General features: G+C 34.8%; 3 protein-coding genes across 4 annotated transcripts; 2 read left to right on the top strand and 1 right to left on the bottom strand.

Annotated features, from left to right (window-relative positions):
* The first annotated feature begins 7,721 nt into the window (after positions 1-7,721).
* LOC139873117 (uncharacterized) lies at positions 7,722-9,686 on the top strand. Its single transcript, XM_071861050.1, has 3 exons — positions 7,722-8,403; positions 8,941-9,311; positions 9,391-9,686. Exons 1-3 carry the CDS (start codon positions 7,789-7,791, stop codon positions 9,497-9,499), a joined length of 1,095 nt encoding a protein of 364 aa, XP_071717151.1. The 5' UTR covers positions 7,722-7,788; the 3' UTR covers positions 9,500-9,686.
* Positions 9,687-35,027: 25,341 nt separating this feature from the next.
* Positions 35,028-38,071, top strand: LOC139873268 (uncharacterized). Of its 2 annotated transcripts, none has more exons than XM_071861201.1 (6): positions 35,028-35,417; positions 35,949-36,046; positions 36,267-36,364; positions 36,467-36,651; positions 37,665-37,735; positions 37,854-38,071. In XM_071861201.1, the coding sequence occupies exons 1-6, from the start codon at positions 35,057-35,059 to the stop codon at positions 37,875-37,877; spliced, it is 837 nt and encodes a 278-aa protein (XP_071717302.1). In that variant the 5' UTR covers positions 35,028-35,056; the 3' UTR covers positions 37,878-38,071. The 2 variants fall into 2 exon arrangements, with proteins under 2 accessions (XP_071717302.1, XP_071717301.1); XM_071861200.1 differs by having other exon boundaries at positions 37,662-37,735.
* Positions 38,072-38,496: 425 nt separating this feature from the next.
* On the bottom strand, positions 38,497-41,195 carry LOC139872803 (transcription factor BIM2-like). Its single transcript, XM_071860729.1, has 7 exons — positions 41,039-41,195; positions 40,737-40,824; positions 40,170-40,239; positions 39,985-40,080; positions 39,446-39,825; positions 39,066-39,195; positions 38,497-38,869 (listed from the first exon to the last, which is right to left on the bottom strand). The coding sequence occupies exons 1-7, from the start codon at positions 41,103-41,105 to the stop codon at positions 38,768-38,770; spliced, it is 933 nt and encodes a 310-aa protein (XP_071716830.1). The 5' UTR covers positions 41,106-41,195; the 3' UTR covers positions 38,497-38,767.
* Positions 41,196-72,089: the final 30,894 nt, after the last annotated feature.

Raw genomic sequence — 72,089 nt, 5'->3', positions numbered from 1 at the left:
GGCTTTTGGATGCTTAATTTTAATTAATTATTTACTAGATCACAATAGTTAGTCTTGTTGGACTTTCTACCTTATTGGACCTTAGCCCACCCTACACTAGCTAGTGGCCCAATTAATTAGCCCAAGTATTATTACTAGTGACCCATAATAAATAAAATAAATTAATTAATGAGTCATACTAGCATTTGGATAAGGATTATCCATATTGTTACATGGGATTCTAGCATAAGTACATGCTTTAGACAACCACTAACCAAAAAGCAAAATGGTGTCTCCCCCTCCCCTCCCCCTTGAAAATCACGGCCATATGGCCCTCCACCTCATCAATCCATGTTAAATTTTGCCTATAAATACTAGCCATTTCCTCTCATTTTACACATGCTCTCATTTGAATTTCACACACACTTACTCTCTTACTTCCTTTCTAGCATTTCTCACTTGTAAGTTTTTGATATTTTTCTTCTTCTTTCACCTTTCTAATTCATGTATCATCATCATTATGGAAGATCAAGCTCTTTAGCCTTGATCTTGATTATATCTTGTTGATTCAAGCATGAATCCTTCAAGAACATGGAAGATTCAAGCTTTCTAGCTTTGAATCTTCACCAACTTTGTAGATCTATATTTTTCTTACTTTAATCTTGTTGTTTTGTTAAAAAGATTCAAACTTTTGTTTGTTATCTTCATATATCTTAAAGATCCAAGCTTTATGCTTCAAGATCTTCAAGAACAACAAAGATGCAAGCTTTCTAGCTTGAATCTTCATATCTTGTTGTTGGATCTAAGTTTTCTAGCTTATGATCTTGTTGTTTTGTTATAAAGATCAAAACTTGTGTTTATGGTCTTCATGAAACTTAAAGATCAAAGCTTTATGCTTCAAGATCTTCAAGAACAATAAAGGTTCAAGCTTTCTAGCTTTGCAACCTTGTAACTTGTGTGAATAGGATCCAAGCTCTCTAGCTTAGGGTTCCATCACTTCATTTGACTTAGATCATGTTCATACTTGTTTGATTGATGTAAAGTTTGTAGCTTTGTTGTAAATAGGACTTGTAATTGTGTTAAGACTAAGGATATGATGTAACCTTGGTTCATCATCCATCTAAGACTCTTAAATGAGTTGTGTTACCACTTGGTCTTAACATATTGTGTATTGATGGTAGAATCTTGGTCAAAAGTGATGCTAAACCATCAACGAGTTGTACACTTGAAGCTACAAGCATCAAGGATGAGAACCGTGATGAGCATCAAGCACCAAGAACCCCACCGGAGCACTTGTCCACTGATTTTCGTATCTGATCAGGCCACCTGGGCTACTGGAAAGTTTATTTTCAGTTAGTTCGGTTCGAGTATATGATTTTCCGTTTAGGCCTCGTCTTAATCCGAGTTACGGTTTAGGATTTATGGCCCTCCTAGTGTCACTACACCCTATTAACGTTGTGCTGAAATTTCTGACCTACTCGCACTTAAACCGTCGCCACAGTCAAACGAAGACGAGTTAGGTTCTGAAAATTGGTCAGCTGTTAGGGAACTCATATACAGAGCCATAGCCATTGACTATGCGTCTTTTCGATTTACGTAGAGGTCGTAGCAGCTGACCGAAGTCAGCCTATTGTTTCGATCTCTATTCTTGTCGAACTTACTTAGCTTTTATGATGATGAATGATGATGATGATGACACTTAAACTTATTTTATGCACTATTAGAATTTATAAAAACAACCTACTGACCTAGTAACCCTTTATTTAGGTTGACGACCTTTCAGACAGACTTACTACTTGCGTACTTTCATTACCGACTTTACCGCTTTTATCACTGTGAGGTATAGCATCCCTTTTTACTTTAACTATTTTAGGACTGAGAATACATGCGCTTTTTACGTTTTACATACTAGGCACGAGTACTTAAACTTTATATGTGTGTGGGTTATACAACGGCATAAACATTCCCCTTAGCACGGTAACGTTTAGTCATTGGTTTTGAACCGGTGAACGCGAATCTTAGATATGGATCCATAGGGTTTGACATCCCCACTGGGGCTAGTCGTGCTAGCATTTAACGGGTGTTTAATACTTCGTGAACATACGCACTCGCCAAGTGTACTTTCAGGGGGTTATAAACGTTAAGTCTAGTTACCGGGTGCCCACGGTTATACATATACTTTTCATACTGTTTTGATACGCTGTTTGCAGTACTGAAATCTCGTGGCCTATCTTACGTTACTATTACAACTTAAACTATAGCTCACCAACATTCGTGTTGACTTTTAAGCGTGTATTTCTCAGGTGCCTAGAGGTTTCTTGCTTCCGCTGTTAGATTTGTTGTCTTGCTGTTAAGGACCTGCTGTATTAGTTATCCGCTGCATTACTAGAGATGTCTCATTCATGGAACTTTTCTTTTGCATTCGTAGTTTATGTTAATTTTAAACAATGGCTTTGTAACGACCTTAGGGTCAAATACTTATGTCTATGCTCCTATTCGTAGGATGCACATTATCTTTTGTAAAACGCTATCTTTTTATGAATGCAAACTGGTTTTCAAACAGCATATAGTATTTGACCGTGTGAAGATCCTGTTGTTGACGAATCGTACACGATGGTTTTGTACGGGGCGTCACATTATCAACAAATTTTAACCAAATATTATCATTACATGTTTGCATCTCTTGACATCTTTTGTCTTATTGCAGAAATGCAAGTTGAATAGTTGCTTATCAACACATTGATTAAGATGCAAGAAAAGCTTACAACTAAACAATTCGCACTTATTTTTGTCAATTAATGCGTACAACAAGCGACTAGAAGCGTTAAATAATGTTTGAAAATCACATCCACAAACATGATATCTCGGTTCAGTGTCATTAGTATTCCACTTTGTTCTCATAGTTGCTACTTGCTACGGATTGCTTACACCATTGTTTTACTATGTTTGAATTATTGTTGTGGTTTACTGTACAAGTCCTCTTATAACTTATCGATTTGTATCATCCATTTTTATCTTATATTTGACTAATGGATGATCGTTTATTCGGATACAAATCTTTTGCATCTCTAACAAATTTATATTCTCTTATTTGAAAAGCCCGCGAAGTCGCGGGTTATAAACTAGTTATTAATAATAATGACATTAATAATATTTGTAGTAATAATACTTCTAAATAATGATTAGTGATATATTAAAAATGATATTAATAATAATATTAATATAATGAATTAATATTAATGAATAATGGTTCGTGAATCGTCAGAATTAGTCGAGGTTAAATGAAATCATGTAAAGAATTTGTTTCAATTTTATCGGAAATTTCCGGGTTGTTACAATAATAATATATATATTAGAGAGATTGAGATGAGAGGATAGAAATATGAATGAATTCGAAGCCAAAAATTGATCGAGCTTTATAGATGTTTTCCTGAACTACACCTCATGCGATCGCATGGGTTCACAGTCTTCTAGCCATGCGATCGCATGGCCTCTGAATCCAGCTCACATGATTTTTGTTATTTAGTTTGTCGACATATTATTATAATTATATTTATAATATATATAATTTATATATATATATATATATATATATATATATATATATTATATTCTGGTGTTTAGGTGACTTGTAATTTTAGTTCTGATAACTTGTACGTTGACGCTCGACTAATGTCCCGGTTCCAGTTTTTCAAACGTCCTTTCGTACACTTAGAAAACCTGTACTTTACGTTTCGCGATGTGTACATTTATCAATAATTAGACTTAATCAATGATAAACTATATTACTAGAAGTATAACTTAATCATTTGAGTGTTTTGGTCAATTGCTTCCTTAAATCAACATCTCGTTATCAATTAAAATATAATTAATAATATCAAAACGTTTTATATCTAAATTACTATTATATATTATCACATTGTAAAATATATATATAATTTAGAAAAATATAAATTTGTACACCTTATATATAATTGAAATATTTATTTAATTATAAAACAATAAACGAGTGCTATAAACTTTTTTAAAATATATATATATATATATATATATATTTCGAACCCATATATATATATATATATATATATATATATATATATATATATATATATATATATATATATACACACACACACACACACACAATATAAACACGTTGCAAGTTATTTATATAATTAATTCAAATACAATCAAAAGAGGAAAAATTTCCTAAATCAAGGTGGACCTCTCAACAAAGACTTATAATAATATCACAATACTTACGGTATTTATAAATGCTAAAATATCTACTAATTTAATCATTGGTATTATCTTCTAATTCCGTAGATGAATATATTAAACATATATTGAGACAAATACATTTAATGTAAAGTATTATATATTTAATACTTTGTTAACGTTTTCAAGTTATAATATATATATACATATTCATATCCATTTATTTAATCGTTCATGAATCGTCGGAATCTGGTCGAGGTTAAATGAATACATGAATATGGTTCAAAATGTTTGAGATTTAACTTAACAGACTTTGTTTATCGTGTCGGAATCATATAAGATTAAGTTTAAATTTGGTTGAAAATTTTCGGGTCGTCATAGGTGAAGATGGTTGCTAATCTCTTGTCCCAAGCTTGATTGGTCATTTTCTTCATTTTGTTATTCCTTAATAATTTATATATTAGTTCTAGGTTTGTATCACCGATTTATTGTTTGTTCGAGCTTGGTTAAGTTTTGGTTATTGTTTGTTGACCTCGGCTGATTTTGGTTGTATGTTTAGTGAGGCTTCAATTTTGTTGAAGTTTCATATGTTATGAATGTTATGATTCTTTTTCAAAAATAAAAAGTAAGCTATATGTTTTGGTAATCATGTTGTCTATATTGTGATTTAAGCCGTGTATCTAGTTGGTTTCATTTTAGACGTTTGTTTGGTTTTAGTCTTTATGTGGTGTTTATGGTGAGTTTGATAAAACTAAATAATTAAACGTTGAATGGTTCATAATCCTAATGATTCAAAGTTTCGACATGAAGTTGCCTTTGAATAACAATATGCTGTTTGATAATCATTTTAAATTATTAATGTAAAAGATGTAAAATTATCTTACTATCATTCGACATGAATAAAAACTACAATATAGTTGTTTAGTAAATGTGTTTGATAAAATGTTAAAAGAATACTCACTCCCTCTAAAAAAAAACTGTCCACCTTTCTATTTTGGTTTGTCCCAAAATTATTGTTCATTTCTCTAAATAACCATTAAGTTCCAGTTATATCCTTTTTTATTTTGGAAATTTTACTTTAAATATATCAATTAATTTATTAGTTACTCTTTATAACTACATTAAATGAAGGGCAAATTAGACAATTCATTACTATATCTTAAATTCAACGAAAAGTCAACTAGGACTGTTTTTTTGAGACGGAAGGAGTATTAAATAAAATTTAGGTGCTTAATAATCAAGAGCGAAGTTTATCTCTGAACCATTCAGTATTGATTGTTGAACCATTCAATACAATCTGTCATTCAGAGGTCATAAACAAATGCGCTCAATGCTGAATGATTCAACATTCAGCGTTGAACCATTTAATTAATAGAAAAACAAACACACCCTTAGTTTTGGGTCGATGGTTTATGCAATTTGATTTTTGTGTATCTTGAGGCTCGGTGATAGATATTTATAGGTTGTAATTATTTTCTAAGTTCGCGTCTTATTATTATCTTGTTGTATTTTTTGGTTAAAAACTTAAAAAAAAAAAAAAAAAAAAAAAAAACGCTTTCATTTTTATACGGAATTCGCATTATTTTTGGCAAAAAAAATAAAAATAAAATAATACTCCCTAATCTGTATGGGTGTTGCATTTTTTACAATTACAAAATTTACGATATCCGTATAAGATTATACCACCCTATACGTGATACGTCCTTTTGTTGCGGTGATGGTGGGAAGTAGGCCCACACATATTATAACAGCTGGCCCACATATACAAATCCATTAACTTAAAGAAATTAAATTAAATTAAAGTAAATTTAAATTAATTATTAAATACGGAGTAAATAAATTACTACGTATAAATTATATTATAAATAAATAATATATGATATATATTATAATATATAAATGGTTAAAATAAACACCAAAAATACAAAAAGGAAAAGAAAAAAGAGATCCCCATTAACAGGCAATGAGTTGTCCAAATTCCCCTAATCACACATATCTCTGACTGTATCTCTGTTTTAAACAGATTCACTCTCTCTCCTTCACTTTTCCGGCACCTCCTCCGGCCACTATTCACCGGACGGCAACAGTTATTTCATCATATTATCTACGTCTCTCCCGAATCAGGTCTAACACAATTTCAATAGTTTTCAGGTTAGTCAATTTATAATCATTAATTAATTTCAGGATCTCTATATCTGTATACAATATGTACTAGTAGTATATATATTTATTTTGTGCAGTTAATACTAAAGTTTGATTCCATATCCGCCTCTATATCTGCATAATAAATGCACTATTGCTTTTAGACTATTAGAAGAAGAATTAGGTTTTTGATTATTTTGATTTCAATATTTTGCCCTATTATTAAATATTTACTGATATACATAATTTAACCGCCAGGTAAGGTGTTTATCTTTACCGTAAGATTCGGATCTGTTAATGAATATATATACAGATAGTATATATATATATATATATATATATATATATATATATATATATAGGTATTATAGTTAACTGTATATCAACTACTATGAAGTGTACTTACTTAATATTGTTTATGTGTAGTTAGAAAGTGAGAATTTGTTAGGATCTAGTTACAGTTTTATTGCTCTAGGGTTAATTTAATTTAATTTAATCTAATCTGGTAATGAGATTGTAAAGTACTAATTGTTTTTTGTATTAAAAAATTAGGAATTTTGATTCAGTTAACTGCCCAAAACGAAGCTTGTAAGAGAACAAACCTGAGGAATAAAATTTTTTTTTTAGCTGATCTATGCTAGTGGAATTACTTGTAAAAAGATGTTCAGTGTGTAATTTACTATTTTTTTAATATATACTTTTAACTTTTTGTGCTGTCTTTTTCTTTTCTTCTAAATAAAAAATAAATTAATTTGTTAGACATGAAAATCATTTAATTGAAAGTTTTGTTTTTATTTATATCTTGCTGACAACTTTTGGTTCTATTTAAATTTGGCTTGAGATAGTAGATGCAAATATTGTTTTCATTGCCAATATATAGTTCGTCTTTGAGTAATGTGGTTCCCCATATATTGTTTTATATATAGACAGTATATTGAATATTCTGCTCACCTTTGGTGTAAATCTCACATGAGAATTATATTTGTTGCATCTGTTTTTTGTGATTCTTTTTTTGGATAAAGATTAATGAGTGATTATGACACAGATGAACTGAAGGAAACCATGAAAGAGAGCCCAGGAAGATATACGAATCCTTTTTTATCAGATGATGAGGATGAGGATGGAAAAGTCAACTTTTGGAACAATCAAGAACATCAACGTTCAAATATCGAGGATGGTTTGACCGATAATTGTGAAGACGACGAGTTTAGAAATTCTTTGGCATCGTGTAATAATGTTTCGTTAGACTTTTGTGAGAAAGGAACGAGACTTTATACCGATAAAAACGTGTTGGATTGTGATTTGCCTGAGTTGTTAGTATGTTACAAAGAAGGTACTTTTCATGTCAAGGATATTTGTGTTGATGAAGGAATACAACGTGGAGATAGGAATTTGTTTGATGATAATAATAACGAGATTCTGAAGCCTGAACTGTACAAATTTCCATTAATGGAGGTGGAAGATAATTACGAAGAACCTAATTTATGTTCTGGAACCGACGGAAAAAGTGATACCGGTATGCGGATTTCGGAATCTACTAATGATCATATGGATGTTGGAGATAATAATCAGGATAAAGGGATTGAAACGAAATCTGATGCATCTTCTGGGGCCCATGAAGTTGTTGCAGATTCGACTGTCACTGGTGATATCACTACCAACAACATAAGTATCGATACAGATATTTCGAATCAAGATTTACAGAATTTACAACTAGACGGAGATTGTGTGGATGATGCTCGTAAAGAATGTGGGACCAACGAAGAAGTAATTGATTCTGTGGCTCCAAATGAGTTAATCACTGTGTCTAAATGTGAAAGTGAAGATGAGGATGCAACTTCTGATTGTGGTTCAGACAAAATAATATTTAAACCAGAAGCTGATACTGATTCAACGGCCACCGAAAAATATGATCCAGATATACGTTCGAGTGATAAGTTGTTGGATAATGTCTCTACAAAGAACATAGAGTTAAATGGTGCCCCTGCCCCCTCTATGCACCAAGATAGACCACTGCCAACCCTTAAATCCCTCCTCGAATCCTCTAATCAACAGCCTTGTCAGGTTGGTATTTCTTACCGTTTTGATATATTGTCAATGGTTCAGTTTTGAGGTGGAATATTTGACGAGTAAGACGGGTTGGGTTATAGAACAAAACAGATTATTATTATTTTTTTATACAGTTCGTAACAGTGCAGGCAGGTTGGATTTGCCAAAACAATTTTTTAACAGATTTGTTAAATGTTAAATATACATATATTCTTTCAAATATGATATGATGATTTAGCATATGATGATATGACCCGTAAGAAATTAGAAACCCCGTAACAACCCATTTTTTAGGAAGTGGGTCTACTTGCAAGCTTGCTATCTCTATGTCAGTGTTTAGTTATTATGTTTGTCAGTAAGGTCGTTTTTGTTGAAGATAAGAATCGAGTTATATTCTCTGCCAACGAGGCAGTTCAAGAAAAAAAAACAAAACAAGAATGTTAATCGGATATTTCATAGCGCGTTACTTGAAAGCGGCATCTATATGTGTGTCTATTATCTTAAATATTATAACCTAATTGACTCATTCGTAAGTGATCCTTCTACTTGCAGAGTCCTATAGAAGAAATTTCAAAGAGTACTAATATCTCAAATGAAAGCCCAATAGAGGAATTAAACAACACTTCAATTATCAACAATAATATCAAATCGGACGTAATTCATACCTTCCATAAGGTTGAGAATCCCGTGCAAGCTCACGAACGTTCCAATGAACCGCATGGTGCACATAAGCTCCAGGAGGCCGGTTCAGATAATGTTGCAATGTTTAACACCGTTAACCGTAGTGAAGGAGAGTCAAGTTTCTCTGTTGCGGGTCCCGTTTCAGGGCTAATAACGTACTCAGGTCCCATAGCGTTTTCTGGAAGCATCTCTCTTCGATCGGATAGTAGCACAACTAGCACTCGCTCCTTTGCCTTCCCAATGTAATTAAAAACATGATACTAACTTTGTAAACACTCCTTTGCTTATAAATTCTTACGATGTTTACGTTAATGTTTTCAGATTACCGAATGAATGGAATAGCAGTCCTGTAAGAATGGCAAAAGCTGATCGGAGGCGTTTACAAAAGCATCGTGGGTGGCGATATGGGTTTTTATGCTGTAGATTTTGAATTTATGCATCATTATTTATAGGATATCAGTTTCGTATACATACAGTTACAAATTTTTACAGTGTATCGGATTAATGCACAAACTAGACATGTTTTTAGGTTAAGTTTGATCTTGAGTCAGTGATTAGATGTTGAAACATGGTGGTTTGTGTTATGATGTTTATTTTACTGCATTTGGTGTGCCGTTTGTCATAGCAATTATAATTTTCTTTCCATGTATTGGGGAATTTATTTATATACTTATAAATTACACATTTTTAAGTAAGGCTTATTCTATCTCAGTGTTAACTTATTAATAAAATGAAATGGGAATGCATATATATCTTGTATGAAAAGATTTTTGATGCAAAAGTTGACTGTAATAATTCAATAGAGTGAGACTTGCTCTTGATGCATACAATTTTCGGTTATCCCCCTTTTTAGATCTTGAAGTGGTAGGGAAGGATAGGAAACGGTCAAAGGATAACCTGTTTATGTTTGGGTTGCATTTATCTGAGTAAAAGTATTCGTCATTTTTCAGTAATCTAAATAGGAAAAACCGTGGTGCTCTCTGATGCGTACATTTTTTTGGTTACCCCATCTATAGAACCTCTTGAAGTGGTAGGAAAGGACCGGAAACGTTCCAAGTATAACCCGTTTAAGTTGCATAAATCCGAGTAAAAATATTTGCCATTTTCGGGTAAACTCAAGAGGAAAAACTACGCCTGGTTAGTTATTAATATGAATAAGTCCAATAATATTGTTTACTTGTGGTAGCGGTCGGCGTATTCCAACAATCGCCGTTATATTTTATTTTATGTGTTTAGTGCAATCGGTAGTTAGAATTATAGTTGGTGTGTACTTTCTTAATGTCCGAGCAAAGTGTCTCCACTTGTTTGTGAGACCTTGTCATTGCCTTAAGTTGAATTCTCTATATTAGTTGTACTTGTTTGATTTTCAGATCCGTTTAATGTTATCATTTAAAAAAAAAAATTTGATATGTCACATTATTTGAGTAGGAGTGTGATTATTGAGAAGAAAATAGAAGAGGCAAGAGGTACATCACAGCTACCTATCTGTCTTCATCTCTAAAGTTGACCAGACAAAGTTTAATTGTATTATTGTGGATACATGTGAACACATTTTTTGGTCATATTCTACACTTTTATGCCTTTTTAGCAGGACTCAATAGGTCAAAACTTTTTATACTTTTAATTGTTTATACTATATGAAAAGGTAATTCCAGATTAGTTTGACCCAGTTGACTCCTAAGACTGAAACTAACCGAGTGCAAGAAATTAAACGTTAGCTTTATTGGCACTTATGACGGAAATTGACCCCGGTTAACCCCGCGTTAGTTTTTATGCGAGTGTTAGTCGCTAATTGACGAAATTGTTTTTAGGCGTGAGACTTGTTTAATCAATCATAATTCAATTCAAGATACTTTTTATATATTTATTTAATTCAAGACTTGTTTTAACCTTTTGGTTTAATGAATATCAACTACAATACATTCACAGCAAAAAATTCACTTTTTTACCAAAAAGTGCGCAATTTGTCTCTAACGTCACAGTCAGGGTTAAAAACTAGTCTAATCGAAAAAGAATCTGTTTTTATTATGTCAGTTAATTATAATGTATCACGGTTGCTGATCAAATCCCTTCAAATTAACGCGAGAGACTAAAGCATCGGATAAAAAAATGGCGGATTTAATCTTGATTAACGTTCTTTTGCTCATAAGTACTCACTGTTCATTTGATTATGGTCCAATAATGTATTCAATGTTATACTATTAGATTTTTTCCATCCGATCTCAAAGCTTGAAGAAGGTTGATCATGAATTAATTTAGTAAAATATTGACTAGCTTTTGTAATGCTTGTAACAAAATTTCAGAAATATGGTGTTATGATAGAGATGTAAGTAGATCCTAGTGGTCCTCTCATCATATATGGTGATAAAGTGACCCAAAATGGTGCTGTCAATTGTAGCCTACTGTCTCTCTTAACATCTATTCAATGTGGATTTTATGCACCGTTTTTTTAAATCTATCTGCTAACGCGAGAATGACTAAAAAAGTCGCTAACACATGTAATCTTTAGCCCTTTCCCTATATGCATGCTGATTACGATATCTATGCACTTTCTTATTCTTGAAACTCCCTATTATGTGCAGGGTATCAGTTCTGAATCATTCACATTTTGAACCATTCAGAGCTTAATCAGTCTGTTTTATCAAACGCATCCTACTAAGAATCATATATGTCTACTTCAGTTGATTGATACTTAAAATTCTAACAGAACGCTCAAACGAACATCTATATATTTCATACTACATTGTTACGAATTATATGTTATGTTTACTTAGCTCTGAGATGATGAACGCCATTATGACGACGTTGTGTGTCAGTGTTTCACTTTTCATGACGACCAATGCCGCTTTTTTACGTAGTCATCAGATGCAAGCTTCTGATGACCCATTAGGTGCATATCAACCTCAGCTCACTCCATAAGACCTGATCCACCCCAAATTACCACTCATGTTAAACTTTATTTATTTTTTTTTTTTTTTGCAGGTTTTGACCAACAGGTTCTTTCTCATGGGCTTTCAAGAAAGTTGATGCTCAAACAAATGGTAACTCAACTTATAAGCCTTCACTGTTTATAGGGAAAGATTCAAAATTTGTAGTTTGTACCAATGGTTATGTTTTGATTTTCAGGTTGAAGGATATGGAGATGAAGATTTGGTGTTCTACAGTGACAAAAAGGAAGGTAATTTCTTCTAATAATCATTTATGTCAATCTAATTTACTAATTTAGTTATCTTTCACTTAAGACTTAAACCAATCTCAAATTTTTACTTCAAAAACTTTTCAATCCAATGATAAAAAAGCTTGTCAGAAGCCTTTTTTGCATATAATTCTGTTTGTAAAAGAAACTTTAATGAAGTTATCTCCTAAATGTTTGTGACCCTAATGCTAAGCTAAGATAATTTAATTTCGTTATACATTATTCAACCAACTTAGTGCTATTATAGTAGTATGTATATGTATATGCATTGAAATATGTTATGCTTAGTATAGTAGAACAAATAAGCTAAAGCTGGTTGACGTTTTGATTTCCTCGTATCTCATGTTCAAATTTCAATGACAACATATTTTGAGGTGGACAGGGATAAGTTGAACAATGGTCAAAACTCACAAGATAACTAAATTATCCATGCATTTGAGTAATAATATTTGACATCACTGAAAAACTTCATTCGTTTACCCATTTAGTAATCCAGGTTCAATGATCGATTTGAGTGTAACTTATGAGTGATTTCTGTATGTATAGGTGAAACACGAAAAAGGGGAGAAGAGATGAAGGTTAATTATGTCAACGAAAAAGGATCCGACCCGACTTATTTCACTAGCATGGATTATTCTAATGTGAGAAGTCGACGCTCAATTCATAACAAATCTTATTCTAAAACTACCAATTCCCCATGATCACTCTTAAAACACTCTTAAGTGTATTTATTATGATTTTTTTACTGTTACATTTATATAGAAATTTGTAATGTATATGCTAAAACATGCGTTTCAAGTTTGTTAAGTTAATAAAAACAAATTGAGCTTAAAACAATTCAACCTAGCCATTATAGAAGTCACTTAAACGTATTTCAAATTTCCCTTGAAAGCTCGGAAGAATAGGTTGGTAAGAAAATAGTTAAAACTGAGAGTCAAACCGTGGATGTTTGTTTGCTAGTTTCTTGATTCAACGTCATGAGTAAGATAAAATTGCTAGTTTCTTGATTCAACGTCATGAGTAAGATAAAACCGTGGATGTTTGTTTGCCCTAAAGCCTTCATATTTTGTCCCAAAACCTTCATATTTTGCCCCAAATCTTCCATATTTTGTCTCAAAACCTCCAAATTTTGCCCAAAAATCTCCAAATTTTGCCCAAAAACCTCCATATTTTGCGCAAAAACCTCGATACTTTACCAAAAAAGTTGTTACATTTTTTAGAAAAATTTCGCCCCGGGTGAAAAAAAAAGGTTTTGTTTTCACCACTGGTTTCGTGGATGTTTATATTCGGGTAACTTAATACGATTTTATTCCAATTCATTTTGACAACACATAAGAGTTTAGTGGTTGAAGTCTTGATAACATGTATTGAGATAAAAAGTATAAAAACAAGACCGAAACATCTTGAAGAATTAGCCACCCACTTGCCACCATCTCTTGAACATGCATCATCCATTCCCGTAGAAGGTTCAAATACTAACATTGTATATCCTCTCTTCAGTTTTGTGACTTTGTGATATATTTTCCAAGTCTCATCGTGCATTTTTAGCAACCATCACTTTACATGATGAGCTCAAAAAATTTAAACAAACATCACAATGTCCAAAATGGCAAAGAAGCCATGACAAACGAGATTCAAGCACTTGAATCAAATAACACGTGGAAGATCACAGAATTATCTGTCGGAAAGAAAGTCATAGATTCAAAGTGGGTCTATAAATTAAAATATAAATCAAATGGCGAAATAGAGTGTTACAAGGCACAATTAGTTGTAAAAGGGTACACGCAAGTCGAATGAATTGATTTCACAAAACATTTTCCCCTGTTGCAAAGCTAATCACTGTATGTGCTCCAGTCGTTGCGGCAAAGAAGCATTGGTTAGTCCATCAAACGGATGTAAACAATGCGTTTTTACAGGGAGACTTGGATGAAGAAGTATATATGAAGATACCTCAAGGTTTCGATAAAGGGAGACCACGTAGTGTTTGTAAGCTCCAAAAGTCAATTTATGGTTACGACAAGCTTCGTGTAATTTGTATCAAAAGTTTACTCAGTCGTTACTCAAAAGAGGTTCCACTCAGTCCAATGCCGAGATTACTCCACGCTAGTTTATAAAAGAGATGCTATCCATGTCATTGCCTTGATCTATGTAGATGATATTCTCTTAACGGGGAACAATAGTAAAAAGATCGATCAAGTTAAAGCTCATTTATATACCAACTTCAGGATTAAAGATCTCGAACCACTTAAATACTTGTGATTTAATACTTGTGATTTAGGTTTTGTAATCAACCAACACAAGTATACATTGTGGTGTTTAAGGTACCTTTCTAAGTACTTTTCCAATAGAACAAAATTTGCGACTCAAAAAGGGCGACACAAGTGACGAAGTAGACGCGTCCCAATATAAACAGTTGGTGGGAAGACTTTTATATCTCATAGTCACTCGACCTGACATTACATATTCAATTAATCAACTCAATCAATTCTTCAGTAGTCCACGAAAGACTCACATGGATGTTGCCTTTCGAGTTTGCGCTATCTCAAAGGAACAACCAATCAAGATCTATTTTTGGCTTCAAATGGAAATTTAGAGCGCATTGCCTATTGTGATGCAAGCTTGCTCAGTTGCCCAACCACGAAGCGCCCGTGCACGGGTTATTTATTATTCTTGGCGGTGCTCCTATATCATGGAGTACAAAGAAACAAAGTGTGGTGTCACCTCCTTGGCTGAATCAGAATATTGTGTTATGGCTACTATTGTGTGTGAAATTTTATGGTTACGTTGGTTATTAACAGATATTGATGCTACTCAAAGTCTCAAACTATTACTACTCCCTTAATGTGCGATAATAAAGCGGCAAGACCCATAGTTATGAATCATGTCTATCATGAACGAACAAAACACATTAAAATAGATTGTTATTTTGTTCGAGAAAGAGTTAATAATGGAGACATCAAATCTTGTGCTTTACGAGTTTCAAGTAGCAGATATCTTTACCAAAGCTTTTGAAATGAACCGTTTCTTGTTCATATGTTATAAGTTGGGTGTTCGAGGCCTACACATTCCAACTTGCGGGAGAGTATGTTGTAAATTTAGTGTAATTTTGGGTTTTAATCTACACTTGTAAATGGGTTTGGAGGTACGGAGTGTACACCCATTAAGTGATAGATTACCCGAACCCAAAAGTGGTTTTCCATTATTTACTATCATGACTTGGTCTACCTGAAATTTGACCAAGTGTTTTCAGTACTAAGTTTTCTTAGTAAGCTGAAATTTGGCTAAGTGTTTTGTGCTGGTTGTTCTGCATTGCTGGTCCTTGTACTGGTTGTTCTGCATTGCTGGTCCCTGTGCTGGTTGTTCTGCGCGGCTGGTCCCTGTGCTGGTTGTTTTGCGCAGCTGGTCCCTGTGATGGTTGTTCTGCGCAGCTGGTCCCTGTGCTGGTTGTTCTGCGCAGCTGGTCTTGTTTGCTGGTTCCTCTGCGCTGCTGGTCCTGTATGCTGACTTTTGCGCTGCTGGTCCTGTATGCTGACTTTTGCGCTGCTGGTCCTGTTTGCTGATTTTTGCGCTGCTGGTCCTTTTGCAGTGCTGGTTCTTAAGAGACAGCAGTAAGAAAACACTTAACACAATTTTGAGTGATTACGGAAGAATTATTCTTGCACCCACTTTTGCTTTAGTGGTTGAAGGAATAATACTTGTTTATTATAAAGTGATCACTCATGCTTTGATAGTTGTAAAATATAATATTTGTTTATTGTAAAAGTAACAACTTTTACTTTAATGATGGAAGTGATAATATTTGTTTATAGAAATATTCTTCCTGTAACCACTTTTGAATATTATAGAAGATACTTTTATTAATCAATCGGCCAATTGATTTTAATAAAAGACTCTTTCATGATAAGGGTGTATATAAATATATTAACCAATATGCATGAAAAAAAAACACAAGTTACGAACACCAAAATATTCTTCTGCAAAAGGAATTCTTGTTTCTGCCAAAACAAGAATTTAATCTCTGTCTTATCCCAAAGTGATATTCGTGTAACCCAGGCTATAAGGGTCGAATAATTACTTTCGGAAAGTGATACCACGATTCAGTGATTTATCCGGCTATCGATTATTTTACCCTACACGAAAGAATTTAATAAAACCTCCAACAATCGAAAGTAATTATTCGTTATAATCGATGGCGGCTACGATGAAACACATGACGGCGAATTTCTCCAAACTTGATAAGTTTGAGGGAATTGATTTTAGGAGATGGCAAAAGAAGATGCACTTCTTTCTGAGCAGCATGAGTGTGGTGTACGTACTCAGCACACCAATTCCTGAAGATCATGGTGATGATGCCACTATTGAACAAATTCGGAAAAGGTGCAAGTGGGAGAACGATGACTACATCGCTAGAGGTTTAATCCTCAATGGTATGGCTGATTCCCTTTTTGATATTTACCTAAATGTTGAATCTTCTAAAGAACTATGGGACTGTTTAGAAACCAAGTATATGTCTGAGGATGCTTCTAGTAAAAAGTTCCTTGTGAGTAATTTTAATAATTACAAGATGGTCGATTCTAGACCGGTCTTGGAATAATACAATGAGCTCATTCGTATACTTGGTCAATTCACACAACATAAGATGAACATGGATGAGTCTATTCAAGTCTCAAGCATAATTGATAAACTACCTCCATCTTGGAAAGAATTTAAACATTCTTTGAAACATAAGAAGGAGGAGTTAACTCTTGTTGAGTTGGGTAGTCATCTGCGTATTAAGGAATCCCTCAGGTTGCAGGATAATGACAAGCCAAAGAGCAACGAAGTTGCTGGTACGGCTGTTGTCAATATGGTGGAACATAAAAAGTTCACTAGTAATAATGACAAAAAGGGCAAACGTAAACATCAAGGTTATAACAAGGCTAATCCGAACAAGAAGTCTAAATTGACTTGTTGGAAGTGTGGTAAAACTGGACACGTGAAAAAGGATTGCAAGGTTATTTTTGGTAATAATAATGCCAAAGGATCTAGCACAAGCGGTTCGGGAAATGGTTTAAACAACCACAACTCGAAAGGTCAGAATATATTTAATAATTCAAATGAGAATTATTATGTTTCATATATATCTGAGGCTTATTTTGTGCAGGATGATGATTTCGCGTGGTGGGTTGACTCGGGAGCCACCACCCATGTATGCAAGGATAGATTTTGGTTCAAGACTTACGAGTCCGTGACTGATAGATCAATTCTTCATATGGGAAATGAGTCAACAGCCTCTGTTCATGGACGTGGAAGTGTGGATTTGTGTTTTAGTTCTGGAAAAACTATTTGTTTGTTTGATGTTTTGCATGTACCACAAATAAGGAAAAATTTGGTTTCCAGTAGTGTGTTAAATTGTTGTGGTTATAAACAAGTGATTGAATCTGATAAGTTTGTTTTGTCAAAACATGGTATGTTTGTTGGTTTTGGTTATTTATGCAATAGAATGTTTAGACTTAACATTAATCACTTGAATGTTAATTTTGCTTTTATATCTACTTCTAGCATAAATAATTCTACACTTTGGCATGCTAGACTAGGACATGTACACTTTAAAAGAATGCAAGATATGTCTAAAGATGGATTAATACCGGCCTTTGACATGAACAATGAAAAGTGTAAAACGTGTATGTTAACAAAGATCACTAAGAAACCATTTCAAAATGTACATCGTGATACTGAAATTTTGGAATTAATACATAGTGATTTATGTGATTTGCATGCTACTCCTACTTTAGGGAACAAGAAATATTTTGTGACTTTTATTGATGATGCTTCTAGATTTTGCTATGTTTATTTGTTACATACTAAGGATGAAGCATTAGATAAATTTAAAATATTTAAAACTGAAGTAGAATTACAACAAAAGGCTTTGATTAAAAGACTTAGAACGGATAGGGGAGGTGAATACATTGACCAATCGTATTTCCAATCCGTTGGTATTATCCATGAGACCACAGCTCCATATACTCCACAACAAAATGGTATATCTAAAAGGAAGAATAGGGTCCTTAAGGAAATGGTTAATTCCATGTTATCCTATTCGGGTTTAAGTGAAGGATTTTGGGGGGAAGCTATGTTAACAGCTTGTTATTTGCTTAATAGAGTTCCTAACAAAAGAAACAAGATTACACCTTATGAACTTTGGAATAAAAGGAAACCTAACTTGAATTATCTCCGGGTATGGGGTTGTAGGGCGGTTGTAAGACTACCTGACTCCAAGAAAAAAAGTTTAGGTGAAAGAGGTATAGATTGCATATTTGTTAGATATGTTGAACATTCCAAGGCATATAGGTTCTATGTAATAGAGCCTAATGAGTTTGTCTCAATCAATTCTGTGATTGATTCAAGGGATGCAATCTTTGATGAAAATCGATTTTCATCTATACCTAGACCAAAGGATATGATTCCAAGTAATAATGGAATCAATAAGGATTGTAATGATGAAGTCTCTAAAAAGGCTGTTGATCAGTCACTTGAGCTTCGGAAAAGCAAAAGAAAAAGGAAACCTAAATCATTTGGACCAGATTTTCAACTATACTTAGTTGAAGGTTCTAGGGATGATGTTTCTACCCAATATTCGTATTGTTTCAATGTTGATGATGATCCTAAAACATATGATGAAGCAATGAGGTCTCAGGATGTTGCATTCTGGAAAGAGGCAATTAATGATGAGATGGATTCTATCATGGGCAATAACACTTGGGTGTTAGCTGATCTACCTCCTGGTTGCAAACCTTTGGGTTGCAAATGGATCTTCAAAAAGAAGATGAAGGTGGATGGAACTATTGAAAAATTCAAGGCAAGGTTAGTCATTCAAGGCTTTAGACAAAAGTCTGGAATTGACTATTTTGATACTTATGCTCCCGTGGCACGTATCACTACCATTAGACTGCTGATTGCTTTGGCTACGATTCACAATCTAGTTATTCACCAGATGGATGTGAAGACAGCATTCTTGAATGGTGAATTGGATGAGGAGGTTTATATGAACCAACCTCAGGGCTTTGTCATGCCAGGAAATGAAGGCAAGGTGTGCAAACTTGTAAAATCCTTATATGGTTTGAAACAAGCACCCAAGCAATGGCATCAAAAGTTTGATGAAGTGATTTTATCTAGTGGTTTTAAATTAAACCAAGCAGATAAATGTGTATATAATAAATTTGATGATTCTGGTAAAGGAGTTATAATTTGTCTATATGTTGATGACATGTTAATCTTTGGGACTGACCAAAGTCAGGTTGATTTAACAAAAGAATTTTTGTCATCAAAATTCTCCATGAAAGATATGGGGGAGGCTGACGTTATCCTTGGCATTAGGATCAAACGTGAAAGCAAAGGAATTTCGATTTGTCAATCTCATTATATTGAGAAGGTGTTGAAAAAGTTCAATTGCTTTGAATGTAATCCTGTGAGTACCCCTGTTGATCCAAGTGAGAATCTTATGCCTAATCAAGGTGAAGCTGTATCACAACTTGAGTATTCTCAGGTGATTGGCTGTTTGATGTACGCCATGACTTGTACAAGGCCGGATATTGCTTTTGCTGTGGGAAAACTGAGTAGATATACTAGTAATCCTAGTACTCATCATTGGCAAGCAATTAGGCGGGTACTGAAGTACTTGAAGAAAACTATGGACTATAGTTTATCTTATAATGGGTTTCCTTCGGTAATAGAAGGATATTCTGATGCGAGTTGGATAACCAATATTGAAGATCATTCTTCAACGAGTGGTTGGGTGTTCTTGCTTGGGGGAGGTGCTATTTCATGGGCTTCTAAGAAGCAGACATGTATTACCAACTCAACGATGGAATCTGAGTTTGTTGCTTTAGCTGCTGCTGGTAAAGAAGCAGAATGGCTTAGAAACTTGATCCATGAGATACCATTATGGCCTAAACCTATAGCACCCATGTCTATCCATTGTGATAGTGCTGCGACATTGGCAAAGGCTTATAGCCAGATGTACAATGGAAAGTCTAGACACTTAGGTGTCAGACATAGCATGATTCGTGAACTCATCATGAATGGGGTGATTTCTATAGTGTTCGTGAGGTCACAACAGAATTTAGCTGATCACTTGACGAAGGGATTGGCAAGAGACTTGGTGAACAAGTCTGCTGTGGGGATGGGTTTAAAGTCCACATAAATTTCTAATTATAAGATACCTAATTCCCTTCTGATGAAAATTAGAAGTTGAATTCAATGTGGAAGGCTTATACTTAGAAATTTGGAGTACAAAATTTTGTATCATCCCAAGGTAAGGTATGTACTCGGACCTGTTGAAGGTGAGGATGAAGTTTAGCTTCTTAATGGTTTATTTGAAAAAGTGCAATAGCAGGTGCATGACTGAAATGAACTACCTATGTGAATGTGAAGTTTTGCCGCTTCAACAAAGCTTGGACTTTTGCTTTAGATACATTCATGAATGGATATGGACACATGGCTTGTAAAGTGTCAGGATAGCTTTAGAGTATTTGAAAACTTATGTGTATGTTATTTTCAGTTATTCAAATGGGTTGAAGGGTTCAATTCTTAGAACACCCCGATTCTCGAATATTTGGAATGTGTAATGTACTAAGGTGAAAATTCAATCTTCAAGATATTTTCATTTATGCATGAGTTTTGTTTTAATTTGTTTAATTCTCATGAAACGAATTGCACTAAATTGGGGAGGATTTTTGTAAATTTAGTGTAATTTTGGGTTTTAATCTACACTTGTAAATGGGTTTGGAGGTACGGAGTGTACACCCATTAAGTGATAGATTACCCGAACCCAAAAGTGGTTTTCCATTATTTACTATCATGACTTGGTCTACCTGAAATTTGACTAAGTGTTTTCAGTACTAAGTTTTCTTAGTAAGCTGAAATTTGGCTAAGTGTTTTGTGCTGGTTGTTCTGCATTGCTGGTCCTTGTACTGGTTGTTCTGCATTGCTGGTCCCTGTGCTGGTTGTTCTGCGCGGCTGGTCCCTGTGCTGGTTGTTCTGCGCAGCTGGTCCCTGTGCTGGTTGTTCTGCGCAGCTGGTCTTGTTTGCTGGTTCCTCTGCGCTGCTGGTCCTGTATGCTGACTTTTGTGCTGCTGGTCCTGTATGCTGACTTTTGCGCTGCTGGTCCTGTTTGCTGATTTTTGCGCTGCTGGTCCTTTTGCAGTGCTGGTTCTTAAGAGACAGCAGTAAGAAAACACTTAACACAATTTTGAGTGATTACGGAAGAATTATTCTTGCACCCACTTTTGCTTTAGTGGTTGAAGGAATAATACTTGTTTATTATAAAGTGATCACTCATGCTTTGATAGTTGTAAAATATAATATTTGTTTATTGTAAAAGTAACAACTTTTACTTTAATGATGGAAGTGATAATATTTGTTTATAGAAATATTCTTCCTGTAACCACTTTTGAATATTATAGAAGATACTTTTATTAATCAATCGGCCAATTGATTTTAATAAAAGACTCTTTCATGATATGGGTGTATATAAATATATTAACCAATATGCATGAAAAAAAAAAAACACAAGTTACGAACACCAAAATATTCTTCTGCAAAAGGAATTCTTGTTTCTGCCAAAACAAGAATTTAATCACTGTCTTATCCCAAAGTGATATTCGTGTAACCCAGGCTATAAGGGTCGAATAATTACTTTCGGAAAGTGATACCACGATTCAGTGATTTATCCGGCTATCGATTATTTTACCCTACACGAAAGAATTTAATAAAACCTCCAACAGAGTATTTAGATAGACTTTTCATATACAATATATCTATCTATAGTTAATATTAAAATCCTATAATGATGATGTCATTATTAGGCTAATTCATTTGTTAAGAAAAAATTAAAAAGAAAAAGAAAAAAATCTAAGCATGGTGGGTGATGTCATTAATCTAAATAATTTTGAATTAAAATTAAATCTTATTAATTAATTATTATTATTAAATCTTATTACTAATTATTTTAATTATTAAAATTAAATAATTTTGAAATACATTTTAGGTATTTGATGAAATGTTCAGCTGACTACTTTTTTAGTCGAACTCTGTGGTTCCACGGGTCATTAAACTAAATAACTTTAGCATTTACGTTCACTTAATACCTAAAATATTTTATTAAACTTTTTCGTTTAAACAAACACGTGGTTCTACGGGTCATTTCACTAGTGTTTTCTATATTGGTTAAAACTAGTCAACTGGTATTGGGATATGATTAGAACTAAAAGAGCTATAAATATAACCCTTGTAATCAACTATTATTCTTCCTGTTAATAAAACTACTTATTAAACTCTTTAAGATGTAACATGTTCAAACGTCTTGTGGCGAGAGAAAAGGGAAAAATATGCTAAGATAACCTGATTAAGTCGCGCAAATCTGAATAAAAATACTCAAGATCAAAGGAAAAATCGATCACAAGATAACCTGATTAAACCGCGTACATCTGAGTAAAAACACTTTATATCTCATTTTCTGCATAAACACACAAAAGTGTAACATATAGGCTAATCTTAGCAACATCAACAGAAATAATCAATCATACAAATGTGCTAAGAGGTGAGATTTCATTATTTTATCAAAGAATAAAGAGAAACTTTTCTCTAAATAAGGAAAACAAAAGTCCTCCATCTTTCTGTGAATAGAGAAAGTGTTTTCAAAAGAACATGTTAGTGTTATAATTCAAAGTAGTGTATTAATATTTTTGTTAGTTGTAGGTACACAAACAATAGATTATATAACAATCAACTCTAATACTAGAAGTTGGGCTAAGCCCATATACAAAGTGACATGAACTATAATTATGGGCTAACATTCCCCCGCAGTTGGAGCGGGAGTACGTCGGACGCTCAAGCTGGATCTGAACTCGTCGAATAGAGAAAATGGAAGGTCTTTGGTGAAGATGTCGGCAAACTGATATCTGGATGGAACATGTAGAACTCGGACCTGTCCCTGAGCAACTAAATCTCTGACAAAATGAATGTCTATCTCAATGTGTTTGGTCCTTTGATGTTGGACCGGATTAGATGCAAGGAAGACGGAGCTAACATTATCACAGTAAACTAGTGTAGCAGATGTTAGAGGGCGGTGAAGCTCACGAAGAGGATTACGTATCCAGCATTTTTCAGCAACAGCATTGGCAACTCCTCGATATTCTGCCTCGGCATTGGAACGAGAAGGAGTAAGTTGCCGCTTCGAAGACCAAGAGAGTAGATTGTTGCCAAAGAAGACACAATACCCAGAAGTGGAGCGTCTGGTGGTAGGGCAACCGGCCCAATCAGCGTCAGAGTAAGCAACCAAAGTGGTAGGGGACGATGCATATAACTGTAATCCCATATCAAGAGTCCCCTGAACATAACGAACAATACGCTTGAGAGCATGCAAATGTTGCTCTCACGGGTCGTGCATGAAAAGACAAATCTGTTGAACTGCATAGGAGATGTCTGGACGAGTGAAGGTAAGATACTGTAATGCGCCTGCAAGGCTACGGTATAAAGTCGGGTCCTGTACAGAGGGACTGTGGGCTGTGAGCTTGGCGCTCGGCTCAACAGGGGTCCTGCACGGTTGACAAGAAGTCATACCGGCTCGCTCAAGAATCTCTATGGCATACTGTTTTTGAGACAATAACATACCAGTGGCAGTACGCGATGCAGAGATGCCAAGAAAATAATTTAACGATTCTAAGTCAGTCGTGGAAAATTCCTTATGTAAAGACTGAATAATCTGCTGAAGCAAGCTAGTGGAGGATGCTGTCAACACAATGTCATCCTCATACAGGAGGAGGTAAGCAATGTCGGATCCCTGTTGATAAATAAATAAAGAAGTGTCACACCGGCTGTGGTGGAATCCAAGGCGTTGAGCATATCCTGCAAAGCGCTGAAACCATGCGCGAGGGGCCTGTTTGAGACCATATAAAGATTTCTGCAGTAAGCAGACATGGTTGGGATATCTAGGATCCCGAAAACCCGGAGGCTGATGCATGTAAACCGTCTCAGATAGCTGACCATGAAGAAAAGCGTTCTTGACATCTAACTGATGAGCGGGCCAATGTTGAGAAATCGCTAAGCTAAGAACAGTGCGTATAGTTGCCGGTTTGACAACTGGACTAAAAGTCTCATCACAATCAACACCAATCTATTAGCTGCGACCATTAGCAACAAGTCGCGCCTTATATCTGCTTAAGTTACCATCTGCATTAAACTTGTGCTTAAATAACCACATGGAGCGAACTATGTTCGTGTCCGATGGGCGAGGCACAAGTTTCCAAGTACTATTTTCAATTAAAGCATTATATTCATCAGTCATAACTTGTTTCCAGTTGGGGTCATGGAGTGCGTCAGGGTAAGAATGTGGAACGGGGGATATAACTGATGTGTGGAGGTTAAGTCGTTAGACATGTTTCGTAGTACCGAGGTGAGTACGGGTAATCATAGGGTGAGTAGACTGAGAGGTAGTAGAGGTGGTAGCCTCAGTGGGAGGAGGATGTGTCTCTGAAAGAGAGGTAGTAGTGGGTTGTATAATATCAGTAGCCTCATTTGGAGGAGGCCGTGTCTCCGAAAGAGAGGTAGTAGTGGGTTGTGTATTATTAGTAGCCTCATTTGGAGGAGGATGTGTCTCCGGAGTAGGAGGGGAGTCTATAACAACCCGGAAATTTCTGACAAAATTTAAACAAAATCTTTATATGATTTCAATAAACCTCGACTAATTCCAACGATTCACGAACAAATAACTATAAATAAAAATGTATATATTTAATTATACATATAAAATGTGTAAATATTAAGTAATCAAGAAATGTTATTATATAAAATATAATTATTTATTAATAATATGTATATATTAAACTTAATTATAAGTAGAAATATTATATTAATATTACTTTTATCATTATTATTAACATTAATAATAATGTTAACATCAGATTTGATACCCACAATTTGTTATATTAATAATAATGTTATTATGACTATTATCATTAATATTATTATTATAAAAAAATAAGATTTTTATAACTTTACTAAAGTAATAAATTACTAGTTATCATTATAATTTTAAAATTATCATTTTTTATATCATTTGATATCATTCTTATTATTAAATATTTAGTAATATTGTTATTATTATTAATTATTATTATTATTTGTTAATTGTATTGTTATTATTAGTATTTTTATTATAATTATTAATAAATAAAAATGTTATCTGCTATGCTAATCCAGTCAGATACCTAAATTAGGTAAACTACTTTCTAATCTGCTTTTTATTTTTTTTACCAATCCTATCTGCTTTTATGTATTTTATTTTATCTACTTTTAATTTTTTTAATTTTTATTTTTTGGATCGTGACTCAATGTCAACCATAACAAAAAAGTTGTGCTGCATTAATTATTCATCATAATCATTTATAAATCTGCTGATGATCAATACTACTGGAAAATCAAACAGAAAAAAACCTTTAAACCTCTGTTCTTGCTCAATTATTCAAAAACTTCGATATCGAATCCAATTTCAAAATCCTTAAATGCAATTCAGTTAGAAACCCTTTACTCAAACTATCCATAAAGTTTCAGCCTTCAATATTTCAAAATGAGATCGAATTTGAGAGTCAAAGTTCAATTTTTAAAAGTCAAACATTTTGTTCTTCATGAAATTCGTATTTTATTTGATGTTTCCAGTAAAATTGATGATTGATAAAGTTTCTAAGAGTGATTTCAAACCTATTTCATATAGGAATTTTGATCTAAAACGTTCAATATTTTAATGTTTGATTTTTTTTTATTCGTGAAGTAACAGCAGCAGCTGCTACTTCATATTTTTTTTCCTTCTTTTCTGGTTAAATCAATTCAACATGGTTAAATGTTTCTAATTCTAATTCAAGTATTAAACTAAGCTGGTAATTCAATTATACGGTTGTTGATTTAATTTCTGGGTCGACTAGTTTAATTGATGAAGAAGATGATGAAACAAGAATACAGTTTATATATATATATATATATATATATATATATATATATATATATATATATATATATATATATATACTTGTTAAGTATTAAAACAGAAAAACAGAAATGGTTCGATGATTTGGGTGTGTTTGTGTTGAGCGATCACGGGTTCAAGCCCGGTCTGGTGCAAAAATTTTTAGAAAATGCTTTTAAGAGGTATACACTTTTATTTTCATTATTATTATTATTATTATTATTATTATTATTATTATTATTATTATTATTATTATTATTATTATTATTATTATTACTACTACTACTACTTGAATCATTATTGTCATTTTTACTATTAATATAAATATTATATTTTTATTATTAGTATCATTATTATTATTATTATTATTAAGTATTAGTATTAGTGTTATTAGTATTCTTATTAGTATTCTTATTATTATTATTAAAACTAACATTATTATTATCATTTTAAATATTATTATCATTATTATTATTAGAATTATTATTATTTTTAAAACAATACAAAATATTATTATTATTATTATTGTTATTAGTATTAGTATCATTTTAATTTATATTATCTAAACTTTCATTTTTTATTTAAAACTATCTTTTTATCAAAAATTAACATTTTTATTAAAGTTATTATAATCTTTACTAAAAATTTCATTTAGATTATTATTATTATCATAAAAAGGTACAACTTTTTATATTACCAAATAAATACTAAGTTGTATAGAAATATATTTAAAACCTATAATATAACTATATTTATATTATTATAATAAACATCGCTTATTTATTTAAAATATATCTAATTTGCTGTTTTAAAATAACATATAATACAACAAGCATATTATTAATAATAATACATATAAACGTGTTCGATTACGATTATACGTGTTAATATATAAACTTGATATAGGTTCGTGAATCCGAGGACAACTCTGTACTTGTTCAGTGTCATCCTATACATATTTACTACAAACTATCGTATCGTATCGTGAGTTCATCTGCTCCCTTTTTATATATTTTTGGGCTGAGAATAAATGCAATATTTTTCTAACGGATAGACACAAGTGCAAACTATTATGCGACCAACATGAGTAATTTTATTGTGTTGATATGTAACATGTTATTGTGTTCATATGAAACATACAAAACCCTGCTTTGTAATATCATTAATTGCTAGATAATGAAGAGGCAAACAGAATTATTATAAATAGCGCTATTGGGAGTAACGTCCCGCACTATTGACCTCAGGTCAATTGGTGGTATAATAATAATCTCGACAATTACATATGTGTTGTCTCGGGGTAAAATCGTTTAGTTTTGATATTATACGCTCATGTCATACTTTTGATATACATGATATATCGTCTTTTATTAAATCTTGTGATCTATTACTGTAATCATTATTTATGACAAACCTATGAACTCACTCAACCTCGTGTTGACTTTTCAAAGCATGTTTATTCTCAGGTACTTAAATATTGCTTCCGCTGTATATCTGCTGCTTTGATGATGATTGCTTGCTATGCTTGGAGTCTTCATTACATATCATATCAATTAAGAACATTTAATACTCTAAATACAATGTAATCTATTTATCTTCCGCTGCAAAACTCAATAAAATGTCTCATATAGAGTCGTTCTCGTTTATACATCTGTGATTTGATATAATTAGTCACAAATACCCCAGGCCCTATTTGAGAGGTGTGACAGAGTCAGAGAGATGGAAGGTGCGGGAGAAGAGATTAGGAGGAGGATCAAGAAAGTCGTAAGAGGGAGGCTGAGTTGGTGTGACGACCCGGAAATTTCAGACTAAATTTAAACTTTAATCTTTATATATTCCCGACACGATAAACAAAGGTTGTAAGTTTAATCTCAAGAATTTTAAACTGTGTTCATATACTCATTTAACCTCGACCAAGTTTCAATGATTCACGAACCATTATATGAACGAACATGATTATATATGTATATGTGTATATATTATAAATTGAAAAAACATTAACAAAGTATTAGACGTATAATACTTTATATAAACGTATTTGTTTCAAAATATATTCTAATAGTTATCGATGGAATTAAAAGATGATATCAAATGATTGAATTATTAGATATATTGAATTATAATTATGAGTCTCTGTTAAGAGGTCCACTATGATTTGAGAAATCTATTCTTTTTAACGGTATTCAGAATAATTGGTAAAGTGATTTATTAGAAGGAACAAAAGTGTCAATTAACGAGAACTAGACAAGGGTTAGTGGAGATTCCCGTTTGATTTTCAATTTATGCTTTACAATAATTGTCTCGTGACTTTTGATAAGATAAACTATTAAAATTGTATATTAATTAACGTGGAAATAAAATTGTAGAATATAGATAACTTAGAAGATGGATATTGAGAAGTTAAGTAAATTAACGTTTTACAATGATTTTATACGTTTATCTAATCTTTAGACTTTATATCACGTTGCACCAACAAATGTTAAAAACTTGAAATCTATTAAAAGTATATTTAATCTTACTTTTCTAAAACATTTTACGATATAACAACTTCTTCTATTTTAACCTTTTAATAAAATGATTATTTTATATATTTAGTTTTAGAAAAATAAAGTTATCATATTTGATTTAAATGTATAAAAACGTTTCAGTTTAAAAAGAACTTTATTAATTAGGATGTTTTATAAGATAATTTGTATATGACTTTTGAAGAATTTAAATAAAGTTTATATTATAAATTACAAGTAGATAAAGCATTTCAAAAATGTAAACGTGATTGATATAATATTTTTCTACCATCTAAACGATTCCAAAATAAACTTTAAAAATATAATTAGTTTTGAAAAACTAAATAGTGTATTATTACATATTTCAATATGAACAAATATATATTTTAAATAAGGATATATATATATATATATATATATATATATATATATATATATATATATATATATATATATATATATTATACAAGTGATAAAATATAATATTTAACAGATGATTTAAAATGATACATTTTGATAAACTACGAGACTCTGATTCATAGAAGCAAATGACCACAACGCTCAATTTTATAAGTTACATTTATCATAAGGAAATTTTTTTTTATGAGTAAGTCAAATTATTAATAAGGGTACACGTCGCATAACGTAAAAGGTTAGTTATCTAAACGTACGAAAGTGCGTTCGAAAAACCGAAAGTGGTACATGAGTCGAGTGACAACGTCCGTGTCATTTGAGTAAAAATTATATTTTTACCATGAACGTAAATATAATATAATATATAATTAATTATATAGATTAAATAATAATTTATAATTAATATATATTTATATATGAGTGTCGGTAGAATTGAGTTGAGGATCACAGCTGGAAAGCATCTCCATGCGATCGCATGGGAGATGTGCTATGAAGCCATGCGATCGCATGGCATCTCTTTGGTGGCCAAGTCTTTAAATCGAACGAATTCGTTTCAGTTTACACACACATATCACTTATCCATCTATATTACTCCGTATATAATTATATTTATATTATTATTATTATTATTATTATTATTATTATTATTATTATTATTATTATTATTATTATTATTATTATTATTATTATTATTATTAGAGTAGTGTTATAGTTAGGAGTATTAATATTATTAGTATTTATACATAAAATACTACGACGGAGTGTTGTTCGGGTAATTTTCAAAACTAGTTTGCGAGTAGGATAGGGTTAAGGAAATTATGAGTTATAGCTATGGAGGTGATGAGTATGGTTCATGGGTATGCTCGTGAGGTCAATCTAGTGTTTATCATCTCCGTTGCGTCTACGTACCTTTCCTGCAATATTGAATCTCAATATTGATACGTGAGTACTCATAATTTAATTTTTACATATTAATAGTGTATCCCTGACTAGTGCTCGAGTATATAGGATTATGCATGCTTGTACTTTTGATATTGCCATTAGATAGGTTATGTTGAATCCTGAATTAGTTACATATGCGGTTGAGATAAGGTATAAGATATGCATGTCGTTGGAAAGCTAGCGAAAAATTAAGAACTTTTCATTTAGATATCGAATGGTTTCGATGAACGGATTTGAAGTTATAGTCGATTGAATTTTTGTATTATTAATAAAAATGATTATTATTATCGTCGTTATTATCGTTGTTATAGTTTTTATCTGATTATTATTATCATTATTATTATTATTATTATTATTATTATTATTATTATTATTATTATTATTATTATTATCAATATGTAGTATTATCATTAAAAATTTGTTATTTTTATTATTATCATTATCGTTAAAGTTATAATTAGTATTATCATTAATATTATTATAATATTTATTATCATTAGTATTATTATAATTAAAAACTAATACTAGTAACACCTAATTAATATGATTACTATTATTATCATTAACATGAAAGCGATATAAAAGACGATTAAAAGCTATTAAATGAATCGATTAGGGAATAATGAGTATGGGTATCCTGATGAAAATTAAAATATTGTAAGATATTGATTTAGATAAAATTATCGTTCTTATTATTTTTATTATTAATATTATTATTAAAAGTATCGTTAGTATTAAAACTATCATTTTAACAAAAATTATCATTTTAAATGAAATGTCATTGTTATTATAAAATATCATTATTATTATCATTTTAAATAAAATTATTATTTTAAAATTAATATTAAAAAGTATCGTAAATATTAAAGTTATTATAATTAGAATTATCGTTTTATCATAATATCACTTTTAGTAGATATAAATATTGATATTTTTATTAATAGAGTAATAATAATTATTATTATAAAATAATACAACTTTTACTTATTATTATTATCAATGTTATTTTATCAAATAAATATGTAATACAAAGATATTTTACTACGTGTAAAATAATTACGTTAATACTATCTATCATATTATATTAAATGAACTTTATAAATTTTATTACTTAAGATATATAAAAGTATATTTTTATTATATAAATTTTAATAATAAGTGAATTATATTATGTACTCTAATATAATCTTTTAAAAATATTTAAAAATATTAAACGACGATATTTAAACTATATAATAATCATGTATAAATTTTGGAAATCAGTTTGAGTCAAATTGACTTTTGTTGACCTTTGCATATTAGTCTCGAGCATTAGGATTGTGGTACACTATGACTTGACCTAATTTGTTAGACAAATATTGATCAACATATAAATATATATACTTAATTTAGGTTCGTGAATCCGAGGCCAACCTTGCACTTGTTCAATGACGTTATATGTATTTTTACTACGAAATACAGTATGGTGAGTTTCATTTGCCTTTTTACCCTTTATATTTTTGGGCTGAGAATACATGCGAAATTTTTATAAATGTTTTACGAAATAGACACAAGTAATCGAAACTACATTATATGGTTGAATGATCGAAGCCGAATATGCCTCTTTTTGCTTGGTAGCCTAAGAATTAGTAAACCGATCTACTAATTGACGCGAATCCTAAAGATAGATCTATTGAGCCTAACAAACCCCATCCAAAGTACCGGATGCTTTAGTACTTCGAATTCGTTTTTATCATGTCCGAAGAATTTCCCGGAATGATAGGGGATATTCTTATATGCATCTTGTTAATGTCGGTTACCAGGTGTTCAATCCATATGAATGATTTTTGTCTCTATGCATGGGACGTATATTTATGAGAAATGGAAATGAAATTCTTGTGGTCTATTAAAATGATGGAAATGAATGATTATGATAAACTAATGAACTCACCAACCTTTTGGTTGACACTTTAAAGCATGTTTATTCTCAGGTATGAAAGAAATCTTCCGCTGTGCATTTGTTCATTTTAAAGATATTACTTGAAGTCATTCATGGCATATTTCGAAGAACGTTGCATTCGAGTCTTTGAGTTCATCAAAGATTATTATTAAGTCAATTTATCGTTGGATAATGGATATTATGAAATAGTATACATGCCTGTCAATTTTAGATGTAAAGAAAGTTTGTATTTTAAAAACGAATGCAATGTTTGTAAAATGTATCATATAGAGGTCAAATACCTCGCGATGTAATCAACTATTATGAATCGTTTATAATGAATATGAACGGGTTCTTTCAGTTGGTGTCATAGATCCGAAAGGGAAAGATGTCTCGTCGAATGTGACATGGCGAGACAGAATGATTTTATTTATAGTTAAGTCAAGGCAGCGGTAGCCCCGATGGTTTGATGGATAGCCGAGAAAGATGCAGGGAGTGGATCGTAGCACAAGTTTATTTGTGGTGTTAAGGTGGGGATAACAAAGGCATCTGAAGACGCGGAGATTGGTGTACGTGGGTTTTTGTTGGTAGAGACGGGTGTGTGGTATTTCATGATTAATGGCGGAAGAGGGAAGAATATTAAGAAGATGAGCGGCCATGTGGAGAGCTTCCACCCAATAGATTGGCGGAAGATGAGCTTGAAAGAGAAGAGTGCGGATGAGGTTATTAATGGTGCGGAGCATGCGTTCGGACTTTCCGTTTTGTTGAGATGTATGAGGACAAGAGAATCGGAACTGAATGTCGTGGGTTTGTAGGAGTTGATGAAATGCGGTGTTATCAAATTTGCCGCCGTTGTCACATTGGAATGCTTTTATCTCTTGTTTAAACTGAGTTTGTACAAAGGTGCGGAATTGGATAAATTTAGTTAGTGCTTCAGATTTATTTCGCAACGGAAAAACCCATACGTAATGCGTATAATGATCAAGAAAAATAATGTAATATTTTAAACCACTAATGCTAGAAACAGGAGAAGTCTATAAACCAGAATGAATAATATCAAAAGGCGCGATAACATTTGTGCTAGAAACGGAAAAAGGAAGACGAACATGCTTGCCAAGTTGACACGCATGACACAAGACATAGGGCATAGTTTTATTACAAGTAATATCTTTATTGGAAACAAGTTTGCGAAAAACATCATGGCCTGGATGACCAAGACGCTGATGCCAGGTAACTGGACTAACAGTGAGAGCATTCGGAGGAGATGGCGAAGTGACAGGGTAGAGATCCTCGGTGTTGTCACATCAGAGAAGAAGACGGCGTGAAAGATAATCCTTCACCGAAAAACCGAAGGGATTAAATTCAACAGAAACAAGGTTATCACGTGTAAATTGTCGAACAGAAATGAGATTTTTTACAATATTTGGCGTACCGAGAACATTATGTAAGTGTAAGGGCCGATGAACATTAGGTAACAAGCTATGGCCGGTGTTAGTAACGGGAATAGTGTTCCCGTTACCTACGGCGACAGACTGATATTTGCAATTATTAAAAGTAGTACTTAGATTATTAATACAAGAGGTAAGATGTGAGGACGCACCCGTGTCCATGTGCCATCCGTAATCATGAGGAGTCATTGCACTGGATGCACTAGGAGGAATAGTCTCATGGGTAAATGAAGCGGGCCGGGCTGTGTAAAAGCATTGGGCCTGCTGATAGGCATGCTGTTGGGCTTGCTGTTGTGCCTGTTGTTGGGCCTGCTGTTGGGTTTGAGTAATTTCTAACTAGCTATAATTTTCTGGTTGGCTTCAATGATGTTCTAAAGTTGGGCTACTGGCTGAAATTAATTGTCATGGTGAAATATATATACATTGGTCGAAGACAAAATCTTTTAATCTTCAACTTCGAGTAGACAATGTAATAGGTTAAAAAAAAAAAAAAAAAGGTCTTCCGTAATTTGCAATCGTTGAAGGGAACTTTCGATGACAATTTTATTTTTATTTTTTGTTTCTTTTCACCGATTGAAGGCAAATGCAAGTGATACTATCAAATCAAGAATTGTTCCTTCTTTATTAGAATAAATCAATAATTACAATTCTTTGACAGAAAGTGGATAGTGACTCAACAACTTGTAGGAATCAATCACTTGTAGAAGATCTGATCATGTATTCTAATTAACATATAGCGGAAAATCAACCACTGGGAAATTTTGTAAGGATAGGTGCGAACGGAAAAAAAAAAAAAACTCAAAGAAGAAGAAGATTTTGCTAACGATGACGCAAGTGGTAACCCTAAAACAATAGGCTCGATACCATGTTATAATTCAAAGTAGTGTATTATTATTTTTGTGAGTTGTAGGTATACAAACAATAGCTTATATAGCAATCAACCCTAATACTAGAAGTTGGGCTAAGCGCATATACAAAGTGACATGGACTATAATTATGGGCTAACAGTTAGTGTATATCTCCATCTCACGAACGAAAGACTCATTACTTTCATACGAGAGTGGACTTTCATGAAAGTCAACCCGTTTGGTATATAAGGAGGTGAAGGCTTCATTTTAAGATAAATCGTTTTATCAAGTCCTAGCCGTTTTTTCTCATCCAAAATCATTCAAACTCAAATCGAATAAATAACTCTAGGCATTGATCTAATCCGTTATATCTTTATCAATCAACTATATAAATACCCAAAAATTTACTATTCACTAAAAACTTTGACCTAAAGATCCGATTTATACCAACAGAACCATCAACCGAGTGTCTCAATCTTAGCAAATATATACAACCTTTGATAAATAAATAAATAAATAAATAAATAAACTTCTTTATTCATAAAAAAAGAAATCAAAATAAATTAAAAGTCCTTTAACGTTTATGACACGTCTGTTAGTTAACGGCCGTTAGTACATCAAACCTCAGCAGAAACCATTTCACACTCTACTGGAGTATATACATATACATACTGACTTGAAAACAGAGCAGTTACTTCCTTTGAAATCAATAACAAAAACAATGGAAAGTTTTTGGCAAAAAGCAAAATCATTAGCTGAAGAAGCAACTAAGAGATCTCAAACCCTAATTTCATCAACTGCTTCTTCTTCTCCGGTCAGAATCGCCGATATTGTTTCCGAAACCGCCAAACGATCCAAAGACATTGCCGCCGAAGCTTCTAAAAAAGCCGATGAGTTCAAAACCGCCGCACTTCTCTCACTCTCCGATCAAATTCAAATCTCTTCTCTCTCTATCAACTCGTTTTCTTCCGATGATCCGCCGGCGCCGGAGTTAGAGCTTGAAAAATTCGGTATCACTCAGGATCTCAGAGACTTCGTTAAAGGACTCACGTTATCTACATTTCAGAGTTTTCCATTTCCAGGTTGTTCTAGGCGTAGATTATGTAATTATTTATTTATTTTGTATGTTTTGATTGTTATTTGTTAATTGTTAATTGTTAATTGTTAATTTATCAGGTAGATTAATGAGATCTGATAATAGGAGTTGATTGATTTGATTCATTAATATGATCTTAGTGAAAGAAATTTGTTGAATTATATTTTATTACAATTACAATGATGAATATATGAGTGTGTGATCAACTAGTTTCCTCGATTGATCGTACATATCAATCGAACAAAATTTAGATCGATCTATGTGCTGTGCTCATGTAAAAACCTAATTAATGAATGTATGTATGCTAAAAGGTGTTTGAGTTTCATGGATCAAATATGTGCATGTAATAATCCTACATGTTTATTTTTACTACTTATATTTTGTACAAGTTTGAAAATGAAATCTTAGGAGATATGTTGCAGGTCAGAGTTATATGTGACTAGTAATAGTTATGATTATCTGCAATCTGCGAATGGCTATATGAGAAAACTAAACTTGTTTCTGTTGTAACTTATAGATGATGTGGCGTCTGATGTGGCTACTGTCTCCAATGTAAGGCAAGATCTTTCTGAGTGGCAGCAGAAACATGCAAAACTTGTTCTCACAGCTGTCAAGGTATGGATGGATCTGCTTTTTTTTTCTATAAAAGAAACATAATGAAATTAAGATCTTGCTATCATTTACCGATTAATGGATATGTATCGCGTTTTTTTACATAACATGAACCGATTATAATCATCTGATTATGCCAACTTCCCATTAAATTGAATCAGTTCAAAATGGTAAACTTGGGGTGTTAAATATAGTTAGAGTTATCATTATCATGATTTTGCAGGAAGTGTCAAAGTTGAGATATGAATTATGCCCAAGGCACATGAAAGATGGAAGATTTTGGAGGATATATTTCACGCTTGTGAGCACTCATGTATCTCCGTATGTGCTTATTTTATCCTGAAATTTCTTCTTCTATATGCGATTGAGATATTGATAACTTGTATAAATACCATTGAATTACTTTCTTGTCTGTGTATATAGTTATGAAAGAAAGTTTGTAGAGGAGAGCAAACTAAAACAAATAGCACAAACAGATGGCGAAAAAGTTGGTCAAACTGTGGGACCAGATGTGGTGGGCGAAAAACTGAAAAGCAAGACCTCAACTTCTGAGCAGGACTTGGATTCATATCTTTTGGGAGATCTTGATGATAGTGACGAGCATCCAGGTAACTTGAAAATTCGATGCTTTGATCGTTGTTAATTGATTTATCTTGATGAGGCACTTTCGTCCCATTTTATTTTGATGCGGTTATCTTTATCTCTAACGGGTCAAACACAAATAAGTTAACTAGAACCTACATCTGCCAAAACCGGGTCAAAATTCGTTCAAAATAAACTTTTAGTTCAGTGCATATTATGAAACCTTCTAAATCGTTCTTGCTAAATAAATTGCATTATCTTTGCAATAATATAAATTTATTAATCATAATTGACTCTATAGTTGTGCATAAAAAATTAGATAATGTGGGCATTAATGTTTCAGGTCAACCTAGTCCGACCTATAACCACTGTTGTAAAAACTCCCGATTAATTCCCAATTATTCCTTTTAAGAACAAGCCGAGGCTATTTTCCATATCCGTTTGAATTAATCGTTAAACGTCGGTTAATGGATCAAAATCGGATTTGTTGGTCAAAGCCGGATTTAGTAGGTCAACATCAGTCAAAGTCAAAATTGGTCAACATTTTATATTGAATTTACTATTAAACTAGACTTCTAGAGTTTTTGAACAAATGAATAATTATATTTTATGTTTCTGGACAATCATGTAAAAGTTTATATTGATGGTTTTTTGTTTTTTGTATTCACATATAATTTTGAAATTTATTATTGAAATGTATAAAAAGTCCAATCCGATTAATCTCCAAGTTATCGATTACTCCTTCCAAAGTTCTGACCGAGTATACCCCGAGTAGCAAGTTTTTCACATTAACTACCCGTGTTAACACGCAAACCTGTTCTGAACTGTTACCCCAGCCTTCCATTTTACAACCTTTACATCTGTTTTTATTGTAATGTGTCTATTTTACATAATTGTGTCATGTCTGAAAAGTGTCTTGAACTAATGTGTCTGCTATTTTCCATGTATAAAGTTATTATCTTTATTTCACTCATCTCCTTTATGTTAATTGCATTTTGCTTGTCCCTTTGTTGATGTTCATTTTACTCAATTTTAGATGATGATGATGATGGTAATGATGCTTTTAATGAGGAGGACGACGACGATGATTTTGACAAGATTGACAATTCTGTATGTATAAATTCCTTTTCTATTAGTCAAGGCTTCTAGATATGTGACAAATAAAAGTCTTAAGGAATAATAAGTCGTGTGGTTATTTCTGATGATTCTATTGTATATGTACTTGCAGGAAATTGAAGATGAGAAGCAGTAATTGAGAGTGCCAAGGCTGTTAGATTCACAAGCATGACAAGGGTGTTAGGTTTGTAAATTTGATGAAATATAATTTGTTTATATTTTATGTGGATTTGTTAAAACGATAAGTTGTTTTTTTTTTCTTTTATTTTTGTGCTTTTATGTGTTTAGACGTTGTTAAAATGAAATCTATATAGAAAGAAAACAATCAAACGTGCCGTTATGAGTGTGCTAGCTTATGGTAGTTTATATAGACATATATAGCTTGTGTGTGCTTTGCACACGAGTTAGCGTTATCTCTATTTTTTGTAATAAAAAAAAGAAAAAAAAAAACTTTTATTGAAAAGCAAGCATTGGAAAACCCAAAGCAACATTTTTAATTGAAGACCCCAATGATCTATTCTTTAACACCTTGTATATCTAAAAAACTAGAAAGCAGAAACAAACTTTTATCCAAGCCACTAAACTAGCATCACTCCATTGTACGGACACCCAAAGTTGTCATCAAAAACAGATTTTGGATTTTATAATATGACTTGAAGCAAGAAGTTGCATCTAAATATCTATAGCAGCTTCACTCACGAAAATGCAGAAGCATGATCATGCAAAAATATAGAATTTAGAATTTAAGTTTCTATACCATTTTCCATCCACAATAAAACAAACTTGAATCCCCTAAGCTTACAAAATAATAGCAACAATAGTAATACATACGATTATTCATCAAAAAATACTAAACAAAGTCAAAGATAAACCGTCATCCAACCAATCAAAAACCGCAATACAACTCCCTGTATAATAGTACACATATTTCTCGGGTTGCAACAACGAAACAATACAACATGTACACTTTTAACTGATCCTTCAGGTATATAAACCACCCACCATACTTAAAATACTAAGAATTTGTCACGTCTTCAGCCTTTTTGAAGCTTGATCTGAGTTTTCTCCATTGCCAAAATCATTGCACGGATCAACTGGCTGATTACTAGAATGCGGATTGTGATTATCCTGAACATGAATCAAAACAATACTTACAACTTATAACCACCATCACATAAAATGAAGAAAAAGAAAAGGATAAACTTTTGCAGGTCACACAAGTAATGTACTTTAGTGTATATCAACTAATTTGGAGTTAAGACATTGTTTAGCTGAGTTTACTAAAGGAAAATAAGATTTTTATTTTTATTTTTATTTTTTTTACCTTTGCACTAGAAGTGCCAGATGTCAGTCCTCTATTCGCTCGTTTCCCAAGATCAACCTGAACGGAGATCGTGGCTTGAGTCAAATCCACTCCCGAGTTCTGAAGTGCTTGTGTAAGAGAATTCAACAACCTGTAATATGAAATATACAATAAGAGAATATTATAATTATACTTCAGACGAATTAACCAAGATGTTGTACTAATAGTTTTTCTTTTTGGTGTCATTAAAGGAAAGGATCATAATGTAACATTCTGGAATTTAGTACTACTTTATTAGGTTTCATACACTTAATGACCAGTTTTATAGAGGTAATGATAATCGATGATCATTAAATCAAAAAGGGAATGACATTTAACACAAAAGAATCTCAAGTACTCACCCTTGGGAATAAACACTTGAAATGTTAATTGTGCCACCTTCAACTTTTAACTCCTCTTGCTTATTTCCAACATCAGCAACATCGGTTGACTGCAAATCGACATTACCGACTGACCCCTGAAGGGTAGGATGGGAAAATGTATCATCAACTTGCTGAACAGGGACATGAATACTTGCTTGTAAGGGCGTTATTGTCATTTTACTTGCTAATTCAGGTTGAGAATCAATCAAATTTGGGGCAGGATTATGCAGGGCTGTACTGATGGTAGGGGCAATTGAGACATTTTCATCAAATCTAACAGGAAATGATGGGGAAGATCCAGAATCATTCTTTATAACAGGAGGTTGAACAAAATTTGGGACCCGCCAATGACTGTTTCTCTACGAGACAAAAATATATATATATGGAAAGTTAGTAACTTGGATGGTGTTTTGATTTGCGTATAACATTTTGAAACTCATTTTTTTGTTATCGTAACTTGCAAAATATGTATTCTTGCATTTGCTAAAATACACAAGGCTAAGTGATCAAGTGATTACCCAAGGCATTAATTTTGTGGGCTCCGCGCTCCAACCTTGGTATGATCCCTCGTGTTTTTGTACTCTTTCTTGCAAGTATTGAACATATTCTATCACCTGCAAAAAGATGATACTAATCACATAAGATGATTATCCCTAAAACGATGATTATAAGTTACACAAGTATACATTTATAGTTGATTTACCTCCAGTAGAAATGATGCTGTATCTCTCTTTTGATCACTGTTTGGTATCAAATCCCTCAATATCTGAAATCTGATAAACAGTAAAAGTATTGTAAAGACCATACTCAAACTATGATGCAATACAACCACCACCGAAAATTATGTTAAGCAGAGTGTATTAAATAGTCTTTTCTAAATTATCTACTCCTGAAGATGAGTAATACTAGCACAAAAACTCAACGAAATAAATGTATTATGAAACCATTTTCAAGTGATATGATCTATTTACAATCAGACAATCAGCTGTAACAAAACGAGGTGGATGAGATAAGGTTCTAACACAATTCTGCTCTTTGAAGTTGGAATTTTATCTTTGTGCAAATACTCGTCAATTTACAAACAAAATAACCCTAACTATCAGTCAAATACAATCAATTTAACCACACTGAACATAAATATAACTGATTAGCAATTAGCAACATGAAAAACACAATAACTCGACGCCAAAAAACCGTATAAACCATTCAGTTAATACATCAAAACACAAAATTGTAATTGTGAAATTATGATTTCAAATAAAAAACAAACCTTTCATTAATTTTGCTCCTTCTTCTCTGTTCTGTAACTGAATGTTTAGACCTAGTTGCATCGATCTTATCATTATTGATCTTCATTTCTGCGTTCCCAATTTAATATGATTAAATTAAATTAAATTATAAAACCAACCTTTTAAATTTAATTTAAATTAGAATTAGAATGATAATAATAAGGAATTATACAGTAATAAAAAAGGCAACTTTATACGTATACGTTAATAATTAATAGTAATAATTATTATTACAGTTTAGTTTACAGACCTTTGGAGGAATTGGAATTATGGTTATTATTACCTTTTTTGGAAGTGTTGTATTCTTCATATTCATCTTCCTGCTGATGATGACCTTTACTTGATCTCATTTTATTTTCACTAATTGTTATTGTTATTCAGTTAATTAAAAGTGAAATTAACGGCCTAGATCTAAATTGAAATAATCATCGAGTTGGGGAAAATATAAATGACTTACGTAAAGATGCAAAGAAGATGGAAGGATAGATTACCGAATTGGTTATACGCCGGCGCCGGCCACCGTCACAATCAACTTCACGGACACAAAAACACAAAAACACAAAACCACTTCCCTTCACGTGCTTCTCATGAGCTGCCTCAACTTTTTAGTTAATCTTTTTTCCTTTTTTTCCTTTTTATTTTTTTGTTAAATTTCAGCTCCTTATTTAATTTAATATATATATATATATTTACTTTATATAAAAATATATAAAATTTAAAGCAGTAATTATTAAATTGTACGAACTTAATATATATTTACTTTATATAAAAATATATAAAATTTAAAGCAGTAATTATTAAATTGTACCAACGTTTATGTGTCTTAACGACATTCTAAAATCATCACATTTAAAAGGACAAAAACTTACTCGTAATTCTTTACCTCCGTGACAATAAATAAATTTTATTAGAGGACATCTTTCATGAAACTATTTAAGTATAACACAAGTGTCATTCATGTCATGTGATTCTGAAACTATTTAAGTATAAGACAAGTGTCATTCATGTCATGTGATTCCTCGATAATCTTTAGCCAAAGCCAAGCCAAAGATTGACGCATATGGCACGGCAAAGCCATAGGCTAGCCAATCTTTGGTTGCTAACCTTTTCGTCAGTTCACAACGTATTTGATCACGAAAGTTCTGGCTGGTTTTTCACGTTTCAGTTATGTTCTCGCATTTCCGTACCTCACAAAACGCGAGGGGGCCTAGCGAAACGTGAGATTTAGCGGTCCAGGAGCCCAAATTTTACCTATAAATACTATATTTAAGCCCCATCTTTAAATTTGACATTACGAATTCTGGAGCTGCGCTTACGAATTTTTAAGGTGTAACTACCCAAAACCGTTTACCAAAAACGAAAAACTTTTTTTTATATAAGTTAAGTCACATTAATACATAACATTTTCAACTTTGTTTCAACCAAAAATATAATATCATATCGATACGTTTAACAATTTATAACGACACTTGGTACACAAATAACATATTACAAAAGCATTTGTAATAATGACTCAATCACGCAAAGTACGGGTTAATACTCAATAACCCAACCCGATACCAAGAGCATAATCCCGGGGACTACCAAATCCCCAATCCGCGTCCAAATATCCAAATGCTACCCCATCGAGCCCAAGCGCTCCTACGCACCTAGTCTATCAACTAGCTAGCTTCGTAATCACAATACCTGTAAAAAGGTAAACAACGAGAGGGGTAAGCATAAAGCTTAGTGAATGCAATAATTATACATATACATATATAATCTACTTACTAGCAAACACTTACACAATACCGCATACGAGCTAGCAATTCAACAACCATGCAAAACTAAATATCCGCAATTCACAATAAGCTAGCATCGCCAATAGCATATAGTTCACAATTTAATATGCTAAAACTACAACACACACAACCATGGTTAACCAATCGTACAAGGGAATGGTGCTCGCGAAAGACCATCGGAGTTCACAACATCCATTAGTGTACTTAACACCGCGTATCACTAACCCCCGGGTGGCATCTTAACACCTCGATACTTCACCCCCGGGTGGCATTTTAACACCTCGATACTTCACCCGTCAAACTTCCCAGAGTGGTGTCTTAACACTTCGACACTTCACTCGTCGTACATTCCGGAGTGATGTCTTAACACTTCGACACTTCACTCGTCACGTGAAATGTGGTGTCTTAACACTTCGACATTTCACATCTCACGCTACACAACTAAATACATCATATACATACACATATAATTATTCCACTCACCTCGTGAACTCGAGCATTACAAACCATGCGCGAAATCTCCACCAAACGCAACTGAGCAAGCTTTTACCTATAATACGCATATAGGTATACAACACAATCAACATATGTAAGACCCAAATATTTCACCGTACATATGTGTAAATATGATCTTTGAAGTGTGGGTGTTCGTTTCATAATTTAAAAGAAGGCAGAATCTAGTCTGGGCGTTTGGCGCGCCGCCCGGCCTTTTGGCGCACCGCGCCACTGTTCTGTGACAGATTCCTTTTAATTAGATATTTTGAGGGCAAATTGATAAAATCACAAGGAATCCGACTTTAAGGCTTGGGATCAGTTGTTGGAGCCTCATTTACTCCATTTCCACCCACTTAATCATCTTCCATTAAATCCCAGAGAGAGGAGGTTCTAGAGTGAGAAAGCTTCATTAAAGGAAGGAGGTTGAATCGGGTCTTAGTTGTAGTGACCCGAACTTTTCCATGTTTATATATATATTAAATGAAATTGTTATTTACATGATTAAGTGTTTCCAACATGTTAAGCAATCAAACTTGTTAAGACTTGATTAATTGAAATATGTTTCATATAGACAATTAACCACCCAAGTTGACCGGTGATTCACGAACGTTAAAACTTGTAAAAACTATACGATGACATATATATGGTTATATATATAGTTAACATGATTTTATTATAAGTATGTATCTCATTAGGTATTTTAACAATGAGTTATATACATAAAAATGAGACTATTAATTTAAGAAACTCGAAAACGATATATATAACGATTATCGTTATAACAACGTCTTACTAGGTACATATGAATCATATTAAGATATTGATACACTTGGTTAATTATGTTAAATGATAAGTAAATATATTATTAAGTGTATTAACAATGAAATACATATGTAAAAATAAGACTACTAACTTAATGATTTCGAAACGAGACATATATGTAACGATTATCATTGTAACGACATTTAACTGTATATATATCATACTAAGATATATTATATATCATAATATCATGATAATATAACAATTTAACATCTCATTTGTTATAATAAACAATGGGTTAACAACATTCAACAAGATCGTTAACCTAAAGGTTTCAAAACAACATTTACATGTAACGACTAACGATGACTTAACGACTCAGTTAAAATGTATATACATGTAGTGTTTTAATATGTATTCATACACTTTTGAAAGACTTCAAGACACTTATCAAAATACTTCTACTTAACAAAAATGCTTACAATTACATCCTCGTTCAGTTTCATCAACAATTCTACTCGTATGCACCCGTATTCGTACTCGTACAATACACAACTTTTAGATGTATGTACTATTGGTATATACACTCCAATGATCAGCTCTTAGCAGCCCATGTGAGTCACCTAACACATGTGGGAACCATCATTTGGCAACTAGCATGAAATATCTCATAAAATTACAAAAATATGAGTAATCATTCATGACTTATTTACATGAAAACAAAATTACATATCCTTTATATCTAATCCATACACCAACGACCAAAAACACCTACAAACACTTTCATTCTTCAATTTTCTTCATATAATTGATCTCTCTCAAGTTCTATCTTCAAGTTCTAAGTGTTCTTCATAAATTCCAAAAGTTCTAGTTTCATAAAATCAAGAATACTTCCAAGATTGCAAGTTTACTTCCAAGTTTTCTAAATCCATTCCAAGTAATCATCCAAGATCAAGAAACCTTTGTTACTTACAGTAGGTTATATTTCTAATACAAGGTAATAATCATATTCAAACTTTAATTCAATTTCTATAACTATAACAATCTTATTTCGAGTGGAAATCTTACTTGAAATTGTTTTCGTGTCATGATTCTGCTTCAAGAACTTTCAAGCCATCCAAGGATCCTTTGAAGCTAGATCTATTTTTCTCATTTCCAGTAGGTTTATCCAAGGAACTTGAGGTAGTAATGATGTTCATAACATCATTCGATTCATACATATAAAGCTATCTTATTCGAAGGTTTAAACTTGTAATTACTAGAACATAGTTTAGTTAATTCTAAACTTGTTCGCAAATAAAAGTTAATCCTTCCAACCTGACTTTTAAAATCAACTAAACACATGTTCTATATCTATATGATATTCTAACTTAATGATTTAAAACCTGGAAACACGAAAAACACCGTAAAACCGGATTTACGCCGTCGTAGTAACACCGCGGGCTGTTTTGGGTTAGTTAATTAAAAACTATGATAAACTTTGATTTAAAAGTTGTTATTCTGGGAAAATGGTTTTTATTATGAACATGAAACTATATCCAAAAATTATGGTTAAACTCAAAGTGGAAGTATGTTTTCTAAAATGGTCATCTAGACGTCGTTCTTTCGACTGAAATGACTACCTTTACAAAAACGACTTGTAACTTATTTTTCCGACTATAAACCTATACTATTTATGTTTAGATTCATAAAATATAGTTCAATATGAAATCATAGCAATTTGATTCACTCAAAACGGATTTAAAATGAAGAAGTTATGGGTAAAACAGGATTGGATAATTTTTCTCATTTTAGCTACGTGAAAATTGGTAACAAATCTATTCCAACCATAACTTAATCAACTTGTATTTTATATTATGTAATCTTGAGATACCATAGACACGTATACAATGTTTCGACCTATCATGTCGACACATCTATATATATATTTCGGAACAACCATAGACACTCTATATGTGAATGTTGGAGTTAGCTATACAGGGTTGAGGTTGATTCCAAAAAATATATAGTTTGAGTTGTGATCAATACTGAGATACGTGTACACTGGGTCGTGGATTGATTCAAGATAATATTTATCGATTTATTTCTGTACATCTAACTGTGGACAACTAGTTGTAGGTTACTAACGAGGACAGCTGACTTAATAAACTTAAAACATCAAAATATATTAAAAGTGTTGTAAATATATTTTGAACATACTTTGATATATATGTATATATTGTTATAGGTTCGTGAATCAACCAGTGGCCAAGTCTTACTTCCCGATGAAGTAAAAATCTGTGAAAGTGAGTTATAGTCTCACTTTTAAAATCTAATATTTTTGGGATGAGAATACATGCAGGTTTTATAAATGATTTACAAAATAGACACAAGTACGTGAAACTACATTATATGGTTGAATTATCGAAATCGAATATGCCCCTTTTTATTAAGTCTGGTAATCTAAGAATTAGGGAACAGACACCCTAATTGACGCGAATCCTAAAGATAGATCTATCGGGCCCAACAAGCCCCATCCAAAGTACCGGATGCTTTAGTACTTCGAAATTTATATCATATCCGAAGGGTGTCCCGGAATGATGGGGATATTCTTATATATGCATCTTGTTAATGTCGGTTACCAGGTGTTCACTATATGAATGATTTTTATCTCTATGTATGAGATGTGTATTGAAATATGAAATCTTGTGGTCTATTGTTACGATTTGATATATATAGGTTAAACCTATAACTCACCAACATTTTTGTTGACGTTTAAAGCATGTTTATTCTCAGGTGAATACTAAGAGCTTCCGCTGTTGCATACTAAAATAAGGACAGGATTTGGAGTCCATGTTTGTATGATATTGTGTAAAAACTGCATTCAAGAAACTGATTTCGATGTAACATATTTGTATTGTAAACCATTATGTAATGGTCGTGTGTAAACAGGATATTTTAGATTATCATTATTTGATAATCTACGTAAAGCTTTTTAAACCTTTATTTATGAAATAAAGGTTATGGTTTGTTTTAAAAATGAATGCAGTCTTTGAAAAATGTCTCATATAGAGGTCAAAACCTCGCAACGAAATCAATTAATATGGAACGTTTTTAATCAATAAGAACGGGACATTTCAGTTGGTATCCGAGTGTTGGTCGTAGAGAACCAGAAAATTTGCATTAGTGTGTCTTATCGAGTTTGTTAGGATGCATTAGTGAGTCTGGACTTCGACCGTGTTTTCTTTAAAAATGATTGCTTAACATTTTTGTTGGAAACTATATATTATTAACGTGTATATATTATGTGATATATTAATCTCTTAACATGTTTGATATTGTGTGATAGATGTCTACCTCTAGCACAAATCCCATTGACTCACCTAATAATAACGAAGAGTCGAATATATATTGGACTGATTCACAAGTTCCCGAAGAAGAACCGGAAGAAGAATCAGAACCGGAAGAGGAGGAACCGGAGGAGGAAATAGAACCGGTGGGGGAAATAAAACGGTTAAGTAAAAGAAAATCCTCAACCAACCGACCAAGGTTAATTATGGTCAATGGTGTTTCCGCCAAGGAAACAAAATATTTGGAGGATTACCAATTCTCCGATGAATCGGATTCCGACGAGAATTCCGATGATGTTATAGAAATTACCCCAACTGAATTTAAAAAGGCAAAAGAAAATAATAAGGGAAAGGGCATAAAAATAGAGAAATCTAATTCCAACCCCGATGAACTTTATATGTATCGTCAACCCCCGAAGTCCTTAAGTTGTAACAATGACTCGGGAACCTCTAAACCACCAGGTTTTTCTAAACCGTTGTGGAAAATGACAACTAGTATTAGGGGAACATCGTATATCCCTAGAAACTTCTCAAAACGAACCAAAACCGAAGAAGAAGAAACGAGCGAGTCGGAATAAGATAGTTGTATTCGTGTGGTGTAATATATGTAATATAGTGTGCTTATGCTTTATGATATATGTAAAAATTGCTTGTATTAATAAGTATTTTTTTTTATGAATCTAACTCTTGTCTATTTTACAGTATAAAAACACAAAATGGATAGACAACCCAATATTTTAAGAGACCTACCCGGAGACATGATTGATGAAATCTTGTCTAGAGTCGGTCAGAATTCTTCGGCACAACTATTTACGGTGAAATCAGTTTGTAAGACATTCGAAGAACGTTCCAAGAATGTCTTGGTTTATAAGAGACTTTCGTTTGAATGATGGGGGATATCACATTGGGAAACCCATAAGTTACGATGTGTTTACTTTGACGCATATATTGCGGGGAACCCAAATGCTATTTTAAGCAACGGGTTAAGAAATTATTTTGACTCAATGTATCCGAATATAGGACTTCATGATTTAGAAAAAGCGGCTAACATGCAACATAAAGAAGCATTCTATGCTTATGGGTTAGTAATGTTCGCTTCTCACCAAAGTGAGAAAAAGAACATCGGGCTACAACTATTAAACAAAATGTTCCCACAAGTGACGGAGTCGGTAATTGGGGTAAGAAATGAGGTTTTTAGGTTATTACGAGACTGTTGGTCATTACGTAACCCTCGTCCCTTTGACGACGTTACAACACGCTGTCTTATCAACGGCCATAACGGTTATGTTCCACAAGACCAAGGATGGGAAGTAGTCCTAGTAAAACCAGAATGCATGACTTATTTCTGGACGTATGAATTAGTGTCTTTATTGCCTTTGCTGAACGACTTGTGTACTAGCTAGAATTATCTTCACAACTATCTTGTATCAAAGTTATTGTGTGCTATATTTCATGCTTTATGTAAAATAAGCGGTATTGTAAGTTTGTAAAATATTGTGTAAAAGTTTGAACGCGAAATATTATTATAATCAGTTTTTCATATAGAATTGTAGTAGTTGAATTGTATATTAGCTACTAAGTATGAACTTAACGGGTAGGTACTACCCGAATTTAAACTTATAAAACGCTAATATGAAGAAAAAGCTTTTATAAATGAGTTCATATTATGCTACGAAATACTATTAACTACTCTTAATATTCTGTATGATTAACTTGTTCCATTTGACTATTTTGAAGGAAATGGCACCGACTACTCGACACACCGTGAATATGAATGAAGAGGAATTCCGTACTTTTCTAGCTTCAAACATAGCCGCAGTACAGGCTGCGCTACATACCAACAATAACCTTGGATCTAGCAGTACAGGAAATCGTGTAGGATGCACCTACAAAGAATTCACTGCCTGCAAACCTTTGGAATTTGATGGAACCGAAGGACCGATCGGATTGAAACGATGGACCGAGAAGGTCGAATCGGTGTTTGCCATAAGTAAGTGTACTGAAGAGGACAAAGTGAAGTATGCTACGCATACCTTCACAGGTTCTGCGTTAACATGGTGGAATACCTATCTAGAACAAGTGGGACAAGATGATGCTTACGCACTACCGTGGTCAGCATTCAAGCACTTGATGAACGAGAAGTACCGTCCCAGAACCGAGGTCAATAAGCTCAAGAGAGAACTTAGAGGGTTACGAACCCAAGGATTTGATATTACCACGTACGAAAGACGATTCACAGAATTGTGCCTATTGTGTCCGGGAGCGTTCGAAGATGAGGAAGAGAAGATCGACGCGTTTGTGAAAGGATTACCGGAAAGAATCCAAGAAGATATAAGTTCACACGAGCCCGCCTCCATACATCAGGCATGTAGAATGGCTCACAAACTAGTGAACCAGATTGAGGAAAGAATAAAAGAACAGACGGCTGAAGAGGCCAATGTGAAGCAAGTCAAAAGAAAGTGGGAGGAAAACGGTGATAAGAATCACCAATACAACAACAACAGCAATTACAACAATAATCGCAACAATTATCCCAACAATCGCAACATCAATCGCAACTATAACAAACGGCCCAACAACAATAACAACAACAACAACAACAACAACAACAACAGCAACTACAACAATCATACCAACAACAATAACAACCGCAACAACAACAACAATCAGAAGCAGCTATGCCAAAAGTGTGAAAAGTATCACTCGGGGTTCTGCACCAAATTTTTCAACAAGTGTAAAAGAAATGGTCATAGCGCAGCGAAGTGTGAGGTCTACGTACCAGGGGTTAACAAAACGAAAGGAACAAATGGTGTCGGAACGAGTAATGGCGGAGCAAGTAGTGTCGGAGCAAGTTATGCCAATGTAGTTTGTTATAAATGTGGAAAACCGGGCCACATTATTAGAAATTGCCCGAACCAGGAGAACACGAATGGACAAGGCCGCGGAAGAGTTTTCAATATTAATGCGGCAGAGGCACAGGAAGACCCGGAGCTTGTTACGGGTACGTTTCTTATTGACAATAAATCTGCTTACGTTTTATTTGATTCGGGTGCGGATAGAAGCTATATGAGTAGAGATTTTTGTGCTAAATTAAGTTGTCCATTGACGCCGTTGGATAGTAAATTTTTACTCGAATTAGCAAATGGTAAATTAATTTCAGCAGATAATATATGTCGGAATCGAGAAATTAAACTGGGTAGCGAAATATTTAATATTGACTTGATACCAGTAGAGTTAGGGAGTTTTGATGTGATAATCGGTATGGACTAGTTGAAAGAAGTGAAAGCAGAGATCGTTTGTTACAAAAATGCAATTCGCATTATACGAGAAAAAGGAAAACCCTTAATGGTGTACGGAGAAAAGGGCAACATGAAGCTACATCTTATTAGTAATTTGAAGGCACAAAAACTAATAAGAAAAGGTTGCTACGCTGTTCTAGCACACGTCGAGAAAGTACAAACTGAAGAAAAGAGCATCAATGATGTTCCCGTCACAAAAGAATTTCCCGATGTATTTCCGAAAGAATTACCGGGACTACCTCCACATCGATCTGTTGAATTTCAAATAGATCTTGTACCAGGAGCTGCACCAATAGCTCGTGCTCCTTATAGACTCGCACCCAGCGAGATGAAAGAACTGCAAAGCCAACTGCAAGAACTATTAGAACGTGGTTTCATTCGACCAAGCACATCACCATGGGGAGCTCCTGTTTTGTTTGTCAAGAAGAAGGATGGTACATTTAGGTTGTGTATTGACTACAGAGAGTTGAACAAACTTACCATCAAAAACCGTTATCCACTGCCGAGAATTGACGACTTATTTGATCAACTACAAGGCTCGTCGGTTTATTCGAAGATCGATTTACATTCTGGATATCATCAAATGCGAGTAAAGGAGGATGATATTCCAAAAACTGCTTTTAGGACGCGTTATGGTCATTACGAGTTTATGGTTATGCCGTTTGGATTGACTAACGCACCAGCTGTGTTCATGGACCTTATGAACCGAGTGTGTGGGCCATATCTTGACAAGTTTGTCATTGTTTTCATCGATGACATACTTATTTACTCAAAGAATGATCAAGAGCACGAAGAACATTTGAGAAAAGTGCTAGAAGTATTGAGGAAAGAAAAACTGTATGCTAAGTTTTCAAAGTGTACATTTTGGTTGGAAGAAGTTCAATTCCTCGGTCACATAGTGAACAAAGAAGGTATCCATGTGGACCCGGCAAAGATCGAAACCGTTGAAAAGTGGGAAACCCCAAAAACTCCAAAGCATATACGTCAATTTTTAGGATTGGCTGGTTACTACAGAAGATTCATCCAAGATTTCTCCAAAATAGCAAAACCCTTGACTGCATTAACGCATAAAGGGAAGAAATTTGAATGGAAGGATGAACAAGAGAAGGCGTTTCAATTATTGAAGAAAAAGCTAACTACGGCACCTATATTGTCATTGCCTGAAGGGAATGATGATTTTGTGATTTATTGTGACGCATCAAAGCAAGGTCTCGGTTGTGTATTAATGCAACGGACGAAGGTGATTGCTTATGCGTCTAGACAATTGAAGATTCACGAGCAAAATTATACGACGCATGATTTGGAATTAGGCGCGGTTGTTTTTGCATTAAAGACTTGGAGGCACTACTTATATGGGGTCAAAAGTATTATATATACCGACCACAAAAGTCTTCAACACATATTTAATCAGAAACAACTGAATATGAGGCAGCGTAGGTGGATTGAATTGTTGAATGATTACGACTTTGAGATTCGTTACCACCCGGGAAAGGCAAATGTGGTAGCCGACGCCTTGAGCAGGAAGGACAGAGAACCCATTCGAGTAAAATCTATGAATATAATGATTCACAATAACCTTACTACTCAAATAAAGGAGGCGCAAAAAGGAGTTTTAAAAGAGGGAAATTTAAAGGATGAAATACCCAAAGGATCGGAGAAGCATCTTAATATTCGGGAAGACGGAACCCGGTATAGGGCTGAAAGAATCTGGGTACCAAAATTTGGAGATATGAGAGAAATGGTACTTAGAGAAGCTCATAAAACCAGATACTCAATACATCCTGGAACGGGGAAGATGTACAAGGATCTTAAGAAACATTTTTGGTGGCCAGGTATGAAAGCCGATATTGCTAAATATGTAGGAGAATGTTTGACGTGTTCTAAGGTTATAGCTGAACATCAGAAACCATCAGGTCTACTACAACAACCTGAAATCCCGGAATGGAAATGGGGAAACATTACCATGGATTTCATTACTAAATTGCCATGGACTGCAAGTGGTTATGATACTATTTGGGTAATAGTTGATCATCTCACCAAGTCATCACACTTCCTGCCAATAAGAGAATATGACAAGATGGAGAAGTTAGCACGACTGTATTTGAAGGAAGTCGTCTCCAGACATGGAATACCAATCTCTATTATCTCTGATAGGGATGGCAGATTTATTTCAAGATTCTGGCAGACATTACAGCAAGCATTGGGAACTCGTCTAGACATGAGTACTGCCTATCATCCACAAACTGATAGGTAGAGCGAAAGGACGATACAAACGCTTGAAGACATGCTACGAGCTTGTGTTATTGATTTTGGAAACAGTTGGGATCGACATCTACCGTTAGCAGAATTTTCCTACAACAACAGCTACCATTCAAGCATTGAGATGGCGCCGTTTGAAGCACTTTATGGTAGAAAGTGCAGGTCTCCGATTTGTTGGAGTGAAGTGGGGGATAGACAGATTACGGGTTCGGAGATAATACAAGAAACTACCGAGAAGATCATCCAAATTCAACAACGGTTGAAAACCGCCCAAAGTCGACAAAAGAGCTACGCTGACATTAAAAGAAAAGATATAGAATTCGAAATTGGAGAGATGGTCATACTTAAAGTTGCACCTTGGAAAGGCGTTGTTCGATTTGGTAAACGAGGGAAATTAAATCCAAGGTATATTGGACCATTCAAGATTATTGATCGTGTCTGACCAGTAGCTTACCAACTGGAGCTACCTCAACAACTCGCGGCTGTACATAACACTTTCCACGTCTCAAATTTGAAGAAATGTTTTGCTAAAGAAGATCTCACTATTCTGTTGGACGAAATCCAAATCAATGAAAAACTTCAATTCATTGAAGAACCCGTCGAAATAATGGATCGTGAGGTTAAGAGACTTAAACAAAACAAGATACCGATTTTTAAGGTTCGATGGAATGCTTGTAGAGGACCCAAGTTCACCTGAGAGTGTGAAGATCAGATGAAGAAGAAATACCCGCATTTATTTCCAGAAGATACGTCAACACCTCCAACTGCTTAAAATTTCGGGACGAAATTTATTTAACGGGTAGATACTGTAGTGACCCGAACTTTTCCATGTTTATATATATATTAAATGAAATTGTTATTTACATGATTAAGTGTTTCCAACATGTTAAGCAATCAAACTTGTTAAGACTTGATTAATTGAAATAGTTCATATAGACAATTGACCACCCAAGTTGACCGGTGATTCACGAACGTTAAAACTTGTAAAAACTATACGATGACATATATATGGTTATATATATAGTTAACATGATTTTATTATAAGTATGTATCTCATTAGGTATTTTAACAATGAGTTATATACATAAAAATGAGACTATTAATTTAAGAAACTCGAAAACGATATATATAACGATTATCGTTATAACAACGTCTTACTAGGTACATATGAATCATATTAAGATATTGATACACTTGGTTAATTATGTTAAATGATAAGTAAATATATTATTAAGTGTATTAACAATGAAATACATATGTAAAAATAAGACTACTAACTTAATGATTTCGAAACGAGACATATATGTAACGATTATCATTGTAACGACATTTAACTGTATATATATCATACTAAGATATATTATATATCATAATATCATGATAATATAACAATTTAACATCTCATTTGTTATAATAAACAATGGGTTAACAACATTCAACAAGATCGTTAACCTAAAGGTTTCAAAACAACATTTACATGTAACAACTAACGATGACTTAACGACTCAGTTAAAATGTATATACATGTAGTGTTTTAATATGTATTCATACACTTTTGAAAGACTTCAAGACACTTATCAAAATACTTCTACTTAACAAAAATGCTTACAATTACATCCTCGTTCAGTTTCATCAACAATTCTACTCGTATGCACCCGTATTCGTACTCGTACAATACACAACTTTTAGATGTATGTACTATTGGTATATACACTCCAATGATCAGCTCTTAGCAGCCCATGTGAGTCACCTAACACATGTGGGAACCATCATTTGGCAACTAGCATGAAATATCTCATAAAATTACAAAAATATGAGTAATCATTCATGACTTATTTACATGAAAACAAAATTACATATCCTTTATATCTAATCCATACACCAACGACCAAAAACACCTACAAACACTTTCATTCTTCAATTTTCTTCATATAATTGATCTCTCTCAAGTTCTATCTTCAAGTTCTAAGTGTTCTTCATAAATTCCAAAAGTTCTAGTTTCATAAAATCAAGAATACTTCCAAGATTGCAAGTTTACTTCCAAGTTTTCTAAATCCATTCCAAGTAATCATCCAAGATCAAGAAACCTTTGTTAATCACAGTAGGTTATCTTTCTAATACAAGGTAATAATCATATTCAAACTTTAATTCAATTTCTATAACTATAACAATCTTATTTCGAGTGGAAATCTTACTTGAAATTGTTTTCGTGTCATGATTCTGCTTCAAGAACTTTCAAGCCATCCAAGGATCCTTTGAAGCTAGATCTATTTTTCTCATTTCCAGTAGGTTTATCCAAGGAACTTGAGGTAGTAATGATGTTCATAACATCATTCGATTCATACATATAAAGCTATCTTATTCGAAGGTTTAAACTTGTAATCACTAGAACATAGTTTAGTTAATTCTAAACTTGTTCGCAAATAAAAGTTAATCCTTCCAACTTGACTTTTAAAATCAACTAAACACATGTTCTATATCTATATGATATGCTAACTTAATGATTTAAAACCTGGAAACACGAAAAACACCGTAAAACCGGATTTACGCCGTCGTAGTAACACCGCGGGCTGTTTTGGGTTAGTTAATTAAAAACTATGATAAACTTTGATTTAAAAGTTGTTATTCTGGGAAAATGGTTTTTATTATGAACATGAAACTATATCCAAAAATTATGGTTAAACTCAAAGTGGAAGTATGTTTTCTAAAATGGTCATCTAGACGTCGTTCTTTCGACTGAAATGACTACCTTTACAAAAACGACTTGTAACTTATTTTTCCGACTATAAACCTATACTTTTTATGTTTAGATTCATAAATTAGAGTTCAATATGAAATCATAGCAATTTGATTCACTCAAAACGGATTTAAAATGAAGAAGTTATGGGTAAACCAGGATTGGATAATTTTTCTCATTTTAGCTACGTGAAAATTGGTAACAAATCTATTCCAACCATAACTTAATCAACTTGTATTGTATATTATGTAATCTTGAGATACCATAGACACGTATACAATGTTTCGACCTATCATGTCGACAAATCTATATATATATTTCGGAACAACCATAGACACTCTATATGTGAATGTTGGAGTTAGCTATACAGGGTTGAGGTTGATTCCAAAATATATATAGTTTGAGTTGTGATCAATACTGAGATACGTATACACTGGGTCGTGGATTGATTCAAGATAATATTTATCGATTTATTTCTGTACATCTAACTGTGGACAACTAGTTGTAGGTTACTAACGAGGACAGCTGACTTAATAAACTTAAAACATCAAAATATATTAAAAGTGTTGTAAATATATTTTGAACATACTTTGATATATATGTATATATTGTTATAGGTTCGTAAATCAACCAGTGGCCAAGTCTTACTTCCCGATGAAGTAAAAATCTGTGAAAGTGAGTTATAGTCTCACTTTTAAAATCTAATATTTTTGGGATGAGAATACATGCAGGTTTTATAAATGATTTACAAAATAGACACAAGTACGTGAAACTACATTATATGGTTGAATTATCGAAATCGAATATGCCCCTTTTTATTAAGTCTGGTAATCTAAGAATTAGGGAACAGACACCCTAATTGACGCGAATCCTAAAGATAGATCTATCGGGCCCAACAAGCCCTATCCAAAGTACCGGATGCTTTAGTACTTCGAAATTTATATCATATCCGAAGGGTGTCCCGGAATGATGGGGATTTTCTTATATATGCATCTTGTTAATGTCGGTTACCAGGTGTTCACCATATGAATGATTTTTATCTCTATGTATGGGATGTGTATTGAAATATGAAATCTTGTGGTCTATTGTTACGATTTGATATATATAGGTTAAACCTATAACTCACCAACATTTTTGTTGACGTTTAAAGCATGTTTATTCTCAGGTGAATACTAAGAGCTTCCGCTGTTGCATACTAAAATAAGGACAGGATTTGGAGTCCATGTTTGTATGATATTGTGTAAAAACTGCATTCAAGAAACTGATTTCGATGTAACATATTTGTATTGTAAACCATTATGTAATGGTCGTGTGTAAACGGGATATTTTAGATTATCATTATTTGATAATCTACGTAAAGCTTTTTAAACCTTTATTTATGAAATAATGGTTATGGTTTGTTTTAAAAATGAATGCAGTCTTTGAAAAATGTCTCATATAGAGGTCAAAACCTCGCAACGAAATCAATTAATATGGACCATTTTTAATCAATAAGAACGGGACATTTCATTAGTGCGAGTTTCAAAGTTGTTCATCTTTCCTCTAGCTACGTTTTGGTGATAGTGGTATGCTCTAATCTTGATTTCTTGATTTTAATTTGATTATGGGTTAGGGTTTGGGGTAAGTGATGAACCTAAAACCCATTTGTTAGTGAATTGGGTGTTATGGGTGAATTTGGGTTATGTTGACTCAAAGATGACTAACTAGGGTTTTTCAAGTATTAATTGTTGTTAATGAACCTTGAGTAGTTAGTGAATTGCTAGAACACCGATATATATGTAAATGGGTGTTAAGTGGATTAGTGGATGACTTGAAATGGGTATGTTGACTTTAAATTGGTCAAATGGGTCAAAATGGACCTAAGTTAATTAACGGTTGTGATTAATGCATAAACCTAGTGTTAAAAGGTTTTTTAAGACCCAACTTGGCTAACGTTAGGGTTTTGGCGAAAGATGACCCAATTTTAGGGTTAAGTGTCCAAATGGGTCAAAATGACCTAGTAGTGGTGAGTGTTGTGGGTTTGACCAACTTGAATGGTTGATTGATTATATGTACTTTTTAATAGGTGCGTTACCTTGAAGTTTCAAGCTTGATTTATCGATTCACCGAAGGCGTAAGGTGAGTGAAATGATTATATGCGTAGGTATATAATGTATTTATTTGTTGTAGCGTGATATTATGTATTTATTTGTTGTAGCGTGAGATGTGAAGTGTCGAGGTGCTAAGACACCACGTTTCACGTGATGAGTGAAGCATCGAGGTGTTAAGATGCCACTCGGGGTGAAGCATCGAGGTGTTAAGATGCCACCTAGGGGTGCAGTGTCGAGGTGTTAAGACACCACTCCGTAAAATAATGAGTGAAGCATCGAGGTGTTAAGATGCCACTCGGGGTGAAGTACCGAGGTGTTAAGGTGCCACCCTAGGGGTTAGTGATACGAAGTGTTAAGTACCCTAACGGATGTTATGAACACCGATGGCGTTTTAGCGAGCGCCATTCCCTTGTACGATTGGTTAACCATGGTTATTTGTGTTGTAAGTGTAAGCATAATATATTATTCAAATTATATTATATGCGTTGCTATGCTAGCTTGTGGTATTGGAGATTTCTAGCTTGTATTCGAGATTATAAGCTAATTGTGTTGCTAGCATGTATGCGGTGTTTGAGTAAGTGATTTGCAAGTAGGTATATTATATATTTATGTGTATAATTATTGCATTCACTAAGCTTTGCTTACTCTCTCGTTGTTTACCTTTTTATAGGTTCGGTTGTGGACAAGGGTAAGGGCATCATCTTGGATTAAAGATCCCGTCGTTGTTAGAGAATGATTTGGGATATTTAGCTGTTGGAGTTTGACCGGGACTTGGGTAGTTTAATCCCAAACATCATGCTCGTAGTGTAGTTTCGTACTTAAACTTTTTGATGGTCGAAACTCATATTTTGAATTAAACTCGTAAAATGGCCGATGTGGGCCCCGCTTCGTAAAACTCATTTTATTAATGGAATATGTTAGTTTTACATATTTGAATATGTTGTTAAAAGCGTTTTGTCTAATTATGTCGGGAAGTGGCCAATCTTTTTAGCATTTCAAGACTTTTGGGACAGACCAGAATGGCGCGCCGCGCGGCCTTCTGGCGCGCCGCGCCATATGCTGTTCCAGCAAAAAAATTTTATTTGATATTTTCCGCGGGTTCGTTTGTGTTTTGGTTTGGGTCGTTACAAGTGGTATCAGAGCATGGTCTAAGGGATTTACGTGACTTGAGATAGGCGCCTAGACTTAGACTTTTTGTATGCGCGTTATGCGGGACTTGTAGGACTTTGGGTCGGATCGGGTTTTGGTTAGTGCATAGGTTTATGTGAACTAATCATGCGCTATTGTTTTGTGTGGTATTTAAAATAGTCAAGCGAGATAGACGTGGTACTAGTGAGTTAATGCGATGTGCTCGCGTAACAATGATTAGCTACCATTGTTACGGGTTCAAATCGTGTCAAACAAGCGATGTGCGACGATTGTTGAGCAAGATGAGGTAGTGTGGTGTATATGTATATACATATGGGTTAAGTCCTTTCGTTTTGTTGCTTAATTTACTTCGTTTTATAGAATGAAGATGAGAAATGGACACGACACCAATGTCGGAGGTACGAGTGAGGACATTGAACTCACGGCCAAGGTTGAGGCCATCTTTAAAAGGCTAAAGAGGGATTTTCTTGACGACGTTCGAAAGGTCTTCCAAGAGTCGGTCGATGGACAAGTGACCGAAATGATCAATGATCGAATGAAAGCCGCAATAGAGGAGGCTTTAGAGGCTAGAAACATTTATCCTCGCGAAGGTAATGGTGGAGGTGGAAGGCGGGACTTCCACTACAAAAATTTCAAGGATACTCAACCTTCGATGTTTAATGGGGTGTGAGATCCGTTGAAAAGCACGTGTTGGATTTCCGATATCGAGGGGGCTTTCCGTACCGCGGAGTGTCCTCCCGAAAGGAAGGCGAGGTATGGTTCTAGTATGTTGAGGGAAGAAGCCAAGTTGTGGTGGGACGACAAAATCAACTTATATGGTGAATAGCAATGCATGAACTTGACATGGGAGGAGTTTAAGAAGGAATTCTTCAAAGAATACCGATCTTCTTCCGATCTTGATAGAATTCGGGACGAGTTGCACCATTTGCAACAAGGTTCAATGGACTTGGTCACACTCAAGTCTACCTTTTTGGCAAAACTCGTTTTTGTCCGGAATATGTGGGTGACGATCACAAGCTAATGAAAGATTTCTACCGTACTTTGAATGGTGAGTTCAAGGGCAAGATTAGTCGGGGTATGGCTAAGTCTTTTCATGAGTTATTTGAATTGGCTCGGGGTTTTGAGCCGGATGTTCCAAGAAAAAGCGATTTCACGTTTTTCAAAAGAAAGTTTGAAGGTTCTAGTCATTCTAACTTTTCAAACAAGAAGAACAAGAACAAGAAGGGTTCCGAGAGTGTTAATAGCATGAAGAAGGGCGCTTCCGGGGGTTTTTCTTATGCGTGCTACAATTGTGGGCAACCAGGTCATATGGCTCGTGAATGTCCTAAACCATCTTTCGGAAACAAGGTCACTTGTTTTAATTGCGGAAAATAAGGGCATAAGAAGCCGGAGTGTCCCGATTTTCGAAACGATAATGTGAAGCGATTAGAGAAGGCAGCGGGTACGGCTAGGGGTCGAAACTATTTGATGACCAATGATGAAGCCAAACAATCGAACGAAGTTGTCTCAGGTACTTTCATGGTTAATTCTAATCCGGCAAGGATTCTTTTCGATAATGGTGCAAATTTGTCGTTTGTGTCTTCTAAATTTGTGCCTAAACTTAATAGACCGTTAGCTAAGTTAAGTCGTTCGGTAGAAGTTGAAATAGCGGACGGCAAGACGGTGCTAGTGGTCGATGTGTGCAAAAATTGTGATGTCGTGTTTGGTGCCAAAAACTTTAAGATAGATCTCATTCCGATGACTTTGGGCGACTTTGATATTGTTGTAGGTATGGATTGGCTCGATCGTAATAGAGCCGATATTGCATGCCATGAAAAATTTATTCATGTGAAGACCCCAAGTGGGGGAGAGTTAATTATTCACGGTGATAAGCGTAGAAGACTTGTGCTGATATGTACTTTTGCACGGGCACGTCGTTTCCTTGTTAGTGGTGGCATGACTTTTCTTGCCCATGTTGTTGATACTCATGATGAGCCACCACCCATTCGTGAAATTCCGGTTGTTAGTGAATTCGAAGACGTTTTTTCGGACGAGTTACCGGGTGTTCCGGCGGAAAGACAAGTTGAATTTCGCATTGAGTTGGTTCCGGGAGCTATTCCCATTAAAAAAACTCCTTATCGTTTAGCGCCGACGGAAATGCAAGAGTTGTTAAATCAAACCCAAGAGTTACTTGAGAAGGGTTTTATTCGATCGAGTGCTTCGCCATGGGGCGCTCCGGTTTTATTCGTGAAAAAGAAGGATGGTAGTATGCGGATGTGCATCGATTACCGGGAGTTGAATAAAGTGACGATCAAGAATCGTTATCCATTGCCTCGGATTGACGATTTGTTTGACCAACTCCAAGGTGCGACGTATTTCTCAAAGATTGACCTGCGGTCCGGTTATCATCAAATGCGGGTCCGTGAGGAAGATATCGAGAAAACGGCTTTTCGAACACGTTATGGGCATTTTGAATTCGTAGTTATGCCTTTTGGTCTTACGAATGCACCGGCGACATTCATGGATCTTATGAACCGAGTGTGCCAACCTATGTTGGACAAGTCGATAATTGTGTTCATTGACGACATACTAGTCTACTCGAAAAGTATGAACGAACATGAATGTCATTTGCGTGAAGTATTGAAGTCGTTACAAAAGGAGAAGTTGTATGCTAAGTTCTCCAAATGCGAATTTTGGCTAAGGGAGGTTCAATTCCTTGGTCACATTGTGAACAAAGACGGCATTCAAGTAGATCCGGGGAAGATAGAGACGGTGAAGAGTTGGAGACAACCGACTACGCCTACGGAAGTTCGAAGGTTTCTCGGATTGGCCGGTTATTATCGATGATTTATCCAAGACTTTTCTAAGATCGCTTTTTCATTGACGAAATTGACGAGGAAGAACGCGAGATTTACTTAGGAGAACGAGCAAGAAATTGCTTTTCAATTGTTAAAAGAGAAGTTGTGTCAAGCTCCGGTGTTAGTGTTGCCGGAAGGAGTGGAAGACATGACGGTTTATTGTGATGCTTCGTTAAATGGGCTCGGATGTGTTCTAATGCAAAGAAGTAAAGTCATCGCTTATGCCTCTCGACAACTAAAGGAACACGAAACGAGATATCCGACTCATGATCTTGAGTTGGCGGCGGTTGTGCATGCGTTGAAAATTTGGCGCCATTACTTGTATGGTGTCAAGAGTACGATTTATTCGGATCATAAGAGTTTGAAACATCTCTTTAATCAACGAGATTTAAATTATCGTCAACGTAGGTGGATGGATGCGGTGAAAGATTATGATTGTGAAATACTTTATCATCCGGGCAAGGCGAATGTGGTCGCGGATGCGTTAAGTCGAAAGAGTCATCACCCGGCGATACGATTGGGATTGTTACGTATGATTATTACTAACGATTTTCTTGAAAAACTTGGTGTGATTCAAATAGAGGCTTACTTTCACAACAAGCATGCGGAACGAATCATGGGGCAATCGGAATTCATTACTATGGGCTCGCTTGGTTTGTTGTCCTTTCAAGGGAGAGTGTGGGTGCCTAAGATGGGTGATTACCGGCAAGTGCTACTTGATGAAGCACATAAGTCCAAGTATTCCATTCATCCGGGCGCGACGAAAATGTATCGTGATTTGAGGAAGGATTATTGGTGGCCGGGCATGAAACGTGATGTTGTGAGTATGTCGAGAAATGCGTCACGTGTTTGCAAGTTAAGGCCAAACACTAAAAGCCGTATGGTAAGTTACAACCGTTAGAAATCCCGAAATGGAAATGGGAGCACATTACCATGGATTTCATCACAAAGATACCTAAAACGGCGAGAACCCAATTTGATTCAATTTGGGTGATAGTTGATCGATTGACGAAAAGTGCTTTGTTTCTTCCCATTAAGGAAGCGATATCGTCGGAGACTTTGGCTAAGTTGTTCATCAAGGAAGTCGTCTCTCGACACGGTGTTCCTATATCTATTATTTCGGATCGAGATACCCGTTTTACATCTCGGTTTTGGGAAAAGTTTCACGAAGATATGGGTACACAATTGAAATTGAGCACGGCGTATCATCCTCAAACGGACGGTCAAACCGAACGTACGAATCAAACTTTGGAGGATATGTTACGAGCGTGTATTATTGATTTTGGTGGTAGTTGGGACGAGCACTTACCTTTGGTGGAATTCTCATACAATAATAGTTATCATACTAGTATCGGGATGCTGCCATATGAGATGCTTTATGGGCGTAGGTGTCGAACCCCGATTTGTTGGGGTGAAGTGGGACAAAATAAAATCGGGAGTACCGATTTGGTTCTAGAGACGAATAACGAGATTGATATTATTCGGGATCACTTGAAGAAGGCTCAAGATAGACAAAAGTCGTATGCCGATAAACGTAGACGAACGATCGAATTTCAAGAAGGTGACATGGTGATGCTTAAGGTTTCGCCATGGAAAGGTATTATTCGATTTCGAAAATGGGGAAAGTTAGCTCCTCAGTTTATTGGGCCATTTAAGGTTTTAGATTGTGTTGGCGAAGTTTCTTATAGTTTGGAATTACCCGAAGAGCTTGCGGGAATCCATAATACATTTCATGTTTCCCATCTCCGTAAGTGTCTTGCGGATGATTCTTCGTGGGTGCCATTAGACGAGATTGAGTTAAACAATTAGTTAGAGTATATTGAGGAGCCGATTGCTATACTCGATGAGAAGGTCAAAAAGTTGAGACATAAAGAGGTTAGGACTTTTAAAGTCCAATGGCGTCATAATAAAGGTTCCGAGTTTACTTGGGAGCCCGAAGAATTTGTGTTAGTTTATCTTCCCTCTTGTCATGCGGCTTGGATCGCGAGGACGCGCTCCGATTCAAGTGGGGGAGTGTGGTAAGACCCAAATATTTCACCGTACATATGTGTAAATATGATCTTTGAAGTGTGGGTGTTCGTTTCATAATTTAAAAGAAGGCAGAATCCGGTCTGGGCGTTTGGCGCGCCGCGCGGCCTTTTGGCGCACCGCACCATTGTTCTGTGACAGATTCCTTTTAATTAGATATTTTGAGGGCAAATTGGTAAAATCACAAGGAATCCGACTTTAAGGCTTGGGATCAGTTGTTGGAGCCTCATTTACTCCATTTCCACCCACTTAATCATCTTCCATTAAATTATAGAGAGAGATGAGGTTCTAGAGTGAGAAAGCTCCATTAAAGGAAGAAGGAGGTTGAATCGGGTCTTAGTGCGAGTTTCAAAGTTGTTCATCTTTCCTCTAGCTACGTTTTGGTGATAGTGGTATGCTCTAATCTTGATTTTAATTTGATTATGGGTTAGGGTTTGGGGTAAGTGATGAACCTAAAACCCATTTGTTAGTAAATTGAGTGTTATGGGTGAATTTGGGTTATGTTGACTCAAAGATGACTAACTAGGGTTTTTCAAGTATTAATTGTTGTTAATGAACCTTGAGTAGTTAGTGAATTGCTAGAACACCGATATATATGTAAATGGGTGTTAAGTGGATTAGTGGATGACCCGAAATGGGTATGTTGACTTTAAATTGGTCAAATGGGTCAAAATGGACCTAAGTTAATTAACGGTTGTGATTAATGCATAAACCTAGTGTTAAAAGGTGTTTTAAGACCCAACTTGGCTAACGTTAAGGTTTTGGCGAAAGATGACCCAATTTTAGGGTTAAGTGTCCAAATGGGTCAAAATGACCTAGTAGTGGTGAGTATTGTGGGTTTGACCAACTTGAATGGTTGATTGATTATATGTACTTTTTAATAGGTGCATTACCTTGAAGTTTCAAGCTTGGTTTATCGATTCACCGAAGGCGTAAGGTGAGTGGAATGATTATATGCGTAGGTATATAATGTATTTATTTATTGTAGCGTGAGATGTGAAGTGTCGAGGTGCTAAGAAACCATGTTTCACGTAATGAGTGAAGCATCGAGGTGTTAAGATGCCACTCGGGGTGAAGCATCGAGGTGTTAAGATGCCACCTAGGGGTGTAGTGTCGAGGTGTTAAGACACCAATCCGTAAAATAATGAGTGAAGCATCGAGGTGTTAAGATGCCACTCGGGGTGAAGTACCGAGGTGTTAAGGTGCCACCCTAGGGGTTAGTGATACGAAGTGTTAAGTACCCTAACGGATGTTATGAACACCGATGGCGTTTTCGAGAGCGCCATTCCCTTGTACGATTGGTTAACCATGGTTATTTATGTTGTAAGTGTAAGCATACTATATTATTCGAATTATATTATATGCGTTGCTATGCTAGCTTGTGGTATTGGAGATTTCTAGCTTGTATTCGAGATTATAAGCTAATTGTGTTGCTAGCATGTATGCAGTGTTTGAGTAAGTGATTTGCAAGTAGGTATATTATATATGTATGTGTATAATTATTGCATTCACTAAGCTTTGCTTACCCTCTCGTTGTTTACCTTTTTATAGGTTCGGTTGTGGACAAGGGTAAGGGCATCATCTTGGATTAAAGATCCCGTCGTTGTTAGAGAATGCTTTTGGGATATTTAGCTGTTGGGGTTTGACTGAGACTTGGGTAGTTTAATCCCAAACACCATGCTCGTAGTGTAGTTTGGTACTTAAACTTTTTGATGGTCGAAACTCATATTTTGAATTAAACTCGTAAAACGGCCGATGTGGGCCCCGCTTCATAAAACTCATTTTATTAATGGATTGTGTTAGTTTTACATATTTGAATATGTTGTTAAAAGCGTTTTGTCTAATTATGTCGGGAAGTAGCCAATCTTTTTAGCATTTCAAGACTTTTGGGACAGACCAGAATGGCGCGCCGCGCGGCCTTCTGGCGCGCCGTGCGGCCTTCTGGCGCGCCGCGCGGCCCTTCTGGCGCGCCGCGCGGCCTTCTGGCGCACTGCCCCATATGCTGTTCCAGCAATTTTTTTTTATTTGATATTTTCCGCGGGTTCGTTTGTGTTTTGGTTTGGGTCGTTACAACATACATTCTCTACAAGAGAATTTGGCGCCAACACCCTTAACCAAGTGTTTCTACCTACCTCAACAACCCGCTCATTTAGACACCTAAAATGGACTTCACCAATTACTACTACGGGTGGTAATTCCGACCCATTCAAACAAGCATAACTTAACCCAAATTATACTTGACACCAATTAGACCAACTTAGGCCTTAACACCAAATTACTACTTAGATAGTAATTATTTCAAACGCCAATTACACCAAAAACCCCAACACGTGCAATATTGACTCATATTGCTTTTGACCACGTTTGACTTATGTTAAAATATCATTTTAACCCAAAATTACTTCTCAGGGGTAATTACATCTGAAAACATCATTTAACGCTTAACACAAATGTTTAAACATCCATTTGACCAAAACTAGTGTCATCGTCAAATTTGACCCAATTCAATTTATGCATTTTGACACAAGTCACCAAAACCGTCCAAAATCACTAACGGCTAGTGATTATATTTTCAAAATACCAATTAACACTTAAACCAAGTATTTACATACCTGATTCACCAAAACTTGACTCAAAACTCATTTTGACTCCAAACCAAGTCAACACCCATTTTGACTAGCAAACTTGTTCTTAAGAACATCAAAATCACCAATACACTTACAAACTAGTGACTAACACCCAAAACCATGATAAATACTTCCAAATTCGTCATCAAAACCTAAACCCACAATAATCGGGTTTACTTACACATTACATTCAACAAAACCCCCAATTTCATGAGAAATGGGGTTTATAACCCTAACTAGCTCAAACCCCATACATGAGCAAGAACCTTAAACAATTAAATTCGGAGTTAGAACTTACCAACACTACCACAACGTAGCCGTGAACGAGGTGAACAACTTTAACTCTTGAGACCTGACCCGAATCACACTTCTTCTTCCCCAAATCCCTAATTCTCTCTCTAGAACCCCCCACTCTCTCTCTAGGGTTTGATGTGTGTGAGGGTGAAGAAAAGTGGATGAAAATGAGGTTGGGATAAGGTTTGGGTCAGTTTTATGGGCAAAAACTCGTCCACATGCGAAAAGATAATTATACCCCTCATTTAACCTTTAAAAACGAATTCAGCATCAGCTGCAGCTTTAGCCCGCGGCGCGACTTAAAACTAAAAAATGACATCGACACATCTCAAAACCCGGACCTTCAATTCATGCTTTAGCCCGTGGCGCTGCTCAGTGTTGTATCTGATTCTGATTCTAAAATGTAGGGACTGAAATTGTCTGACTCTAATTCTGATGCAAATTCTGAAAATGCATAAGTGTTAGGTTCACTTTTAGTGGCACTTTCTGCTGCGCACATTTATCGACACTTTCAGGAACATTTTCTGACGCACAAAATTCAGAATCTTACAACTCTCCCCACTTAAACTGGACCACGTCCCCGTGATCTCCGTCACTTAACCAACCGGACCCACACTCTATGGTCCTCTGACACACACCCAAACTCGATGTCCATAACAATTCCATTAACATGAATATCTCACCACACGCTAATAATCACTAGCGTGCATTACCGCAACAAGCGGTATCTCATACGATCAACGCCCAAAATGCCCACTTAGGAAATACGGAAAACACCATATATCCCTTCAAATTCTCTCGGCTACAACTCGCAACAAGCTACATCCATAACCATATCACCCAACGCGATCTACTAAATCCACTACGCCGTGAACCAAATCTTGCATTAATCCAAATCGAGAAGGATCCATGTCGTGTTAAACCTTGTACTTCAACGGTCCATAAATGTACCACTCAACGGTCGCACATCTGCTTATGCGCAAACATTTTTTTGCATCCCATACAACCCAAAATTTTCAGTTCTACAAGTCGATGCCAATAGGGCAATCGATACACTCCCCTGATGAGCGCTTCTTACCGTCACCTTATCCAGGTTATTCTTTCAACGAAGAAATTTCGGTATCACGAAATAATCACGCTAGGGACACAAATTTTTCCATCAATCGATCCGCACACGACCATCAGTCTCTGGATTAATCCAGGATGACAATAATACACCACGAGTTAGATGAAACATCAACACTCGACACAGGGTTTCTCCCCTAAACCCTACAACACATCCATACAATACGGCTTCCTAGCACTAGCATGAAAACTATTCATGTACTAGAATCACATCAACAGCGAATTATCATCACCACAATTCACAATTCGTCACGTGACCCACAAAAATATCCACCAACGTCTGGTGAATCCTCCAACCTAGACCGTCCGTTAAGGATGGTCTCGACATTTAATGCATTCAACGGGTCACAATACTAGGAAACACACTCTTGCAAACAAACAACATCCGCGTGTCTCTATGTGAGACAATCGGAACCGGCACTCCCCGCCTCACAATCATCCATAAAGTGGAATAATCCACTGACAATTTTCACGACCACGTTTCCCGAAAGGGAAAATACGGTATCCATCACGAAATCGAGCCCGTACATACTCAACAGTACTATCCGGGTTTCACACCCACCCAAATTTACATCACGAGAGCACCCGTAACGACAATTACATTCTCTCACTTCTGTGATCTTAAACTTCACACTTGGTCTCATAACGCACTTTGGTACTACACGACCACCTTACATAGGAAGTCTTACACTTCACTTGATCTAACACCACCGGAGCTCCTTCAGGCGGCAGTAAAACTCCCCCACTTAGGATTCAGCTCCACATTCTCACCGCCAAGATGATAACATCCCGCGAAATTCTTATTTCATGAGACACATGACCATTCTCATCGTTGGTCATACACACCAAATCACTGCAAATTCACCTTAGGCTCTTAGAGCCGTCATACTCAATCACTTGAGATGTCGTACATGCGACGACATCGCACCTTCATACCACAACTACAATCAACAGTCCTTCATCATCCGCAAATTGAACTCCACTAAAGTACCACATACGCCTCCATGATTAGGCATATGCCACTCCGCTTATTCAATCGTGCATCTCAGACGAGATCTCCTGACCTTCTACGCAACGAACCTTTATCAACAATTGCTCACTCTCATGGAGAAGAGTGGCCAATCCGACACAATAATTGCATCGACCGCAATATCAATACTTTATCATAATCTTCGGCCTAACCGAACATTAAGTCCGTCACCGGCTCACTGGTCATCTTTACCCATCTATCACTTAAGAGAAACCAGATTCGCTCATCCGTCACTTCATTAGAAGTATTTACCGCAATGCTCTTAAATTCGACTTTCGCAACTGTCGAATTACTATCACTCGTCGATCACTCTTGTAATCTCCGCCGCTTCTAAGGGTATCTCACGGACACCCTAAGCACAAAGTGCTCACACCATCACCAGAGTTGAACATCACACTAGCAGGTATAAGGGGGCACCTGACGCCGTGTCATGCAGACTCCCACCACATTCTACCGAGATTTAGAAACTCGATCTTTGGTTCCATACACCTAATGTCACCCATCTCTCGACAATAATGACCCGAAGTCATACCTACCTGACAAACCTTACGGGTTATTATCTCATCAAAAGTTACTAGCAATCACACGCTACCCGTAATTTCCACATGCCAAACGATATAGCCTAACGAACCCTTCCGTCTAACACTAAGAGGTGCTTGGAAACACCAAGTCTTACATCCTTCCATATATCGACACAACCACTACAACAAGGGGTATTCCGTTAGGAATGTTACCCTATACTCCACAACACGCTAACACACTAACGCAATCACCGTCATACGGGTCCCACTCACATGAGTTTAACGGCCCAAAGACTCCTCGATTCGCCAAATTCCAAGGTGACTGCAAGACCCAAATAGTTATTGTACATAATGTATTTATCGTGTACGATGTGTGTATAAGTGTACGAAGCACGTACGTGTTGCTTGCTCGAACGTCGAAGGAAACTGGACGTTGTCTGAAGTGACAAGGTGTGTACGCATATTTTCAACCCCAAATAAAGTTTGTGTTGATGTTTCAAAGAGTTACAATTGGAAAGAAAATCTTATTACGTTTCCAACGATATTTGATTCATCGAAAACGGAGCTACGGTCAAAAAGTTATGGCCAAAACAAGTTACTGAAAACTGACCTAAAGGTTGGAGCGGCGCTCCACCTTATGGAGCGGCGCTCCGATTGCGTCTGATGCAATTTTTAGCATTTTTAAAGGGTTTAAATGAGGGGTACTTTGGTCTTTTCATTTGGGGTCGGTTTGGGGTCATCAAAACTGATCCATTGATCATTGTGGATCACATTTCACTCATCAACACTCTCATCTTCAAACCCTAAAGAGAGGAGAGATTTAGAGAGAGAGAGCTCTAATTGGAGAAGAAGAAGTGTGTTTCGGGTCAATCCTCAAGTATTAAAGTTGTTCTACTCGTCAACGGCATCATTTTGGCGGTATTGGTAAGTTCAAACTCCGAATTTCATTTGTTAGATTTGATATTCAAGTTAGGGTTTGAGTTTGATTTGTTGTAAAACCCATTTAGTTGATGAAGAGGGTTTATGGAAACTTGCTATTTTGATATTTGGAGGGTTTTGGGTTGGTTAATGATTTAACCATGTTTAAGACTTGTAAATGGTGTATAATCACTAGTGTTAGTGATTATTGATGTTTTGGAGACCATTAGGGTTCTTGTGGTTGACTAATTTTGACTAGAGTCAAAATTAGGGTTTGTTGATGATTATGACTCAATTTTCTAGGCAATAAGGTTTATAAACTTAAAATAGATTAAGTTTAAGTATAAAACCGAGTTAAATATGTTTTGGTGTCAAAACTTGCTAATGGCGTGATGTTGACTTCTTATGGGTCAAAATTAGGGTTTAAGTGTCATTTTGGGCAAGATAGGTTTTTAACACCTATGATTGGGTTTAATTAGCATATTAGGACCATTCTCACTTGTGTTAGTGATTATTGGTTAGTTTGGACGCGGTTTGTGCTTGGAAGTGCATTTGGGTCAAAATTGCACTAGTTGTCAATTTGGGTTGATTTGTAAATCCACCCTAATTGTGTTGTTGTAATTGTTATTAATGGAATAGGTACGTTCCATTGGCGTGTTGCGGATTATTCGGTTGCATTCATCGAGGCATTTAAGGTGAGTGTAAATTTACTATGCACATGTGTATGTGTAAGATGGGTGCGTGTGGTAGGGTAACCCTTGTTCGGGTTTACTCTATGTTCGTGTGGGAGAATGGACCTTGTGCTTCGGGTCCATGTGATACGCTTATGCGTTGTGGGTTTTTACCCTTGGTATTGTGAATTGGCTAGCGTTTTGGATAACCCTTTTGGCGATGGGTTGCTAGCATTTGTTGTTGAGGAAATGAATCTCGGTTAGTGCGGATTCATGATGACTCGGGTTGTTTCGGTCATATTGGTGATAAGGTGGTGAATTTCGGGTTGTGCGAATTCACTAAGGCTCGGGTAGTTCGGCCAACCTCGGTTGTAGATGTGGTGAAGGAAGTGAATCTCGGGTAGTGCGAATTCACTAAGGCTCGGGTAGTTCGGCCAACCTTCATGTGGTTTGGGTTAAGGGGTTAACCTTATCGTTATTGTTTGATTATATTTGTTATATACGCGTATATACTTATTGTTGTGTTGTAGTTAATTTTGTGACGTCAGCTTGGCGATTACGTCACGTGTAGCTACTTTGTGTATTGTGCTCCTTGTAGTTTGTTTACCATGCGGAGACGGTATGTGCCATTTTGATGCTTGGTGATGCGTACCCATTTTATGCATATGTATGTGTATAGTATCTTTACATTTACTAAGCATTAGCTTACCCTCTCGTTGTTTACATTTTTATAGATTGCATGGAGATGATGGATCGGGTAAGCGTGGGGACTAGTGGACTTGCGTAGTTTGCTTTAGAGGATCTTGCTTTTGGATTGGATTAGGATTGGGTAGCGTATCCCCAATCGCCATGCTCGGCTCTTATTTTGTGTTTAAATTTGTGGGGTTGAAACTTGTATTTTGTACTTAAAGGGTAATTTGGGTCGATGTGGGCCCCGCCTCGTAAAACTTATTTTATGAATGGAACGTGTTAGTTTTTCATATATGAATATGTTGTGAAAAGCGTTTTGTCTAAATACGTCGGGAAGTGGCCGAACATTTTCGCTAAGTTGGATTTTTGGGACAGGCCGAAATGGAGGGCCGCTCCAGGCCAAAATGGCGCGCCGCGCCACTATGCTGTACAAGAAAAATTTTTAATTGATATTTTCGCGTGATCGTTTGTATATCGGGTTGGGTTGTTACAAGTGGTATCAGAGCATGGTCTAAGGGATTTAGGTGACTTGAGATTGGTGCCTAGACTTAGACTTTTGTGTGTGCTTAATTTGTTGCGGGACTTGTAGGAGTACAGGTCGGAATAGGTTATTGAAAGGACCCGTCCTAATCCACCTGGACGAAGTCATCAACATTTGGTCCCATTACGATGATCGGCTCCAAGTAATGTCC

Source organism: Rutidosis leptorrhynchoides, chromosome 10 (assembly GCF_046630445.1).
Source record: "Rutidosis leptorrhynchoides isolate AG116_Rl617_1_P2 chromosome 10, CSIRO_AGI_Rlap_v1, whole genome shotgun sequence".
Classification (NCBI taxonomy): domain Eukaryota; kingdom Viridiplantae; phylum Streptophyta; class Magnoliopsida; order Asterales; family Asteraceae; genus Rutidosis; species Rutidosis leptorrhynchoides.
The sequence above is the reverse complement of the archived record's forward strand: the minus strand, read 5'-3'. Positions and strand labels throughout refer to the sequence as shown.

Bases quoted from the DNA above. Each gene is read 5' to 3' on its own strand.
- LOC139873117 (XM_071861050.1), top strand. From the start codon at position 7,789: ATGGAGGTGGAAGATAATTACGAAGAACCTAATTTATGTTCTGGAACC. The intron at 8,404-8,940 runs GTTGGTATTTCT...TTCTACTTGCAG, and splicing joins CTAATCAACAGCCTTGTCAG to AGTCCTATAGAAGAAATTTC. The intron at 9,312-9,390 runs GTAATTAAAAAC...TAATGTTTTCAG, and splicing joins CGCTCCTTTGCCTTCCCAAT to ATTACCGAATGAATGGAATA.
- LOC139873268 (XM_071861200.1), top strand. From the start codon at position 35,057: ATGGAAAGTTTTTGGCAAAAAGCAAAATCATTAGCTGAAGAAGCAACT. The intron at 36,365-36,466 runs GTATGTGCTTAT...CTGTGTATATAG, and splicing joins GTGAGCACTCATGTATCTCC to TTATGAAAGAAAGTTTGTAG. The intron at 36,652-37,661 runs GTAACTTGAAAA...ACTCAATTTTAG, and splicing joins TGATAGTGACGAGCATCCAG to ATGATGATGATGATGGTAAT.
- LOC139872803 (XM_071860729.1), bottom strand. From the start codon at position 41,105: ATGAGATCAAGTAAAGGTCATCATCAGCAGGAAGATGAATATGAAGAA. The intron at 40,240-40,736 runs GTTTGTTTTTTA...ACTGTTTATCAG, and splicing joins AGGAGCAAAATTAATGAAAG to ATTTCAGATATTGAGGGATT. The intron at 39,826-39,984 runs GTAATCACTTGA...TTTGTCTCGTAG, and splicing joins CCACAAAATTAATGCCTTGG to AGAAACAGTCATTGGCGGGT.